Raw genomic sequence first — 67099 nt, forward strand, 5'->3', positions numbered from 1 at the left:
GAGTTGCCATTCCGGTCCCGTCCACCGCTGCCATATGCGTTGGCGGCACTCGCTGAAGTGCCGACTACACCGGCATTCCTCGTCTACGGGATTGGTGGCGACCCTAGTGACTACCGGTTCTTAATGGAGGCGCCTAAGGAGATCCCTCATGGATACGCGTGCATGTATGTGCCGGATTGTGGTGGCCGGGCACTCACAAACCAGGCCACAACATCGGGGACTCCGGCGAAGACGAGGAGGAACGTCGGCGACGAGCGGACGTGGCTAACTAAATACGCCACACCGACGAAACTCCCGAGCCCGGCTCCTGCGGATGGCTCGGAGCTGGAAAAGCAAACATGGCAGGCCAAGTACGCCACCCCGGCGAATCTTCGAGTGCAACTCCTACGGCCGGCCACGGCGGATCAGATCGGTACCATGCCGAGAGACCAGTTCGGCATGATGCCGAAAAGAAGAGCGATCGGCTATTCCAAGCCGTACCCCGACGATTACGAGATGATCCCGCTGCCACCTAAATATCGGCTCCCCGACTTCTCCAAATTCGGTGGATCGGATGGCTCCAGCTCCATCGAGCACGTCGGCCGATATTTGGCTCAACTAGGACCGGCTTCGGTGTCGGATCAGCTACGCGTGAGGCTCTTTTCACGGTCCCTCACGGGATCGGCTTTGGATGGTACACCTCTTTGCCGAGCAAACTCCATCCAGTCTTGGAAGCAATTGGAAGAACAGTTCCATATGCAATACCATTCAGAAGCTTCCGAGTCTGGCATTGCCGATCTAGCACAACTACGTCAGAAGCGCGGGGAAACGGTGACCGAATACATCCAGCGCTTCAGGAATCTTAGGAACCGATGTTATTCGGTTCGTATAACTGAAAAGGAAGCAGTCGAGTTGGCGTAGCGAGGCCTTGCAACACAGCTCAAGGACATGGCCTCCCAAGCGGATTATCCCTCGGCGGCGCACATGGTTCAGAAACTATCGGCATATGAACAGGCGCCACCCCGACCTGTACCAAGACAAGTTCAAGCGTGCGGTAGTTATGGTCGATACGAGAGGAAGATGAAGTGCCTGCGGGAGACCAAGAAATAGCGATGGGCTGAGTGGACTCGGGGAGGAACCCCGTGGCCTCGCAAATGGGTAAAGCCACCGGGGCCGCCCGGGGGATTTGATTTTGACGTGACCAAGACTGAACAAATCTTCGACCTCCTGCTCAAGGAGAAACGAGTTGACGGTTCTCGAAGGTCTCAAGTTCCCCACGGCGAAAGAGCTAAACGGAAAGCCGTACTTGCAAATTCCACAACTCGCTTTCCCATGCCACCAACGACTGCCGGGTGTGGCGTCGGCACATCCAAGCGGCGATAGAGAAGGGGCGGCTAATTTTCAACCGAGTACGCCATGAAGGTCGACACCCAACCCTTCCCCGCCGTTAACATGGTAGAAATTACCTACCCCGAAGGTTGCCAGCCGGGTCCCTCGTTCAGCATCAACATGGTGGGACCTGGAAACCACTCTGGCAAAGATGGAGATGAGGGCAGCTGCTCTCATAGCAAGGATACAGAGGAGGCCGCTCCACGCGATCGGCTCCGTCATGATGGCAAGCGCTATGTCACAGAGGGAGAGGTGAAGAATATAAGATATCAGCGACCCCTCTCTGATCACCTCCTCAACAAATATGTGAGTCAGTATGACCAACGCCGACGGTCCAATTACGATGATAGAGGAGATCGTCTGGCTAGAGAAGCCAGAAGATATCATCGGCAGGATCGCGATGAGGAGGAGCACGAGCGCCGTGCCACGGAAGCATCAAGGGAGCAAGATGACAACGCCAGACATTGGGACTGCCCCTTCTTCGATCACTGCTGGGATTCAGGAATGAGCCGATTGCCCACAATCGGCAATTGCCCAGAATGCAACAATAAAAAGAAGGAGGCAGCCAACGTGTCTGTGTTCGAGCGCCTAGGGCCTCTCCCGCCACAAAGCAAACGCGCTGAGTCACCTCGTTGGGCAGATCTTGAGGATTCAGAAGACGAGGGACAAGTGGAAGAAGACAGGTACCACCGGCCAAGGTGGTGCCCGACGGACTCAGCCGTTCCCAAAAGCGCAGGGTTCAGCGATTGCGCGGCCTGGAGGAAGCCGAAAGGTTGTACCTACATACGCTAAGGAAGGCACGGCCTGATCTGGCTGCAAAGGTTCAGCGAACCCTGGATGAAGAGGGTCGTCCACGGAAGATGGAGTGGCGCCCCAAACAGAGGAAAGCCGATGATGAGACATCGGCTGGCACAAACATGGTACTCGTCTTGCCGACGCGAGCTTAGCCCTCCACGACTCTACGGAGCACTCAAGGTGGACGACGAGCAAGCGCATCAAGTCAGAGGTCGGGTTGGTTTTATCCAGCCTAACCAAGTAGCAAGATCAAACCAATGAGCAAACCAGGAGAGGCTGATCCTTGTGATCGGCCCCAAAAAATTTATGAAGGGAACTTACAAAACCTTCAACGAGCAAGCAACGTGGAGGCCGATTCCAGCAATCGGCCAAAATTATCCTCACCCACCATTCTGCCTAGGTTCAACATGTTATCCAACAGAGCCGACACCATCAATTCTCTTGATAGAATCGGCTCGGGGGGGCACCCAGGTAGATAAAATACGAGGATATGCAACGGAAGCATCTCATCCTCTGGTGATGGATATTGGAATATGGGGGCCGATGCACAGGTCGGCCGTAAAAAAAAAAAAGGGGTGAAAATTCGAAATTTTTCGAGCACAGCCGATGCAGCAGGCATCGACTTAAGGATCTGAAAGCCGATGCGTGGCCATCGACTCAAGAGGAGTAACTGGTACGATCAGAGGGTCAATGGAGCACAAAAGGGAGATTTTTTATGAAGGAACTCCTCGCAGTTTGGAAGCTCAGATCCTCTCTTCAAGAACAATGTCAGGAGCAGCATGGGCGTGCGGATCAGGTCAAGGATGGGTTGCATTAGATTCACCAAAGGAAAGAAGCCGATCTAGCCGACAAGAACTAAAGAAGCTCGGGGGCAGCTCACCTTGAAGGCTTTCCGCTTAGAGAAGCCGATTTGTGTTCAAATCGGCTGGCGCTGCATAAGGAACTTCCCCACACACGATCAAGCCCAGGTCTATGCAGCTCATTTGTGTATCCTCGTCTCTGTTTTGCCTTGGCTGAGACTCGGGGGGCAACAGGCCTGGTAGGTGCTCTATTGAAGGACCGATGCGTTGTTATCGGCTCATTACACATTGGCAAAGGGGACGAATCGGCAAGGTCAGTAGGAGAGGTAAATCGGCTCAATCAGACTTAGAGGAAATCGGCAAAATCAAATTCGGGAACAGTTCTTCATTGATAGGCAAGATTTCTTACATAAAGAGCTAATTGCTCTCAAAAGGAAATACTAGGGGATACATTGCCCCATCTGCTACTACTGACCCTATGCTAGGGGTCCTATCTACGGGCCGTCACTGCCCTCGCCGTCATCCTCAGAGCTCTCATCGGCGCTGCTGCCGATGGGCTCCTCGTCGCTACTCCCGTAGCCCTCCACGGGGGCTTCGTCCCCGTCTTCGTCGTCGCTGCTGTCGTCGTCCCACCACATGCGAAGGCGTTTCGCTGGTGGGTAGCCCTCGAGGGAGTCGTCGTCGTCGTCCTCCTCCTCCTCCTCTTCTTCCTCCACCACCCCCTCGGAGGAGGTGAAGTCGTCCCAGGAGAAGCGATCGTCATCGCTCTCCTCCTCCGATTCCCCGTCGGCGAGGAAACGGAGGTCGCTCTCCCCGTCCGTCGAGGACTGGTCGTCCTCGGACCGGATGGAGAAGTCATGGTCCGACTCCTCCCCGGCCGCAATGGCGCGGCGGGTGTTGGCCGCATGGACCGCCGCCGGGTTGTGCTCCGGCGTCGGCTCGCGGGACATGGAGGACCGGCTGGAGGGGTCCGATAGGGCGAGAGGAGGAAGAAGACATGATGGTGCGAGGAGGACTTTTGGACCGCTAATGCGAGGATGCGGAGCGGAACTGTTCATAGCGGTTAAATAAAAGGGGATATGGTGAAAATTCAATGCCACGGCGAGTTTCCGAGGAAGTGGTGTTTGAAAGAAAGAGAAAAGACTGCCAAATCACGCGGAGAAGTGGAGAAGGCAAGTCATCATGGTGACGGATACTACGACGGTTCTGCCACGACATGACCCGACGGAAGCGTAATGATTTTGGAAATACCATTTCCAAAACCAGGGGGCATGTGTTATCACCGAGGATTTAACCGCGATCGGGGAGGTGGGCCGCGATCAAGATGGGCTTGGAAGATTACATATGGAAGATCTATGAAGCGGCCTTGCACGGAGAATTTGGGCTAGTTAGCCCGTGTATCTTAGTATAATAGATTGTGTATCGATTTAGAAGTTAGAGTTTATCTCGTGCACGGTTTAGTGCACGCCCACATTAGAAAGTCCCCTGGACTATAAATATGTACCTAGGGTTTATGGAATAAACAACAACTCACGTTCAACCCCAAAACAAACCAATCTCGGCGCATCGCCAACTCCTTCGTCTCGAGGGTTTCTATCGGGTAAGCGACATGCTCGCCTAGATCGCATCTTGCGATCTAGGCAGCACAAGCTCCACGTTGTTCATGTGTTGCTCGTCTCGAAGCGCTTTTGATGGCGAGCAACGTAGTTATCATTAGATGTGTTAGGGTTAGCATTGTTCTTCGTTTAAGCATGCTTACGTAGTGCAACCCTTGCATATCTAGCCGCCCTCACGCCTGTCTCAGGTGTGGGGGCGGCACCCCGCTTGATCATTATTTAGTAGATCTGATCCGTTACGATTGCTCCTTGTTCTACAAGGATTAGTTTAATATCTGCAATAGTTAGGCCTTACAAAGGGAGGGAGGATCCAGTGGCACGTAGGGTGGCGTTCGCAAGTCCTAAACGGGATGTTCCGAGGATCAACTTCATGTTGGTTTTTAGGCCTTGTTTAGGATCGGCTTACGAGTACCGTGCGTGGCCGCGAGGCCCAACCTGGAGTAGGATGATCCGATTATGCGGTGAAAACCCTAAATCGTCGTAGATCTCATTAGCTTCATCTTGATCAAGCAGGACCACCAAGTATTCGTGCACCCCGTACGAATCATGGGTGGATCGGCTCTTTGAGCCGATTCACGGGATAACCCGAGAGCCGATCGAGGCTCGTATTTAATGTTTACATGTATGCCCCGCGGGAAACTAAGCGAGGCATCCCCATCACCTTCCGACCAGGTATAGGTCAGGTGGCACGCCCTTGCACTTCGCATCGCCGCGTGTGACCAGAAGAGCATTGCGGGCCGTCGCTCGGAGGGGTCTCAGCCAGCCGCAGCTCTAGGCTCTTCCCGGCTCTACGGTGTTGACAAGGCCGCTGCCCGCCGGTGGGTTTTGGCAGTCAACAATATGTCCAAAACTGAAACTTCCACCATGATTCATGGCTTTAGTTAGCGGCCCAATGTTCTTCTCTAACAATATGCATGCTCCAACCATTAAGGTGGTAGATCTCTCTTACTTCAGACAAGACGGACATGCATAGCAACTCACATGATATTCAACAAAGAATAGTTGATGGCGTCCCCGAAGCATGGTTATCGCACAACAAGCAACTTAATAAGAGATAAAGTGCATCGAGTACATATTCAATACCACAATAGTTTTTAAGCTATTTGTCCCATGAGCTATATATTGCAAAGGTGAATGATGGAATTTTAAAGGTAGCACTCAAGCAATTTACTTTGGAATGGCTGGATAAATACCATGTAGTAGGAAGGTATGGTGGACACAAATGGCATAGTGGTTGGCTCAAAGATTTTGGATGCATGAGAAGTATTCCCTCTCGATACAAGGTTTAGGCTAGCAAGGTTATTTGAAACAAACACAAGGATGAACGGTGCAGCAAAACTCACATAAAAGACATATTGTAAACATTATAAGACTCTACACCGTCTTCCTTGTTGTTCAAAACTCAATACTAGATATTATCTAGACTCTAGAGAAACCAAATATGCAAACCAAATTAGCAAGCTCTAAGTGTTTCTTCATTAATGGGTGCAAAGTATATGATGCAAGAGCTTAAACATGAGCACAACAATTGCCAAGTATCAAATTATCCAAGACATTTTAGAGTTACTACATTTAGTATTTTCCAATTCCAACCATATAACAATTTAACGAAGAAGAAACTTCGCCATGAATACTATGAGTAGAGCCTAAGGACATACTTGTCCATATGCTACAGCGGAGCGTGTCTCTCTCCCACAAAGTGAATGCTAGGATCCATTTTATTCAAACAAAACAAAAACAAAAACAAACGAGACGCTCCAAGCAAAGTGCATAAGATGTGACGGAATAAAAATATAGTTTCAGGGGAGGAACCTCGATAATGTTGTCGATGAAGAAGGGGATGCCTTGGGCATCCCCAAGCTTAGACGCTTGAGTCTTCTTAGAATATGCAGGGGTGAACCACCGGGCATCCCCAAGCTTAGAGCTTTCACTCTCCTTGATCATATTGTATCATACTCCTCTCTTGATCCTTGAAAACTTCCTCCACACCAAACTCGAAACAACTCATTAGAGGGTTAGTGCACAATAAAAATTAACATGTTCAGATGTGACACCATCATTCTTAACACTTCTGGACATTGCATAAAGCTACTGGACATTAATGGATCAAAGAAATTCATCCATAATAGCAAAAGAGGCAATGCGAAATAAAAGGCAGAATCTGTCAAAACAGAACAGTCCGTAAAGATGGATTTTATTAGGGCACCAGACTTGCTCAAATGAAAATTCACAAATAGAATGAAAGTTGCGTACATATCTGAGGATCACTCACGTAAATTGTCATAATTTTCTGAGTTACCTACAGAGAATTAGACCCAGATTCGTGACAGCAAAGAAATCTGTTTCTGCGCAGTAATCCAAATCTAGTATTTACTTTACTATCAAAGACTTTACTTGGCACAACAAAACATAAAACTAAGATAAGGAGAGGTTGCTACAGTAGTAAACAACTTCCAAGACTCAAATATAAAACAAAAATACTGTAGTAAAAACATGGGTTGTCTCCCATAAGCGCTTTTCTTTAACGCCTTTCAGCTAGGCGCGTAAAGTGTATATCAAGTAACATCAAGAGACGAAGCATCAACATCATAATTTGTTCTAATAATAGAATCATAAGGTAACTTCATTCTCTTTCTAGGGAAGTGTTCCATACCTTTCTTGAGAGGAAATTGATATTTAATATTACTTTCCTTCATATCAATAGTAGCACCAACGGTTCAAGAAAAGGTCTTCCCAATATAATGGGGCAAGATGCATTGCATTCAATATCCAAGACAACAAAATCAACGGGGACAAGGTTATTGTTAACCATAATATGAACATTATCAACTCTCCCCAAAGGTTTCTTTTTAGCATTATCAGCGAGATTAACATCCAGATAACAATTTTTCAATGGTGGCAAGTCAAGCATATCATAGACTTTCTTAGGCATAACGTAAATACTTGCACCAAGATCACATAAAGCATTACAATCAAAATCTTTGACCCTCATTTTAATGATGGGCTCCCAACCATCCTCTAGCTTTCTAGGAATAGAAGTTTCAAGTTTTAGTTTCTCTTCTCTAGCTTTTATGAGAGCATTTGTGATATGTTTTGTGAAAGCCAAATTTATAGCACTAGCATTGGGACTCTTAGCAAGTTTTTGTAAGAACTTTATAACTTCAGAGATGTGGCAATCATCAAAATCTAAATCATTACAATTTAAAGCAATGGGATTATCATCCCCAAGGTTGGAAAAAATTTCAGCAGCTTTATCACGAGCAGCTTCAGCAGTTTTAGCAGCTTTCAGGTAATTTTGCGCGCTTTGCACTAGGAGTAGAAACATTTCCAACACCAATTATTTTACCATTGATGGTAGGAGGTGCAGCAACATGTGAATCATTAGCATTTCTAGTGGTGGTAATAGTCCAAACTTTAGCTACATTTTTCTCTTTAGCTAGTTTTTCATTTTCTTCTCTATCACACCTAGCACGCTAGCTCAGCCATTAATCTTATATTCTCATTAATTCTAACTTGGATGGCATTTGCTGTAGTAACAATTTTATTTTCAATATCCCTATTAGGCATAACTTTCGATTTCAAAAGATCAACATCGAGGCAAGACTATCAACTCTAGAAGCGAGAATATCAATTTTATTGAGCTTTTCCTCAACAGCATTTGTTAAAGGCAGCTTTGTGTACTAATAAATTCTTTAAGCATAGCTTCAAGTCCAGGGGGTGTATTCCTATTATTGTTGTAAGAATTCCCATAAGAATTAGCATAACCGTTACCATTATTATAAGGATATGGCCTATAGTTATTACTAAAATTGTTCCGATAAGCATTGTTGTTGAAATTACTATTTTTAATGAAGTTTACATCAACATGTTCTTCTTGGGCAACCAATGAAGCTAACGGAACATTATTAGGATCAACATTAGTCCAATCATTCACAAGCATAGACATAATAGCATCAATCTTATCATTCAAGGAAGAGGATTCTTCAACAGAATTTACCTTCTTACCTTGTGGAGCTCTTTCCGTGTGCCATTCAGAGTAATTAATCATCATATTATCAAGGAGCTTTGTTGCTTCACCAAGAGTGATGGACACAAAGGTACCTCCAGCAGCTGAATCCAATAAATTTCGCGAAGAAAAATTTAGTCCTGCATAGAAGGTTTGGATGATCATCCAAGTAGTCAGTCCATGGGTTGGGCAATTTTTAACCAAAGATTTCATTCTTTCCCAAGCTTGAGCAACATGTTCATTATCCAATTGTTTAAAATTCATTATGCTACTCCTCAAAGATATAATTTTAGCAGGGGATAATATCTACCAATAAAAGCATCCTTGCATTTAGTCCAGGAATCAATACTATTCTTAGGCAGAGATAGCAACCAATTTTTAGCTCTTCCTCTTAATGAGAAAGGAAACAATTTCAATTTAATAATATCACCATCTACATCTTTATACTTTTGCATTTCACATAGTTCAACAAAATTATTGAGATGGGCAGCAAGCATCATCGGAACTAACACTAGAAAATTGCTCTCGCATAACAAGATTCAAGAAAGCAGGTTTAATTTCAAAGAATTCTGCTGTAGTAGCAGGTGGAGCAATAGGTGTGCATAAGAAATCATTATTATTTGTGGTTGTGAAGTCACACAACTTAGTATTTTCAGGGGTGGCCATTTTAGCAGTAGTAAATAAAACGGACTAGATAAAGTAAATGAAAGTAACTAATTTTTTTGTGTTTTTGATATAGCAAACAAGATAGCAAATAAAGTAAAGCTAGCAACTAAATTTTTTGTGTTTTGATATAAGTGCAGCAAACAAAGTAGTAAATAAAATAAAGCAAGACAAAAACAAAGTAAAGAGATTGGGAAGTGGAGACTCCCCTTGCAGCGTGTCTTGATCTCCCCAGCAACGGCGCCAGAAAAAGAGTTGCTGGCGCAAAGTTGACGTGGGAGTTAGAGATCTCTTGTGGTGTAACTTTTCTTCAGTTCCCCGGCAACGGCGCCAGAAAAAGAGCTTGATGGCGTGTAACTCACACGTTCGTTGGGAACCCCAAGAGGAAGGTATGATGCGCACAGCAGCAAGTTTTCCCTCATAAAGAAACCAAGGTTTATCGAACCAGGAGGAGCCAAGAAGCACGTTGAAGGTTGATGGCGGCGGGATGTAGTGCGGTGCAACACCGGAGATTCCGGCGCCAACGTGGAACCTACACAACACAACCAAAGTACTTTGCCCCAACGAAACAAGTGAGGTTGTCAATCTCACCGGCTTGCTGTAACAAAGGATTAACCGTATTGTGTGGAAGATGATTGTTTGCAAGAAAACAAGTAAAGAACAAGTATTGCAAGCAGATTTGTATTTCAAGTATAAAAGAATGGACCGGGGTCCACAGCTTCACTAGAGGTGTCTCCCCCATAAGATAAAAGCATGTTGGGTGAACAAATTACAGTCGGGCAATTGACAAATAGAGAGGGCATAACAATGCACATACATGTCATGATAAGTACAAGTGAGATTTAATTGGGCATTACGACAAAGTACATAGACCGCCATCCAACTGCATCTATGCCTAAAAAGTCCACCTTCAGGTTATCATCCGAACCCCTTCCAGTATTAAGTTGCAAAGCAACAGACAATTGCATTAAGTATGGTGCGTAATGTAATCAACAACTACATCGCATCAATTTTTTATCCCTAGTGGAAACAACACAACACAACCTTAGAACTTTCTGTCACTGTCCCAGGTATCAATGAAGGCATGAACCCACTATCGAGCATAAATACTCCCTCTTGGAGTTAAGAGCAAAAACTTGGCCAGAGCCTCTACTAATAACGGAGAGCATGCAAGATCATAAACAACACATAGGTAATAACTTGATAATTAACATAACATGGTATTCTCTATCCATCGGATCCCGACAAACACAACATATAGTATTACGGATAGATGATCTTGATCATGTTAGGCAGCTCACAAGATCCAACAATGAAGCACAATGAGGAGAAGACAACCATCTAGCTACTGCTATGGACCCATAGTCCAGGGGTGAACTACTCACTCATCACTCCGGAGGCGACCATGGCGGTGAAGAGAATCCCCTCTCCGGCAGGGTGCCGGAGGAGATCTCCAGAATCCCCCGAGATGGGATTGGCGGCGGCGGCGTCTCTGGAAGGTTTTCCGTATCGTGGCTCTCGGTACTGGGGTTTTCGCGACGGAGGCTTTAAGTAGGCGGAAGGGCAACGTGGGGGCCACACGAGGGCCCCACACCACAGGCTGGCGCGGCCAGGGGCCAGGCCGCGCCGCCCTATGGTGTCGGTGCCTCGTGGCCCCACTTCGACTCCTCTTCGGTCTTCTGGAAGCTTCGTGGCAAAATAGGACCCTGGGCGTTGATTTCGTCCAATTCCGAGAATATTTCGTTACTAGGATTTCTGAAACCAAAAACAGCAGTAAAACAAGAATCGGCTCTTCGGCATCTTGTTAATAGGTTAGTTCCAGAAAATGCACGAATATGACATAAAGTGTGCATAAAACATGTAGATATCATCAATAATGTGGCATGGAACATAAGAAATTATCGATACGTCGGAGACGTATCATGCACATAGTTGAATCCTAGGTATATAGGTTTTGTGCTTGACAAATTAAACACTAGTTTTATTCCGCATTTGTTAAGCCATATTCATAAAAGTTTTAAACCGCCTATTCACCCCCTCTCTAGGCGGCATGTGTGTCCTTTCAAGGTCGTCGAACTCGACTTGGAGTAGGCCGCTGACGCCTGACGGCGTAGTCCTCCGCCGCGCGTACAGTAGGTCGTCGCCGGGCGAAATTAGATTCGTTTAGGAGCTGGTTGCCGACGACCACCTCAAATGTAGTCTATTTTGCGATCCAAACTATCGAAATATGCAAGTACTATTTTTGAATTTAAGTTTTAAACTTTTTTGCGAGGATCACTTTACCGGCAAAATTTGAATTCGAGTTTTTTGGGTTCCGAATACAGGTGTTGTTCTGCGCCACCTCTAAAACCGCTCGCATTTTGTTTTTCGGGAGACTGAACTAAGTTTTTTCAGTTCCGAAGAATAAGGATTCTGCTACAGATGCTCTTAGAGCATCTCCAGCCGCGTCCCCCAAACCGTCCCCCAAACCGCGCCGGATTGAGCGTTTGGGGGACGTGTTTTGTTCGTGCCGCCTTTGGGGGACGTCGCTCCCCAGCCGCATCCCCCAAACGCCGCCCCCAAACATTAAAAATACTTTTTTTAACACACAAGAGCCATTTATCAAATGTAGCATATGAATAAAAATGTTTGCGAGGATTGTTTTCAAATTAAATTACAACAAACAAGTAAACAAATATAATAAATATGGCTAGATGCTACATCAAGGTGCCACGGTATTTCCTTTGATCCTCCACAAATGCTCAACGAGATCAGCTTGAAGTTGATCATGAACATTGCTGTCACGGATCTCTGCGTGAATAGCGAGAAAATCAGCAAAATCTGCAGGCAACTCATGATCAACCTCCGCAAGAGGGCCTTGACACTCATAGGGACCAACATGTGACCTAGCATGATTCTTGCGGTCATCCTCGATGATCATGTTGTGCATGATCACACAAGCCTGCATCACCTCCCACATTTGGTCGTGAGACCAGCTTAGAGCAGGGTACCGGACAATGGCAAATTGTGCTTGAAGCACACCAAATGCCCGCTCGACATCCTTCCCCGCAAGCCTCCCGTCGTGTAGCAAAGTGGGAATTCTTCGGACTCTGATGGATTCGAGATTGTTTTGACAAAAGTGGCCCATTTTGGATATATACCATCGGCTAGATAATAGCCTTTGGTATATTGGTGGCCATTGATCTCATAGTTGCATGGTGGAGCATGCCCTTCCACTAGTCTGCTGAACACCGAAGACCGCTGCAACACGTTGATGTCATTGTGTGATCCCGCCATGCCAAAGAAATAATACCAAATCCACAGGTCATAATCTGCCACAGCTTCAAGCACCACACTGCAATATCCATGACTCCCTTTGTATATACCTTGCCAAGCAAACGGGAAGTTCTTCCATGCCCAGTGCATGCAATCGATGCTTCCAAGCATTCCAGGAAATCCTCTGGCAGCATTTTGTGCCATGATCCTTGCGCTCTCTTCCTCGCTTGGCCCTCTCAAGTAGTATTTGCCAAACTTTCCCACCACAGCTCGGCAAAACTTGTACATGCACTCAATGGCAGTAGACTCACTCATGCGAATGTAGTCGTCCTGTGTATCGGCAGGTGCTTCGTATGCAAGCATCCTCATGGCGGCGGTGCACTTTTGAATGGACGAGAACCCGAGAACGCCTACAACGTCGAGCTTGAGCTTGAAGTAGGGGTCGAACTCTCGAACGCCGTGGAGGATATTCATGAACAGCCCCTTGCTCATCCTGTACCGGCGCCGAAAATTGTTGGCATGTGTTGCGTCGTCGGCGAAGTAGTCGTTGTGCAGCATGGCATGCCCCTCCAGCCTCTGTCGGGGCTTCGACTTCCTTCTTCCCGGCCTTGATCCTCCGCGGCGCGGCCTCTTCCTCTTCTCCGCCTCAGCGTCAAGCATGTCCCGGAGGGACGCGATGATCAGCAAATGCTCCCGCAGGTCGTCGTCGAAGGCTTGCTCGTCCTCCAGCAACAGGGCAACCATCTCATCGTCGCTGTCCATGGCTAAAGCAAAATCAATGGTTAAAATTGCACCGAGGCAGACGACGCAACAAACAGCGGCCAATCGTGCCTACCTGGCAAGTCGTCGAGCACCTTCTGTGCGCGGAGGTGGAGCGGATTTGACGGCGCGTTCTGGGACGCGCTGGCGACGCAGCGGCCGCGGCACGACCGGCGGGAGCCCCAGCCGCGACAACGGTGCGGACTCTCAGCAGAGATCAGATGCCCAAACGACCGGGAAATCCAGCGGCGGCGGTGGGGTGGGAGGCGCGGGAAGGAAGGAGCGACGAGAAAAGAGGCGCGAACCAACGGTTTATGCAAATAGTCGCCGACATGTGGGAGCCCGCCTCGCTTTTCGTTGTGTCCAGCGTCCCCGGTGCGTCCCCTGTGGGACGGGGACGGGCTCGGGGCGCCGGATACCGTATCGGGGCGCGCCGGACAAAAATGGGCTTTGGGGGACGCGGCTGGAACGCATTTTCTGTCCGGCGCGCCCCAAATCCCTTTGGGGACGCTTTGGAGGACGACTGGAGATGCTCTTACACCCTCGGCCCCGACTTTGCCGATCCCTTGTGATACTTCATCCCTCTAGTTAAGTGTAGGTGAGTTTCTTCCTAGTATCAGAAATCTGCTCTAGCACACCGTTATTTTCTTCTATCCTTCGCTAAAAGTAAACACACGTATTCATGTCCTCTAGTGGACTTATTTGTCTTGTAACATTATTACGGCCTGCAAACTTTTAGACAGACTGGGCAAAACCATTGTTGACCACCTGTGCGGTGCCTCCATAATGAGATGGAAGATGGTTTGCATATTCTGTAACACAAGATAGCGCATAACATCAAATGCAAATTATGGCGAGCTAGACTCAAGATAACAGCACTTGCTCTATTTTTCATATGTAACCCTGCAATTGAAGTATGTCCATATGTCTTGTACCAATAAAAAAGTGGAGACATTTCAACATCTGTTTCCATGTAGTACCACCATGTATAAAAAGTGTAAAATCCATACTGATGGCTTCAGCAAGAACTCTGAATCCAAACATGGAGCAAGATACCAATTCGATCTGCCCTAATCCTTTCATGGACGATATATTGATCTCTCCTGTCATCTACATTCAAGGGTGTGAAAAAAAAGTGCTGTTTGGAACCAGGAACAATAATAACAGGTGATACAAAATTATACATGGAACTCAGTACAAACTAGGAACCGCTATGCACCATGGTGAATCAAAATGTGCCCAACTCCTGATGCCAGGGACTCTGACGGAGGTCGCTGTCTCGTCAATCAGTTTTCGCCGAGGGTGTACCTGATAAACCTCCTTACCTTGATGTTCTCTCCCAGGCCAGCAATCGTCTCCTTCACGAGATCCTTCACCGTCTTGCTGTCATCCTTGATGAAGGGCTGCTCCAGGAGGGCCATCACTCCGAGCCTCTTCGCTATCCGCCCTTCGACAATCTTCTCCCGGATGTTCACGGGTTTCGACTGCAGGTCCTCCCTCTGCATCTCGATCTCCTTCTCCTTGCTGACAATACTCTCTGGTATGTCCTCCACTGAGACATATTCGACCTGCGGGCATGCCACCACTTGCATCGCGAGGTCGTTCACCATCTCCTTGAACTTCTCATTGCGAGCCACGAAGTCAGTCTCAGAGTTTATCTCAATCATGCACCCTATGCGGTTGTCGTGGATGTACGAGCCAATCAGGCCTTCAGCGGTTAGGCGAGACGACTTCTTGTCTGCGGACGAGAGGCCCTTTTTCCTGAGGAACTCCTGGGCGCTCTGAAGGTCACCCCCAGTCTCGGCGAGCGCTTTCTTGCAGTCCATCATACCAGCCCCGGTTTCATCTCGGAGTTGCTTTACCAATGCAGCTGAAATTGCCACGGCTGGTTTCCTGGAAACATAGGTATGTCAAATATAGATTGAATGCTAACTTTAAGAGGGAAATGAACGATGCAGTTTAAAGTTAGAAATGCATAGGCAGTGAACACATTCTGAAGCGCATACTATGCGTACCCTGAGAAACTACCACATATAAGCAACATGAAAAAGAAAAATTACTTCTCTGCAGTTTCTGCCGATTCCTCAGGCTTGTCATCTCTCTGAGGAGCAGCTGGAGGTGGCTTCGCGGCTGTCTGGGCTGCAACTTCGGCAGCGAAATCCTGGCTCTTTTTCTCCAGCCCTTCGCCCAGGTTGTACCGAACAAACCTCCTGACCTTCATGTTCTCTCCAGTTGTAGCAATAGTTTGCTTCAACCACTCACCAACTGTGACCTTGTCACTCTTGATGAATGGTTGTTCAAGCAATGCAAATTCTCCAAGCCTCTTCTTTACTCGGCCCTCGACAATCTTAGAGCGGATCTGCTCAGGCTTTGACTGCAAATCCTCCCTCTGCATCTCCAACTCTGTTTCCTTCTTCACAACCTCCTCAGGGACGTCATCAATAGAAATGTACGTAACTTGAGGGCAAGCCGCGATTTGCATGGCAAGATCATCGAGCAGCTCCTTAAAGATGTCACCTCGCGATACAAAGTCAGTCTCACAGTTCAATTCAAGAAGGATACCGATTCTGCTGTCATGTATGTAAGAACCAATTCTTCCCTCCGCAGTGGCTCTTCCAGACCTCTTGTCAGCAGCCGCCAGCCCTTTCTTCCGGAGGAATTCTTGAGCTTTATCAATGTCCCCACTTGATTCAGCAAGAGCCTTTTTGCAGTCCATCATGCCTGCTCCAGTTGCATCACGCAGCTGCTTGACAAGAGCAGGAGAAATAGTAGCTGCACAGATGCAGAAAAGAACCATCAATATCTTTCTTCTGCTGCTCTAACAACAGTTCATCAATAAAGTACGATATGTAGTGAACTGTACTGTAGACAATGTGGGGAAATTATGAAAAAACATCGAAATTGTAAATGATGGACATGTTTATTAGAAGAATTGTTAACTTACACTGCATCCATAAAGCTTTAGGATCATGTTCTGTTGTCTCATTTTAGAACAAATTCTGATTGATATTTGGAAAAGATTTAGATCAGGCAGTCACATTCTAAATGCATTTACTAGGCAAAGTTACAAGTCAACAGAAAGTCTCTTGTGTCATCTTGAAATTACTAGACAAAAATACTTAAATGTCCATTGCCGTCGAACAAATTTGTAGGAAAATATGTAGTTGCCACTTCACACAACACGATAATCAGAACGAAACTATGCAAATGCAGAAGAGCAAGAAATCTCATTATGTGTCCAAAAACTGAAGACGAACCAAAATATCATGTTGAGGCTTATCCTTGATAGTCCAAAACTGTACAGTGGGAGACGAGGTGATATCTGGATTATACATGATCCTCTAGAGCCAAAAAAATGTCGACCAATTGAACCCTTTGAGCTAGCACGGACAAAACTTAAGCACATTGATTCTTGGGTCATTTAACAAAGTACGGAACAATACCACAAGAAAAACTGGAAAAGGAACTGGAAAAAAAAAGAGTTGCTTGAACAGTTTACATGCAATCTATCCTAAATACTCTTCCTAGTTAGGTAGAGTTGCTTGAAGAGCCTTTTGCAGACAGGATATGACTGATCAAATTACTACATGCCAGGGCCTTTGCAGATAAGATCTGGTCGACAAAATTACTGCTGACCTGTGGTTGTGCTTGCTTCTCCAGCTCCAGCAGCAGCAACCTCCGTGGTATTCTCACTCGAGGCTACTACTTCCTCAGTTTCAAGAGCAGCTTCTTTATCGACAGACTCGGTACTTGCAGTTGCAGGAACCTCTTCTACTGATGCTTGTGGCTCCTCAGCCACAGGAGTGATTTCCTCAATGGTGCCGGTCACAGCTTCGGCTGAAGAACTATTCTCCTCTTTGCTTTCAACTTCAGTAGCAGAAAGTGCAGGAGGCTCAACGACCTCATCAACTTTGCTATCAACCTCAGGAGTTGCAACTGAAGTCTCAGTCTCAACTTCTGCTTGTGCTTCTGGAGCTGTTATCTTTTCCCTCTGGTCCAAGAATGCAGAGATTTCCTTGCTCTTACGGAAAGCTAACTCAAACGCGTTAGTTCCTCTGGACCATCCCTGCTTCAGGTTTGTGTTTAGCGATGCCAACTCGTCTTCATCATTGTCTCCCCCCTTCATTGTTAAGTTGACCTGCCCTCGTGATACATTCAATACTTTCACATCTACCTCTTGACCAATTTCCAGCCCGGAATGCCCGATAAGGGTAAAAAGTGCGGCCGCTTCCTCTTCCCTTGGGAGGAATCCTTCATCTCCATCAGGCAGGGTCACGAATGACCCTGTTCTGTTTGTACTTTTGACAATGCCAGTCAGAGATTTTCCTCGTGCATACTTTTCCTCATCTATCTTCTTGTAATCCTTTGTTTGCCTTGGTGAGCTTCTGGGTGCAGCTGAACTTGGACTCCTCCCACCGCTTGCGGCATTAGGTGCCTCCTTGACATAATCTCCACCCGTCCGCATTGTCAAGGAGATACGTTTTGTTTGCTTGTTTGCTTCCACTAATCTCACGGACACCTCTTGCCCAACACTGAACAGGGTAGATATATCTTCGACAAAACCGTCACTTACTCGGGAGATATGGACAAGGCCTTCACTGAATGCCCCAATGTCAACAAAGACTCCGAATGGCTTGATAGACCTGACTTTCCCAGTAAAAGAAGCACCGGGAACTAGATCCTCGTCCTTCAGTGGCGGCATCTCGCTCTTGCGCGTGTTGCGTCCTATCTTGGGAGCGGAAGAAGCTGCTGGGCGCGCCTGCTCAGTAGTTTCAGCAGTGGCAGGTGCGGCCTCGGAGCTTTCACCGGAAGTTTCTCCAGATGGAGACGATGAGCCCTCCACCGCGACGTCAGTCTCGACAGCTGCTGCTGACAAGGTCCTCAGCCTGTTGGCACAGGACCAGCTTGTTTTGTACACGCTGATCAAGCGGAACGCTGTCTGCGGCTGCAGCAGCCCATGATGCGACGGCGATGTTAGTCTCGAGTACCTCTCCGAGCCACGGAACCTTCTGATCTGGATTTCTCGGCTGGGCCTGAAACTGCCTATGTGGAACAGGCTGACACTGCCCACAGAGCAATGAACCACTGGCGTCATATTGAATTTTGGGGAACTGTATCAGAATCTTGATTCCTTCAGAACCCTGCACGAGGGGGGGAAACTAATTCAGTACCAATGAATCTCATGAACAAGGAGTAATATTAATATGATAAAGATGCGGCGACACAGAACTAGAGTAATTGCTTCACCCCGAAAAACAGAGTAATAATTGCTAAACAAAACATCTGCGAGAACTACCAGCATACATAGGCAGTTTCAGGCCCAGCCAATTTTTGCGGAAACCAAAAATATTGCACTGGAGTTTGAACATGCATCCTGTCCAGCATTCCAGTGCCTACGTACACAATGAGTGGCCGAAACTGCGATTCTAAAACCCTACAAGTCATCGCTTCTCCAGGCACAGCAAGTTCAATCGTGCCGAAACGGACACGACCATCGACGGCGCCGCACCCCGCGCAGGCATACCGACAAACACGTTCCGCGCAAACGATGGCGAACAGAGATGCTGCGGAAGAGAGAGAATGAAGTAAAGGGACAGAGAAGGATATGAGATACATCGGCGACGGCTCGCTCAGCTTCCCCTCGCCCACGGCGCGAGCTGGCCGCATTAGTATCAGTGACGAGCTAGCCACGGAGCATACGAGTCCAGGCAGTAAACAGGCTTTGGCGAGACGGCTCGGAGGTTACCTCGTCGGGGGACGCCGGCGAGGTCCCGTGGTGAGGAGCGGAGGCGCGGGAGGCTGAGGAGGAGGAGCTGGGGATAGATATATAGCCTTATCTCGAAATGGAGAAAGAGCAGAGGCGCGCCTGATGATAGACTGACTACTAGTGGACGATGCCACGAGTATGGCTGGGTCGGGTCGGCACGGGAGAGGCAGTTTGTGTGTGCAGATGCCTGCCACCTTGTAATCTCATCTAAATAACAGAGGAATATTTATAGTACACTAATAGAAATGGTAGCAAAAGATAACCATAGTATATGTACTACATTCTTTTAATAAAACATAATATATTGATATCAAGATGATACCAAAAAAATATGTATATAAACCAAGAAAAACCCCCAAGACTGTAAAAAATTTCAACATCACTTTGTTCTTCGCCGTTATCCTCCCCCAATCCTTCTCCATAATTTGTTTGCCCTGGTGGGAGCTCGCATCCATGGACGGTTTACCTCGTGGAAGAGCTCGAATCCAATCCAAATCGAGATCAGCGATTTTGCGATTTTTTGTGTTGCATAAGTTTTTATCACACATGTTACGAACTTTTGTGTGTTTTGATGCAAACATGAGCGAGATGATGTGATGCCTCTTTTTTTGAGATAGATGACGTGATGCCTCTTTTTTTGAGATAGATGATGTGATGCCTCTTGGTGTCGGCTGCAGATGGTGTGTTCATATTGCAAGTGTTTTCTGTGTTAGTTGCAGGCTTTGGTTTCTATGTTGTCTGCCATAGACGAAACTGAATTACTTTTTCCGGAACCAAGGGAGTATAAAAGGATACGGTGTTTTGGCTCATAGGTCTAAATGCACCTATTAAGAAAAATACATTTTAAGCTTATTCTAAAATGTTAGTACAAAAAATGAAGAAAAAATCCAGATTTACATTTGAACATTCTATGTTCACTCACAAAAGTTTGTTGAAAAAACACATTTTGTGTGGCATACATAAAAAAGATAAAAACATGTCACGTAAAAAGCTATTTGGAATCACCGAAAATTATTTTTTTACACAGCCCATAAAAAATGTGATTTCTTTGCGAAACTTAGCGTGTGAACATAGAATGCCAAAATTTTTAGATTCACAGGGAGACATCTCCCCGGTTCCATTTCATATGATAAAATGAAACCACATTGTTCACCACACACCCACACCTCACTGCTAACAGCCAAACCAAAAACCAGGGCTAAAACCTACCGCCCAAACATCAGACAAAAGCATCGCAAAATAACCAATTTTAGGCTAAGTCCAACAACTAAACCCCTTCACAACACACTAGCACAGCAACAGCTAAGATGAAGATTCTAAAGCTATTACACACCACTTCAAGCTGAAGACCTTTTCACAGCACCACATACAATGCCAAAATGTACACCCATATTTTTTTTTTTAGAATTTTTAGACATTTTGGAATATACTTTTTACTTTTTAGACAATGGGTACATCTACACCCATGAGTCAAAGAGGATTTCCCAGTATAAACGTCTTATATTTAGTAACAGACTTATACTTGATTGCAATATAAGCCCAAATTAAGAAGAAAAAAAATTCCTATATGGACCTGATCCTAACTTCGTACAACGAATTTCCTAGTCTCCATGTATCAATTTCCACAAATCACAGTCTTTCTAACAATCTTCTATCAGCAGGACTTTACAATTATAACCAATTCCATCTCAAAATCACCTAAAATTCAGTCTAAATGGGTTCACAAAAGATCATTCCAGCAACTTGAAAAGACCTGCATTATTACAGGATTACCACGCAACCTACCAAACAGAAAAAACCACGCAGATTAATTTTAGCCTGATGGCTAAGAGCGGCATCTCCTAGATGTTTCATCCATGCGACTCAGGTTCCCAAGATCTATCGTTAGTAAAACAATCCAGCTCGAGCAAATAATGCTACTCCCTCCTATCCATAATAGTAAGTGTCAAGGTTTTAGTTCAAAGAAATAAAACCTCAACTTACTATGGACCGGAGGGAGTATAAACTTTGAAGGGACATTATGATAATTCAGGTCCTTAAATAGGTTGAAACAGTTAACTAAGTGCCGGAGCCCACTCGTGGCAACAGCATTCGAGAAAGGCCATGCTTCACGATCAGGTGATCACAAAGAGCATGGATGATTCCTTGTACAGGAGCCAATCTACTACTGCTCTTTAGATTTCTACAGCAGGGGCACCAAAGAAGTGACACCATTTCTAGTTTCCGTTCATGAATTCATTCATCGCTTGAACTTTCCTTCTTGGTAACTTCGTCCACCACGCTATCTTCAGGGGTCTCCTGCGACCATCAGGAATGGGAAAGGTCAAATGAAATATTGCAGAATTATATAGTAAGCATACACTGATATGCAGTATACCAGGGAAAATAAGACCATCAGAGCATGAAATTTTCATCATACAGTTACTTATCCACCTACTTGTTTTTCTGGTACTACTGCTAGCATACATACTCAATGATCTCACAAAAGAATTAGGTGTGGCTCCTCTGTTTCGCCACAGTTCACAACCGAAGCATAAATTGGAGTTACTTATCCATACTTATTCTACAGGCACTATTGTTAGCATGATCCAAAAGAACAACATATGTCATATCTGCATCTCATGAATTTAGTGGATGGGGTGTTATTAAGTGCTTCTCCAAGAAAAACGAGGTCTCTGTATACCCCTCTAAATAGGACAAGTGCAGAAGCAGAACAGATTTGATCGTTCAACAAAGTTGAGATCCTACACTTAAGTTGAGAAAAGAAACACAACCAAGTCACGAGCATATTTACATCTGTATTAAGATAGGATCATGCTACATTAGGAGAAGATGACATGCTAAAATTCAGAAATTTTGAATTTCAAAATTATCAAATTATTCAAGAATAAGAACATCGATTGAATTTTGGAATTACAAAAGAGATACAAATCAATCATTGCAATCTGCTCATACACTAGTGGTGTAATAAATAGATACTCACATTCTTTTCCTCTTCAACACCGCTGCTTTTGTCATGATTTTCTGGATTATCATCCAACTGAAGAAAAAGGGGAAAGGCACAGGTTAGGAAACATCGTCTGTAATTAAGTGCAATTAAAACCATTAATAGGACACGAGAATTTTGACTATCCTATGGCTGGGACTAGCTATATACCCATAAATTGTGAAGGTGATAACCATGATTAGAGCACAAGTATTGTACGGTTGCAACAAGTCATACATCCAAACATTATAACAAGCCATAATATACTTACTTTTAGGTTGCCCAAGTCAGTTAGTGCACCCTCGCTTATATTCTCGTCCTCACTTCCCTTTTTCCCATCATTTTCAGTAGCATCTTCAAGCTGAAAGAAGAATCAGATACAATTGATAAAAAAGTACAAAGCTATGATTTCCCATAAAAATTACACCATCATGAATATAGAAGGGTAATTACCCCCAAATTCTTCAAGCTAACAGTCACATCTTCCTGTTGTTTCTTAAGGGTGGTCCTCAGTTCTTGGAAATCCTAGAAATGGCAAAGGAGATAAACTGTTTGCAATAGGTACAAAATCAGATTCAAACTTTTACAGAATATTTGGACATGGCCTTACTGATTTTAGCTGATCTATTTCACTATTGAGTGCAGTTTTGATATCGGAGATTTCCTGCAGAACATATAGAATCATAATAAGCTGGTATACGAAAGCAAGGAGTGTCACCATAAAGTCATGCTGTTGGGAACACATATAGGGATTTTCTGAAAAAAGGAATTATCATCTTTCATAATCCCCTAGCATATTTTATTGTACTAACAGATATTTTTTCAATATTTTATTCAATAGTAGAAGAATCATCTAGAAAACACAAACATGACAACAAAGTAAGCTGCCTTCTGAAAATAAAGTGTCAACACAATAATCACAGGATACAACTCATATTTTCTTTATAACAATTCAATACATATAGGCTATAGCATCAAGTAACGTGCACAAAAACTCACAGTTTTGTATTTCTTGACTTGGGTGTCCAAATTGTTTCTCCAACTCTGCAAATCCTGAAAACAACAACAGGGTAATTATGAACAGTGCAGTTGCAGTCTTTAACAGTTACAAGTAAAACAATGAAACAGTGTGCAAAATGTTAACAGAAATGTAGTCACGCCATTATGCATTTGCAGGCTCTTTCATAAGTATAACAATATTCATATTATTTCAAGATATAGGTATTGCAAGTAAAAAAGACACAAAGATGTAAATTCTCTCTATTCATGATGAGCCCACCCTCATTGAGTATCATTCAAATGGGAAGATAAAACTTGTGCATACAAAATTACAAATAACACATATTATTACACTAACATGGAATGAACAGAGACTTCTAACGAACCTCAACATTCATGAAATAAATAATGAAGATGCTTGCATAAAAGAAGAACAAAGATAACCACTTTCACAATATTTCAGCATACCTCCTTTAGTCCTCGGAGTCTGCCCAAAAGCTCTGACTGTGATTCATTCAATTCCTGTTATTTAGAAGAAGCCGTTAATTCCTCCATTCTCTTAGAATACAAACATTACTTATAAAAAAAGATCAACACAAAATGAAAAAAATGAACAAAGAGTAAGGGCAGATATAAGTATAATCAGCAACCAAATCAGAAACAAGGGAGCCATGACATTTCACAGGTAAAACAACTTTGGTTGGTGAGGATTTTTTTACCAGACCAATATGTGATCATTATACAGTACATAGTTGATAAATTGATGCGTATGACATAGCAGGCCTATAACTGTACATCCAGAAATCTTAAAATCGGAAGGTGAAGGACTAATGGTTCAATTAAGCAATACAGCTCACAGAGAGAGGAAGGTTAACACCATTCACCAACCAGTAATTTAGTGAAGCCATGATCTTCTGATCCTGATCACTGAACTCTATTTTTTCTAAATCCTAGGAGCATAACCTGTAATTTTAGCGATGCAACCATACTTGAGTTTGTCCTGGTGACCATAGTTGTGGGTGTGCAGCAACGAGGACCATATGGAAGCCATTCTCAAAGTACTGGGCTTGGGGAAAGTTCAGGAAAATAGTACATAGGACTTGAAACTACGAACGGTATGTGGAGTGATGACTTCTCAAACATGACAGCAAGACACCAATACGTCAAGCATTTACATCAACCATACTTGCAAGTAAGGTACTCATCTACACTCATAGATGGAAAACCGAGCAGTAACACCTAATTATGACGCCTTCCAGTTGCATTTAGTGTTATTTTTATCCTCGTTTTCATGCTCGCAAATAAACTAAAAAGGGGTAGTACGTTTGGGAAATCTACAGATTATCCTAGCCACGAAAAAGATGCTAAAATAAGAAAACTTGGAAAATAAAACACTAGGGCCAATCAGGAGGGGATTCTCACCGAGATCTTCTCCCCCACCGGCACCAGCTCCTCGCTCCACTGCAAAACGAAACAAGGATCAGAAACCAGGCCGCGGCCACTGAGATCGGAGGAAGGGCTGACCGATGCTCACCGCCGGAGACGGGGAACTCTCGCCCGCCGGCGCCTCCACCAGCGGGGCAGCCGCAGGCGACGGGGATGCTTCGGAATCCGACATGGGGCGGGAGGGTGGCTAGGGTTAGGGTTTCGCCGGGCGGCACTAACGTTGCGCGTGAGAGAGAGCGAGAGATTTGAAACTGGAATCGAAATGGGGAAAGTGGTGAGGAGCGGAGGCGGTGGTGGGACCAAAGCCAAGATATAGCAACCGCTATGTGCCGTCCGGGCCGCGGTCCGCCCGTCCCTGCACAGCCCGTCGATTTCTGAATTGTGGGTAAAATAATATCAATTATACAATATAAATGTTAAAGTAGAGCATCACCGGGAATGATGTTTTTGGCACATAGAAGCACATGCTCCCTTTATTATTTTAAAATGCATCATAGAGACATTTTAAAATATCAGAAAATTGGAACCAAAAAATTCACATGTACATCCTCCACGTGTGCTACGCGCTCACAAAGTCGTTTAATGGAAAATTGACTTGCTGTGTGACGTGTATAAAAGTGACAAATTTAGGTGCTAAAAAGAAGACTTTAAAAAAATTAAATTTTATATTTTTATATAGACCACATAATTTATTGTTTTTTCGCGAAACTTGACGAACACACGTACATGTAGAATTTTTTGTCAAAAAATATCGACACTTCGAAATATGTTTTCCTGGTATAGGAAGCGTATGCACCCGGGAGCGTATACGAAGACATTCGGTCCGGTCCACTTGTTCAGTGGGTCGGCCCACTCATCCTATTGACCGGTCAAACGAAGACATTCGGCCCGGCCCACATGTTCAGTGGGTCGACCCATTTAAGTTTTGATCAGTCAAACTTAGAAATTAGGCCTGACCCACGTACCTAATTGACCAGCCCAGTTATATAGTTGACCGGTCAAACTAAGTCAGCTGGCCCGACCCGTAAACTAAATGGGTCAGCCTGCTTAAGGCGTGGCAGGTCTTGTGTGGATCTACCATCTACCACGGGGTTTCAGCCGATTAACGATGTTAACTGACAGTTAACGGCGTTTACCACGTGTCAGTTTGCATGACGTCAACAGTCAACGGCCTCATGAAAACACTTCGGCAACGGTCCGATTTTCCGTGGCTAAAGGGCGCCTAAACGCGACGCACCGAAAAATCTGTGGTAGGCCCTTACCTGACGCAGTATGCACCACAAAACCCATATCGTCGAGTTAGACCCATAGGCGACGAAAAAAGGCCTATATCTGACGAAAATTTAATGCTGTAGATGAGAACTTTTCTTGTAGTGGGTCTCATTTCATCGATAGGAGTCTAGCCAAAGGTTGAAGTGGCAACTTTCAGGCAGCTATTAGGAGGCAAACAAAAAAGTTAATATTCTTGATATGAAGTTTCAAGCTCAATTTCTTTCCTCTGATGAAAAAGGTAGGTTTGAGTTTATTCTTAGAGATCTAAATAGTTTTTGGATCCTAGAGGATATAAAATATGCCTAGAGGTTAATGGATAGGAACATAGTTGAGGGAGATATAAGCACTAAATACTTTCATGCAGTGGCTAATCAAAGGAGGAAAATACTCATCCATGTACTAGAGGGTCCTAATGGACCTATCACTGAGAATAAATATATGCTTAAAATTGCCACTGATTACTATAAATACCGATTCAAATTTGTGGGCTGGCATGGTATTGGACTTGAAGAAGAATAAAAAATCTCGAAGGAGGAACAAGATACTAGAAAACAAAATGATATGTTGGGGTGCTTTTAGTGAAGAAGAGATAAAAGAAGCAATGTTTGGTTCATATGATGATGGTGCACCTGGTTTGTCCTTCATGTTTTACTAAACTTTATGGGATATTGTGAAGCATGATCTGATATCAATGTTCAACGCCTAGTATAGAGATGAATTAGATTTTATATAGATTAATTTTTTATATGATTACACTAATTCATAAAGAGAACGAAGCTTGGAGTACGAGGAAATTTAGGCCTATTAGCTTACTGAGCTGATCTTTTAAGATTTTTTTTACTGAAGTGCTTACTAATAGATTGGCGAGGATTATTCATAGACTTATTTCCTGTCCCCAATCTCATTTCATCATAGGCAGATTTATTTTAGAAAGTGTTGTTATTGCTTATGAGATAATACATGAGGTGCACCGAAAGAAGGATCAAGGTTTGGTTATTAAAACTGACTTTAAGAAAGCTTATGACAAAGTTAACTTAGAATTCTTATATGAGGTGATAGAACTTAGAGGTTTCAATCACGTGTTTATTCATTTAATTGAAATAATCACCCAATGGGATTCTATTCAGGTGTGGACCTTGGGCCGAAATCCTGGGGGGTGGGGGCGAAATGGGTTGAGGGAGCTAAATATGAGCTTCGGGCTGATTTTAAGTTGACAAATGGGCCAAATATCTGTAGATAGTAGGCATATTTTTCATGGGCTGGCAGGAGGGGGGACAGCCCATTTCGCCCCAGTAAGGTCCGCCTGTGATTCTATTGGTGTTAAGGTAAATGATATAGAAGGAAACTTCTTATTCGCTAGAAAAGGCTGAGGTAGGGGACCCCATTGTGCCTCTACTGTTTAATTGGTGTGGTTGATTTCTTCTCTAAGATGTTAGTTAAAGGAACCAACAGGGGGATTAATTATAGGGCCTGTCCCCTAAATTTAATCCTTGAGGTGTTGGTAGTCTCCAATATGTTGATGACACCTTGTCATTTTTAGAAAATTACTCTAGGGTTGCTATCATACTTACCTGTTTTGAATAATTATCTGTATGAGAATTAACTTTCATAAAAGTGAGCTACTTCCTATCAACATGGAAATGGATGAAGTGCAACCTTTTCTAGATATCTTTCAATGTGTGGTGGGGGCTTTCAAATTTAAATAATTGGGGATTCCCTTATATTTTGATAGATTAAAAAGATGGGACTTTCAACCTCTTACATAAAGTATTATGAGTATGATTACTGGATGGATGGGAAAACTTTTATCCTCTGCAGCAAAGAAAATTTTGATCCAAGCCTGTTTTTCTAGCATTCGAATATACCTTTTATCGTTCTTGAAATTCCCAAAATGGGTATAGAATTTGTTAGATACCCAATTATCCAATTTTATGTGAATGATGAAGAGGGTAATCAAAAAATACATTTAGCTAACTGGCCCCCATATGCATGAAAAAGGAATATGGAGGTTTAAGTATCCCAAAATTGCAAGAATTGAACATCTGTATCATAGGATCTTCGACTAAAAGGTACATTCAGAGTGAGGAATCACTTTGGAAAAGAGTAATTGATTCCAAATATAATACTAGCAAACCCAACATACTTTCTTATCATGATATCCAACCTTGTACTTTCTGGAAGGGGGTGATGTGGACACCAAAAGAAGTAAAAATAGGTTATGAATGACATATTGGCAATTGTAGATGTGTGAAATTTTGGCAAGACATATGGTTTGGGAATTCTCCCGTGTGAAAGAGCATTTCATGATCTTTAGGGTTTTGTGTGTTTGTTAACAACACCGGTGACAATCTAACTGTGTGCTAAGTGAGTAACTGATATAGAAAAGATATCATCTGATAAATCTCGACCCACTCAAAAAGGAAGAAAAGAGAGAAGCTGAAGATTTCCTTGGTCGGCACTGCCGGTGGTGTTGGGCCGGCACTGTCGGTGGATGCACCCCGGCACTGCCGGTGGATGCACCCCGGCACTGCCGGCGGTTCAACCCCGGTGACATAGGCATCCACAATGGGCCTGCCAAAGATAGTACCCGTGGTTTTACTGAAGGCCCATGACCCAAAGATTATGAAGCTCCGAATCCCAGTTAGGAGAGTTTGGAAAGATAGAATTGTATTAGGAATATTGACTTGTAACTATTACGGGACGGACTCAGATTGTCTCCCGAACTCTTCTAACTTGTGTATCACGAAACCCTCGGCTCCGCCTCCTATATAAGGGGGAGTCGAGGGACGAAGAGAGGATCGATTTCATTGTCAATACAACCCTAATTTTTCAATAGTCGAACACTTTTTCGGCTGAAACCTTCGAGATCTACTTGCCCTCTACTTCCGACTAAACTCTAGTCTACAATCTGTAGGCATTGATAAGTTAATCCCTTATCAATTGGCGCCGTCTGTGGGAATTAGAGGCGACAAGGAGCTGATCTCGATGGCACGTTCAAGATCATCGACTTCTTCGGTAGCAAGCAACGTGATGGATAGAGGTAAACGGATCGAAATTGATCTAGTTGATTTTGTTCCTCACCCGCCCTCCCGTTTGGATGCATATGCGTATCTGGAGGAGCCTATGGAGATGATGTTCGGAAGGTTCCACTTCCGCGTCGAGAAAGAAGGATTGTATCGTCTCGAGGTTCCGACTTCGTCGGGATTGTCGGCGGTCGATTCCGATTTTTTGGACTCGACGTCATCGATTGAGACAGGCGATGAGGAGATTTCACCGCCACGCTTCATCAACACTGTGGCAAGCGAAAAGCTCGCCGAGATCTTCGGCGACATGTCCTTCGAGTCGTATGCGGACTCTGATATAAGCAGCGACTCGGACGGCATCGACAGCTTAAACTTCATCGACAGATCCATCATTGTTGGAGAGGTCTTCACCAATCTATATGACGGTGTCACAAATCCCGCCAAAGATCAAAGTTCAAAATACCATCAAATCTATGCAATCGGAGATACAAGCCGACCACAAGAGGAGACATCAGAGAACCTCGATAACGCGGAAAATCCGTACGTTGATCCCGCAGATCTTACGCGAGGTTTGGGAACCAAGTATGTCAGACCTGGAACACGAGAGATGGTGCAATTCCCGCAGGCAGTGTGGGATAGAGTTGCAAGAGCTATTGATGGCACAGAGCCAATGACAGTAACTGCGACAGGTGAAGAGTTACAAGCATATCAATATAGACTCGCCCGTGCCAGACGGGAGCTCGAAAAACAGAAAATTGAGTTGGATAGGAGGCAAGCCACGGCTTCTGCGTCAAGCAGGCGAAGGGCGGAGTTGAGCCGACAATCAGGTACTTCGGGAGACAGTCATAGAGCAGCCCGAAATAGGGCAAGATCTCGGTTGCAAAACGTACCTGAGACTGAAAGGGAAACCTTTAGTTCAAAACCTCGACATGTCCTTTATGTCGATTGACACGAGAGGAAATATTATTCCCAAAACACAAGAAGCGAGATACATGGCGACACAAGCTTACATCTTGGCATCCAGGCCACCTCCTGGAGACCCAAGAGAAGTGCTGTATAACATGGCCATGGCAGGAGTTGGAGTCATGGGAACAGCGTTCTCAAGTACGCCTCCTGAAGGATCTGCGGGACAAAATAGTCCACGACCTACTGCCGCGGTGCAAGATCCCGCGAGAACGAGTGGGGCAAGAGACACGGTGACTCAAGCGAGGGTGGACAGAGCGCGACAGGACAGAAGGGAACGTCGGCACTCACCAGAGGTTGATGAAGAGGATTTGTGCGGACTCCCGTGCTTTATGAGACGAGTCCGCAAAACTCGAGTTCCGTCTGGGTTTAAGCTACCCGATAATTACAAGAAATTCGATGGCTTGCAAGATCCTGAAGACTGGTTGGTTGACTATCTCGAGACGGTAAAGTTGATAGGAGGAACCAGAGCAACAACCATGCAGAGCATTCAAGTACACTTGAGTGGAGCCGCACGATCGTGGATAAAGAAGCTGCCTCCTGGATCTATCGACAGCTGGGAAAGCTTCGAGGATATATTCGTGAAGAATTTCCGATCCACGTGCAAGAAACCTGCATCATTGGAGCAGTTGAGGGCCCGTAGACAGAAACACGACGAATCAATGAGGACGTATATCCAGAGGTGGAACATCATCAAAAACTCGGCGGAGAATATATCTGACGAGAGAGCAATAGATGCATTTGTTGCTGGTATTCGAAGGAGGGACTTTATCGAGGATTTGGGAAGAACCAACCCAAAAACAATATCAGCACTCATGGAGATAGCGAATCGGTGGGCAGATGGAGAAGATGATGTTCACAACAAGCAAAACAGGTCACCTGAGGAGGATCGAAGTCGAAACTTTCAAAATAGGCGACGATTTCTGATGGCGTGTAAGCACACGTCCGTTGGGAACCCCAAGAGGAAGGTGTGATGCGTACAGCAGCAAGTTTTCCCTCAGTAAGAAACCAAGGTTATCGAACCAGTAGGAGTCAAGGAAGCACGTGAAGGTTGTTGGTGGCGGAGTGTAGTGCGGCGCAACACCAGGGATTCCGGCGCCAACGTGGAACCCGCACAACACAATTAAAGTACTTTGCCCCAACGTAACGGTGAGGTTGTCAATCTCACCGGCTTGCTCGTAAACAAAGGATTAGATGTATAGTGTGGAAGATGATGTTTGTTTGCAAAGAACAAGTAAAGAACAATTACGTAGATTGTATTTCAGATGTAAAGAATTGGACCGGGGTCCACAGTTCACTAGTGGTGTCTCTCCCATAAGATAAACAGATGTTGGGTGAACAAATTACAGTTGGGCAATTGACAAATAAAGAAGGCATAACAATGCACATACATATATCATGATGAGTGATGTCTACGGGAGCTTCTATTCTTGTAGACAGTGTTGGGCCTCCAAGAGCAGAGGTTTGTAGAACAGCAGCAAGTTTCCCTTAAGTGGATCACCCAAGGTTTATCGATCTCAGGGAGGAAGAGGTCAAAGATATCCCTCTCAAGCAACCCCTGCAACCACAAAGCAAGAAGTCTCTTGTGTCCCCAACACACCTAATACACTTGTCGGATGTAAAGGTGCACTAGTTCGGCGAAGAGATAGTGAGATGCAAGTAATATGGATGAGTATGAGTGGTAATAGCAATCTGAATAAAATATGGCAGCGAGTAAACATGCAACAAAACAAGTAAACAAACGGAGATTCGATGCTTGGAAGCAAGGCCCAGGGATCCTGCTTTCACTAGTGGACACTCTCAACAATGATCACATAATAGGACTACTCTACACTCTTTTGTTGGATGATGAACACCGCTAACTGTGTAGGATTACACGAACCCTCAATGTCGGAGTTAACAAGCTCCACAATATTCAATGTTCATATTTAAATAACCTTAGAGTGTAAGATAGATCAACACAATTACACCAAGAACTAACATAGCATGCACACTGTCACCATCACACTAAGTAGGAGGAATAGATCACATCAATACCATCATAGCAATAGTTAACTTCATAATCTACAAGAGATCATAATGATAGCCTACGCCAAGTACTAACACGGATGCACACACTGTCACCATTACACCGTGCAGGAGGAATAAAACTACTTTAATAACATCACTAGAGTAGCACATAGAATAGTAGTGATACAAAATTCATATGAATCTCAATCATGTAAAGCAGCTCATGAGATTATTGTATTGAGGTACATGGGAGAGAGATGAACCACATAGCTACAGCGGAGCCCTCAGCCTCGGGGTGGATTACTCCCTCCTCATCATGGAGGCAGCGATGGCGGTGAAGACGGCGGTGGAGATGGCTCCGGGGCAATTCCCCGTCCCGGCAGGTGCCGAACGAGACTTCTGTCCCCCGAATTGGAGTTTCGCGATGTGGCGGCGCCCCTGGAGTCTTTCTGGAGTTTCGTCAAGAGGTACTGCGTTTTTAGGTCGAAAGGGGTTTTATAGGCGAAGAGGCGGCGCAGGAGGGCTGACAGGGTGGCCTCACCCTAGGCCGGCGCGGCCAGGGTCTGGCCCGCGCGGCCCTATGGTGTGGGGCCCCCTGGCTCTCCTCCGACTCTCCTTCGGTGTTCTGGAGCCTTCCGGGAAAAATAGGAGGTTTGGCGTTGATTTCGTCCAATTCCGAGAATATTGCCGGAACAGCCTTTCTGGAACCAAAAACAGCAGAAAACAACAACTGGCCTTTCGGCATCTCGTCAATAGGTTAGTTCCGGAAAACGCATAACAATGACATAAAGTGTGAACAAAACATGTCGGTATTGTCATAAAACAAGCATGGAACATCGAAATTATAGATACGTTGGAGACGTATCAGCATCCCCAAGCTTAGTTCCTACTCGTCCTCGAGTAGGTAAACGATAAAAGATAATTTCTGAGGTGACATGCTACCAACATAATCTTAATCATACTATTGTAAAGCATATGAGATGAATGCAGCGATTCGAAACAATGTAAATGCAATGAGTAAACAATTGAATCATATAGCAAAGACTTTTCATGAATAGTACTTTCAAGACAAGCATCAATAAGTCTTGCATAAGAGTTACTCATAAAGCAATAAATTCTTAGTAAAGGTATTGAAGCAACACAATGGAAGATTAAGTTTCAGCGGTTGCTTTCAACTTGTAACATGTATATCTCATGGATAGTTGTCAATGCAAAGCAATATAACAAATGCAATATGCAAATATGTAGGAATCAATGCACAGTTCACACAAGTGTTTGCTTCTTGAGATGGAGAGAAATAGGTGAACTGACTCAACAATAAAAGTAAAAGAAAGGTCCTTCAAAGAGGAAAGCATCGATTGCTATATTTGTGCTAGAGCTTCTATTTTGAAAACATAAAGAGAGCATAAAAATAAAGTTTTGAGAGGTGTATGTTGTTGTCAACGAATGGTAGCGGGTACTCTAACCCCCTTGCCAGTGCGGACCTTCAAAGAGCGGCTCCCATGAAGGACGTTATCTCTACCAAGCAAGGTAGATCATCCCTCTTCTCTTTTGTTTACACATGTACTTTAGTTTTATTTATGGATGACACTCCTCCCAACCTTTTGCTTACACAAGCCATGGCTAACCGAATCCTCGGGTGCCTTCCAACATTCACATACCATGAAGGAGTGTCTATTTGCAAAATTAAGTTGCTTACTGATGAATCAGAGCAAAACATGTGAAGAGAATTATTAATGAAGGTTGATTAATTGGGGGCTGGGAACCCCGCGCCAGCTCTTTTTGCAAAATTATTGGATAAGCGGATGAAGCCACTAGTCCATTGGTGAAAGTTGCCCAACAAGATTGAAAGATAAACACCACATACTTCCTCATGAGCTATAAAACATTGACACAAATCAGAGGTGATAAATTTTGAATTGTTTAAAGGTAGCACTCAAGCAATTTACTTTGGAATGGCATGAAATACCATGTAGTAGGTAGGTATGGTGGACACAAATGGCATAGTGTTGTTTGGCTCAAGGATTTGGATGCATGAGAAGTATTCCCTCTCGATACAAGGTTTTAGGCTAGCAAGGTTGTTTGAAGCAAACACAAGCACGAACTAGTACATCAAAACTTACATAAAAGACATATTACAAGCATTATAGGACTATACATCGTCTTCCTTGTTGTTCAAACACCTCACTAGAAAATATCTAGACTCTAGAGAAACCACTCATGCAAACCAAATTTTAACAAGCTCTATGTATTTCTTCACTAATAGGTGCAAAGTATATGATGCAAGAGCTTAAACAAGAGCACAAGCAATTGCCAAGTATCAAGTTATTCAAGACATCATACCAATTACTACATGTAGCATTTTCCGTTTCCAACCATATAACAATTAACGAAGCAGCTTCAACCTTCGCCATGAACATTAAAAGCTAAGAACACATGTGTTCATACGAACCAGCGGAGCGTGTCTCTCTCCCATACAAGCATTTATTCAAACAAAAACAAAAACAAACAGACGCTCCAAGTAAAGTACATATGATGTGACCGAATAAAAATATAGTTTCAAGAGAAGAAACCTGATAAGTTGTCGATGAAGAAGGGGATGCATTGGGCATCCCCAAGCTTAGACGCTTGAGTCTTCTTGAAATATGCAGGGGTGAACCACCGGGGCATCCCCAAGCTTAGACCCTTCACTCTTCTTGATCATAGTATATCATCCTCCTCTCTTGACCCTTGAAAACTTCCTCCACACCAAACTCGAAACAACTCATTAGAGGGTTAGTGCCCAATAAAAATTAACATGTTCAGAGGTGACACAATCATTTTTAACACTTCTGGACATTGCATAAAGCTACCTGGACATTAATGGAACAAAGAAATTCATCCACCATAGCAAAAGAGGCAATGCGAAATAAAAGGCAGAATCTGTCAAAACAGAACAGTCCGTAAAGATGGATTTTATCGAGGCACCAGACTTGCTCAAATGAAAATGTTCAAATTGAATGAAAGTTGCGTACATATCTGAGGATCACTCACGTAAATTGACATAATTTTCTGAGTTACCTACAGAGAATTTTGCCCAGATTCGTGACAGCAAAGAAATCTGTTTCGTGCAAGTAATCCAAATCTAGTATCAACCTTGCTATCAACGACTTTACTTGGCACAACAAAACACAAAACTAAGATAAGGAGAGGTTGCTACAGTAGTAACAACTTCCAAGACACAAATATAAAACAAAGTACTGTAGCAAAATAACACATGGGTTATCTCCCAAGAAGTTCTTTCTTTATAGCCATTAAGATGGGCTCAAGTAGCTTTAATGTTGCACTCGCAGGAAATAGTATTTGGAGCAAAAAGAGAGCATCAAGAAGCAAATCCAAAACACATTTAAGTCTAACATGCTTCCTATGAAGAGGAGTCTTGTACACAAATGAATTCATGAAGAACAAAGTGACAAGCATAAGAGGATAAAACACGAGTAACTTCAAGATTCTTAACATAAAGAGGGGAAACTTAATATTATTAAGGTGCATATAACCATATTTCCCTCTCTCATAATAACTTTCAGTAGCATCATTGATGAAATCCACAATATACCCATCACTTAAAACATTCTTATCATGGTTCATATGCATAGAAGTATCATTAATTTTGGCATAAGAAGAGTTATTCTCACTAATAATAATTGGAGCAAGATTATTATCAAGAATTTGAACATGGTAAACAAGTTGCATATTAAAAGAATTTTTTTTGGTAATCCAGTCATGACTATGACAAGTTTCATAAGGATAGTTATAACCTATATCGTAGCATTCTTTATAATAATCATCAAAGGTCGGAGGCACAGTGTCATCATAAGAAATAGAATAGTTATCTTTCACAGTCGGTTTATCTGTGTCCACACCATCATTGTTATTAGAAGGAGATGTATCAAGAACATAATGACCAGTAGCTAAAGGATTTTCAAACACCTCTTCCCCAAGCTTAGAGCTTTCTATATCATTATGGGAGGAAGCATGGATAGCACCGACACTATGGCAATTATTATCATCATCATTTTCTGAATTAGTTTCCCGGAGATTTGCAATATCAAAAGTAGTGTGCTCATTCAAATCATGATTGCTAATGTATGTAAAGGGCATAGGAAGATTATCGTATTCAGATTCATTATCACAATAATCATTAGGAGCAACATACTTACTTGTTACCTAGCGTTATCTCATTCACGTGGGGATACGCCGTTACCTCTTTCTTTTTATTCTCCTTCTTCTTCTTCTTCGTTCCCTTTTTCTTCTTCTTCTTCTCTTCCTTCTCCTCGTTCCCTTTTTTAGGAGGAAGAGGCTTGAAGGGTGGCTTGTTCGCATAACCTGATTTACTTTCGTAAACAATAGAAGAAACTTGGCAGGATCCCTCCTTTTCATTAATTAGTTGAAAACACACAATGGTCCTATCATATTTTGGCAAGGTGTCATCTTCTAAAATATTTTGTATGTAAGTATTTGTATGGCTATTATCAATGCAATAAGAAAAACACCCATGCAGGACATCATCAATATCAAGATCACTCATATGTAACAAAGAGATTTTTCTCGACAGCTCTTCACACCCCAAAAATAAAGTAAGTTCATCATGCTGATTAGGAGTAATTTCATCATCACAATACAAATTTGTAGCACTCATTGGGTTAAAATTATCATTGGAGGAGCATTGAAAATTAAAATGACCCACTTCATGGCAAACTTCACAAATAAAAGGATAGAGGGCACAAACTTTTTTACCAAGATCATCTAAAGCCCTAAACCACTTTCTAGTTTTTTCATTAGCATGATGGATACAATATTCATCTTTGATTTGATTAATTCCACAAGGTCTATGTATTCCACAAAAATTAACATGCTTATAAGAAATAGCATTCTTAGGAGTTTGAGCATGCTTATTGCAATAATTAACAACAATTTCATTCTTCATGCAAGCCTCTTTAAAAGGTTCATGATACTTATCAAAATTATTTTTAGGCAATTCAAAATGAGAAGCAAAGGCTTTATAAAGATTTGCAGCAACTTGAGAGTCAAGACCATAAGTAGCACTCATATTTCGAAATTTATCGGTATCCACAAAAGCTTCAATGCATTCATAATCATAATTTATACCTGACTCTTTACCTTTGTCGTTCTCCCATCCTTCAGCCGTTCTCCTCAATCCGATCAAGAAGATCCCACCTAGCTTCAACCTCCTTGCTTGTGAAAGATCCCTCCGAACGTGCATCCAGATAGTCCTTGTGTTGTCCTGAAAGCCTCGCATAAAAATTGTTAACAATAACATTACGTGGGAGCTCATGAATGGGACATTTGAGCATTAGTGACTTCAATCTCCCCCACGCTTGAGAAATACTCTCTCCATCACGAGGATAAAAGTTATAAATATAATTCCTATCAATATGCACTTCATGAGGATGATAAAATTTAGAATAAAAGAGAGGTACAATTTCCTCCCAACCAAGAGAATGACTATTCTTCAACAATTTATACCAATGCGCCGCTTTACCGTGACAACGAAAAAGAGAATAGCTTCTTCCTCACTTCATCCATAGAGATACCCGCACACTTGAATAACCCGCATAATTCATGTAAAAACAAGAATGATCTCCGGGATGGACAGTTCCATCCCCTTCATAGCGGTTATCAATAACACGTTCAATAATTTTCATGGGTATCTTGAAAGCAGTACTTGCAGTAGGTGGATTTAAAATATCACAAGCATAATTAGAGTTATCGCATATGGGAGATAAAGCATTATCATAACAAATTTTCTCCCCTAAGGATGGGAAGCTAAAAAGATCACAGAAACTAGCTTCCCCAAGCTTAGACTTATCCATAGCATTAGCAGTGATTGCGTTCATACTAATAACATTGCTACTAGCATGCAATTGAGGCTCCATAGATTCTTTAATTTTCGCATCACACAATTCATGTCTTAACTTAGGAAATAAAATAAAAAGCTCATAGTTGTATTCCATTATGCCTTACTAGTGTAAACAAGAAACAAAAAGATGCAATTGCAGGATCTAAAGGAAATAGCTTCGAGTACTTACAACGGCGAAAATAGCTTAGTAGCCGAGATCCGGAGTGTGAGTACCTTTTACCTTTCCTCCCCGGCAACGGCGTCAGAAAATAGCTTGATGTCTACGGGAGCTTCTATTCTTGTAGACAGTGTTGGGCCTCCAAGAGCAGAGGTTTGTAGAACATAAGAAAGTTTCCCTTAAGTGGATCACCCAAGGTTTATCGATCTCAGGGAGGAAGAGGTCAAAGATATCCCTCTCAAGCAACCCTGCAACCACAAAGCAAGAAGTCTCTTGTGTCCCCAACACACCTAATACACTTGTCGATGTAAAGGTGCACTAGTTCGGCGAAGAGATAGTGAGATGCAAGTAATATGGATGAGTATGAGTGGTAATAGCAATCTGAATAAAATATGGCAGCGAGTAAACATGCAACAAAACAAGAAACAAACGGAGATTCGATGCTTGGAAGCAAGGCCCAGGATCCTGCTTTCACTAGTGGACACTCTCAACAATGATCACATAATAGGACTACTCTACACTCTTTTGTTGGATGATGAACACCGCTAATCGTGTAGGATTACACGAACCCTCAATGTCGGAGTTAACAAGCTCCACAATATTCAATGTTCATATTTAAATAACCTTAGAGTGTAAGATAGATCAACACAATTACACCAAGAACTAACATAGCATGCACACTCGTCACCATCACACTATGTAGGAGGAATAGATCACATCAATACCATCATAGCAATAGTTAACTTCATAATCTACAAGAGATCATAATGATAGCCTACGCCAAGTACTAACACGGATGCACACACTCGTCACCATTACACCGTGCAGGAGGAATAAAACTACTTTAATAACATCACTAGAGTAGCACATAGAATAGTAGTGATACAAAACTCATATGAATCTCAATCATGTAAAGCAGCTCATGAGATTATTGTATTGAGGTACATGGGAGAGAGATGAACCACATAGCTACAGGCGGAGCCCTCAGCCTCGGGGTGGATTACTCCCTCCTCATCATGGAGGCAGCGATGGCGGTGAAGACGGCGGTGGAGATGGCTCCGGGGCAATTCCCCGTCCCGCAGGTGCCGGAACGGAGACTTCGTCCCCGAATTGGAGTTTCGCGATGTGGCGGCGCCCCGGAGTCTTTTTGGAGTTTCGTCAAGAGGTACCGCGTTTTTAGGTCGAAAGGGGTTTTATAGGCGAAGAGGCGGCGCAGGAGGGCTGACAGGGTGGCCTCACCCTAGGCCGGCGCGGCCAGGGTCTGGCCCGCGCGGCCCTATGGTGTGGGCCCCCGGCTCTCCTCCGACTCTCCTTCGGTGTTCTGAGCCTTCCGGGAAAAATAGGAGGTTTGGCGTTGATTTCGTCCAATTCCGAGAATATTGCCCGAACAGCCTTTCCGGAACCAAAAACAGCAGTAAAACAACAACCGGCCTTTCGGCATCTCGTCAATAGGTTAGTTCCGGAAAACGCATAATAATGACATAAAGTGTGAACAAAACATGTCGGTATTGTCATAAAACAAGCATGGAACATCAGAAATTATAGATACGTTGGAGACGTATCAATGAGTACTATGAGATTTAATCAGGGCATTACGACAAAGTACATAGACCGCTATCCAGCATGCATCTATGCCTAAAAAGTCCACCTTCAGGTTATCATCCGAACCCCTTCCAGTATTAAGTTGCAAACTACAGACAATTGCATTAAGTATGGTGCGTAATGTAATCAACACAAATATCCTTAGACAAAGCATCGATGTTTTATCCCTAGTGGCAACAAGACATCCACAACCTTAGAACTTTCCGTCACCGTCCCGCATTTAATGGAGGCATGAACCCACTATCGAGCATAAATACTCCCTCTTGGAGTCACAAGTATCAACTTGGCCAGAGCCTCTACTAGCAACGGAGAGCATGCAAGAACATAAACAACATATATGATAGATTGATAATCAACTTGACATAGTAATCAATATTCATCGGATCCCAACAAACACAACATGTAGGATCCCAACAAACACAACATGTAGGATTACAAGATCTAACATGATAACACAATGAGGAGAAGACAACCATCTAGCTACTGCTATGGACCCATAGTCCAGGGGTGGACTACTCACACATCGATCCGAAGGCGATCATGGCGATGAAGAGACCTCCGGGAGATGATTCCCCTCTCCGGCAGGGTGCCGGAGGCGATCTCCTGAATCCCCCGAGATGGGATTGGCGGCGGCGGCGTCTCTGGAAGGTTTTCCGTATCGTGGCTCCCTAGTGTGGCGGCGCCCCGTGGCCCCACTTCGTATCTCCTCCGGTCTTCTGGAAGCTTCGTGAAAAAATAGGCCCCTGGGCGTTGATTTCGTCCAATTCCGAGAATATTTCCTTACTAGGATTTCTGAAACCAAAAACAGCAGAAAATAACAACTGGCTCTTCGGCATCTCGTCAATAGGTTAGTGCCGGAAAATGCATAATAATGACATATAATGTGTATAAAACATGTGAGTATCATCATAAAAGTAGCATGGAACATAAGAAATTATAGATACGTTTGGGACGCATCAAGCATCCCCAAGCTTAGTTCCTACTCGCCCTCGAGTAGGTAAACGTTAACAAAGATAATTTCTGAAGTGACATGCTATCATAATCTTGATCAATACTATTGTAAAGCATATGCGATGAATGCAGCGATTCGAAGCAATGGTGAAGATAATGAGTAAACAAATGAATCATATAGCAAAGACTTTTCATGAATAATACTTTCAAGACAATGACTTGCATAAGAGTTACTCATAAAGCAATAAATTCTTAGTAAAGGCATTGAAGCAACACAAAGGAAGATATAAGTTTCAGCGGTTGCTTTCAACTTCAACATATTTATCTCATTGATAATTGTCAACACAAAGTAATATAACAAGTGCAATAGGTAAACATGTAAGAATCAATGCACACAGTTGATACAAGTGTTTGCTTCTGAGATAGAAAGAAGTAGGTAAACTGACTCAACAATAAAGTAGAAGATAGGCCCTTCGCAGAGGGGAAGCATGGATTACTATTTTTGTGCTAGAGCTTTTCATTTTGAAAACAAGAAACAATTTTGTCAACGGTAGTAATGAAGCATATGTGTTATGTATAAGACATCTTATAAAGCCTCATGCATAGTATACCAATAGTGCTCACACCTTGTCCTAATTAGCTTGGATTAACATGGATTATCATAGCATAGCATATGTTTCAACCAAGTGTCACAAAGGGGTACCTCTATGCCGCCTGTACAAAGGTCTAAGGAGAAAGCTCGCATTGGATTTCTCGCTTTTGGTTATTCTCAACTTAGACATCCATACCGGGACAACATAGACAACAGATAGTGGACTCCTCTTTAATGCATAAGCATTCAACACCAGTTAAAATTCTCATAAGAGATTGAGGATTGATTGTCCACACTGAAACTTCCACCATGTATCATGGCTTTAGTTAGCGGCCCAATGTTCTTCTCTAACAATATGCATACTCAAACCATTTTATCATGAAAATCGCCCTTACTTCAGACAAGACGAACATGCATAGCAACTCACATGATATTCAACAAAGGTAAAAGTTGATGGCGTCCCCAGAAACATGGTTACCGCTCAACAAGCAACTTATTAAGAAATAAGACACATAAGTACATATTCTTCACCACAATAGTTTTTAAGGCTAATTTTCCCATGAGCTATATATTGCAAAGACAAAGGAATAGAATTTTAAAGGTAGCACTCAAGTAATTTACTTTGGAATGGTGGAGAAATACCATGTAGTAGGTAGGTATGGTGGACACAAATGGCATGGTTGTTGGCTCAAGGATTTGGATGCACGAGAAGAATTCCTCTCAATACAAGGCTAGGCTAGCAAGGTTGTTTGAAGCAAACTCAAGTATAAAAGGTGCAGCAAAGCTTACATATGAACATATTGTAAGTATTATAAGACTTTACATTGTCTCCTTGTTGTTCAAACACCTTAACCAGAAAATATCTAGACTCTAGAGATCAATCATGCAAACCAAATTTTAACAAGCTCTATGTAGTTATTCATTAATGGGTACAAAGTACATGATGCAAGAGCTTAAACATGATCTATATGAGCATAAAAATTGCCAAGTATCTCATTATTCAAGACATTATACAATTTACCACATGCAGCATTTTCCGTTTCCAACCATATAACAATGAATGAAGTAGTTCAACCTTCGCAATGAACATTAAGAATAAAGCTAAGAACATATGTGTTCATACGAAACAGCGGAGCGTGTTTCTCTCCCAAACAAAGAATGCTAGGATCCGATTTTATTCAAACAAAAACAAAAATAAAAACTAACAGACGCTCCAAGTAAAGCACATAAGATGTGACGGAATAAAAATATAGTTTCACTAGAGGTGACCTGATAAGTTGTCGATGAAGAAGGGATGCCTTGGGCATCCCCAAACTTAGATGCTTGAGTATTCTTAAAATATGCAGGGATGAACCACGGGGGCATCCCCAAGCTTAGACTTTTCACTCTTCTTGATCATATTGTATCATCCTCCTCTCTTGACCCTTGAAAACTTCCTCCACACCAAACTCAAAACAATCTCATTAGAGGGTTAGTGCATAATTGAAAATTCATATATTCAGAGGAGACGTAATCATTCTTAACACTTCTGGACATTGCACAAAGCTACTGAAAGTTAATGGAACAAAGAAATCCATCAAACATAGCAAAACAGGCAATGCGAAATAAAAGGCAGAATCTGTCAAAACAGAACAGTTCGTAAAGACGAATTTTTTAGAGGCACCAGACTTGCTCAGATGAAAATGCCCGAATTGAATGAAAGTTGCGTACATATCTGAGGATTACGCACGTAAATTGGAAGATTTTTATAAATTTTCTACAGCAGGGGCGACTCAATTTCGTGACAGCAAGAAATCTGTTCCTGCGCAGTAATCCAAATCCAGTATTGACTTTACTATCAAAGACTTTACTTGGCACAACAATGCAATAAAATAAAGATAAGAAGATGTTGCTACAGTAGTAACAACTTCCAAGACTCAAATATAAAATAAAGTGCGAAGTAAAATAATGGGTTGTCTCCCATAAGCGCTTTCTTTAACGCCTTTCAGCCTAGGCGCGTAAAGTGTGTATCAAGTATTATCAAGAGATGAAGCATTGGCATTCTTACCAGAGGCTCTGCGCCTACCCTTCTTACTCTTATTCTTACTCTTTGGTTTGGGGAATATATGATTGCATCCAGGTATGGAGGAATTTAGAGTGCCTTTTTCCACATCTATGGTTACTCCGAAGAGCTTCAGCAGGGATCTTCCAAGTGTGATTTTTCCTGTACCTACACATTCAATAACGAGATAATCGGTGGATACTGTTTTTCCAAGAAGGGTTGTGAATACTCCTTCAGCTATTCCCTTAGGAATTATATCAGAGTTATCAGTGAGAGTTATTCCTTCTCCACCTTCAGTAAGTCCCCAGAGTGTCAAAGATTTATAAATACTTTGAGGCATAAGGCAAAATTCAGTCATAATATCACAACGGACATTAAAATTTTTACCATCAATAGTAACTTTAATAGTAGGGTCCCACATTGAAGGTTCAGAGTTTATTGGAACATAATCAAAATGCTCACGAATCCGACCATACCCTTCTTTTAAGCAAGATACACTTGTCTCAAGGGTGTTCAATCTATTATAAATACTAACAAGAGATGGATCAAAATTATTAGCGGAGCTAGATGATGTAACCAATTTTTTATGGCATTAAAAGCTTGATCCCCATCACAATAAAGGAAATCTCCTCCCACTACAGCATCTAAGGCATATCTATAGCGAAGAATAAGCCCAAAGTAAAAGTTACTAAGAAGCAAACTTAGAGTCATTTTAGGTTCAGTTTTACTATAAGAATCAAAAATTCTAGACCAAGCTTCCTTAAAACTCTCTTCACCACCTTGTTTAAAAGTGAAGATCGATTCCTCAGGTGATAGAGTAACAACTACAGGACTAGTCATGATAACAAAATAAAGTAAATGCAAGTAACTAATTTTTTTTGTGTTTTCAATATAGAGAACAAGACAGTAAATAAAGTAAATCTAGCAACTAATTTTTTTGTGTTTTTGATATAAGAAGCAAACAAAGCAGTAAATAAAATAAAGTAAAGCAAGACAAAAACAAAGTAAAGAGATTGGATGTGGAAGACTCCCCTTGCAGCGTGTCTTGATCTCCCCGGCAACGGCGCCAGAAAAAATGCTTGATGGCGTGTAAGCACACGTCCGCTGGGAACCCCAAGAGGAAGGTGTGATGCGTACAGCAGCAAGTTTTCCCTCAGTAAGAAACCAAGGTTATCGAACCAGTAGGAGTCGAGGAAGCACGTGAAGGTTGTTGGTGGCGGAGTGTAGTGCGGCGCAACACCAGGATTCCGGCGCCAACGTGGAACCTGCACAACACAATCAAAGTAGTTTGCCCCAACGTAACAGTGAGGTTGTCAATCTCACCGGCTTGCTGTAAACAAAGGATTAGATGTATAGTGTGGAAGATGATGTTTGTTTGCGAAGAACAGTAAAGAACAATTGCGATAGATTGTATTTCGGATGTAAAGAATTGGACCGGGGTCCACAGTTCACTAGTGGTGTCTCTCCCATAAGATAAACGAGATGTTGGGTGAACAAATTACAATTGGGCAATTGACAAATAAAGAAGGCATAACAATGCACATACATATATCATGATGAGTACTATGAGATTTAATCAGGGCATTACGACAAAGTACATAGACCGCTATCCGAGCATGCATCTATGCCTAAAAGGTCCACCTTCAGAGTTATCATCCGAACCCCTTCCAGTATTAAGTTGCAAACAATGGACAATTGCATTAAGTATGGTGCGTAATGTAATCAACACAAATATCCTTAGACAAAGCATTGATGTTTTATCCCTAGTGGCAACAAGACATCCACAACCTTAGAACTTTACGTCACTCGTCCCGATTCAATGGAGGCATGAATCCACTATCGAGCATAAATACTCCCTCTTGGAGTCACAAGTATCAACTTAGCCAGAGCCTTTACTAGCAACGGAGAGCATGCAAGAACATAAACAACATATATGATAGATTGATAATCAACTTGACATAGTATTCAATATTCATCGGATCCCAACAAACACAACATGTAGGATTACAAATAGATGATCTTGATCATGATAGGCAGCTCACAAGATCTAACATGATAGCACAATGAGGAGAAGACAACCATCTAGCTACTGCTATGGACCCATAGTCCAGGGGTGCACTACTCACACATCGATCCGAAGGCGATCATGGCGATGAAGAGACCTCCGGGAGATGATTCCCTTCTCCGGCAGGGTGCCGGAGGCGATCTCCTGAATCCCCCAAGATGGGATTGGCAGCGACGGCGTCTCTGGAAGGTTTTCCGTATCGTGGCTCTCGGTACTGGGGGTTTCGCGACGAAGGCTTTAAGTAGGCGGAAGGGCAGGTCAGGAGGCGTCACGGGGGCCCCACACGCTAGGGCCGCGCGGGCCCCTCTAGGCCGCGCCGCCCTAGTGTGGCGGCGCCCGTGGCCCCACTTCGTATCTCCTCCGGTCTTCGGAAGCTTCGTGGAAAAATAGGCCCCTAGGCGTTGATTTCGTCCAATTCCGAGAATATTTCCTTACTAGGATTTCTGAAACCAAAAACGAGCAGAAAACAACAATCGGCTCTTCGGCATCTCGTCAATAGGTTAGTGCCGGAAAATGCATAATAATGACATATAATGTGTATAAAACATGTGAGTATCATCATAAAAGTAGCATGGAACATAAGAAATTATAGATACGTTTGGAACGTATCAATTTCCTCGACAGTTTTCAAATTATGATGCTCCTGGCCAAATATCGGCTGGATTTCGAGAAAAAAATGGAGGAAACAATCGAGATGATTATCAAAGGAGTGGCGAGCAACGCAGCGATTACAAGGACGACTCCCGTCCCAGTCAACAAAATAATGGACCAAGGTTTCAGAGGCCGTATGTCTCACCCGAGGACCTCTTAAACGGACCATGTCAAATGCACTTCTACCTCGACAACAATGGAAAGAGGCAGTCAGGGCATCTGCAGAAGGATTGTCGTACTTTTCTAGAATTGCATAGATTTGCGGGGCATACCAACACACAGGCAATAAATAGAAACCCTCAGGGGCCGAGAAGTGAGATCCACCTTCCACCTCCACCCGCAATTACGGATGCAAATCGACATCAGTTACAAATAGCGGCGGCTCCAAACCCACCTCCTTATATCGACACCAATGGCGCGGTCTCGATGATTCAGAAAGCCAGGCCATCCAACAGAGCTCAGAAAGTAATTTCGCGACAAGTGTTCATGGCAGAAAAGATGCCTCCACCAACAATTGAGTACCAGAATTGGTCGGGGCAAGACATTGGCTTCACCATAGCATACCACCCGCAGCAAGTCCCTCGACCAGGGCAATCAGCGTTGATTTACCGGCTGTGATCGCAGGATTCGACGTTTCACGAGTATTCATAGATGGAGGCAGCATTTTAAACCTTATGTACGCGGATACATTGAGGAAAATGAATATATCCCTGGAGAACCTAAAACCAACCGACACACGTTTCCATGGGATCACACCATACAAGCCGAGTTATCCGTTGGGGAAGATCAATCTCGATGTTCAGTTTGGGACCCGAGAGAATTACAGGATAGAAAGGCTGGAGTTTGAGGTTGTGGATTTCCCGTCGCAGTATCACGCTTTGTTGGGACGACCAGTCTATGCCAGGTTTATGGCAGTACCACACTACACATACTTATTGTGGAGGCTCCCTGGACCTAAGGGACCAATTACAGTAAAAAAAAGTTTCGCGTTAGCTGATAAGTGCGACAAGGATTTTCATCGACTGTCAGAGACTTTCGGGATGCAAGCAGAGTATATGGCGTCAAGATTAACAACTGACTACGATGTACTGCCAGATGTGGGGAGGCCACTCAAACAACCAACCTTTGACACTACCAAAAATTCTAAGGAGGTACAGATTCACACGACAAATCCGAAGAAAACAACGTCCATTGCAGCAAACATGGACCTCGCATAGGAAAGCGCACTCGTCGAGTTCCTCCGTGAGCGCTGGGAAATCTTCGCATGGTGTCCAGCTGACATGCCAGGAGTACCCAGGGAACTTGCCGAGCACCACCTTAACTTAGATCCAATGGCGAGACCAATTAAACAACCTTTGCGGCATTTTTCGGAACCAAACCGCAAAGCTATGCTGTCAGAAATCGATCGACTCAGAGAAGCCGGCTTTATCAAAGAGTTACATACAGATGCCACGTGGGTAGCCAACCCAGTACTGGTCCCGAAGAAAAACACAAAGGTCCTTCGCATGTGCGTCGACTTCACGTGTCTCAATAAACATTGTCCAAAGGATCACTTCCCCTCCCAAGGATCGATCAAATTATCGACTCCACGGTAGGCTGTGAACGTCTTTCCTTCCTGGACGCATATTCCGGTTATAACCAGATCAGATTAAAAGAAGACGACAAGGTCAAAACAGCTTTTATAACACCTTATGGCGTGTTCTGCTATAGAACAATGCCCTTTGGATTGAAAAACGCGGGAGCAACATACCAGAGGATGATGCAGAAGTGTCTCGCCACACAGATTGGCAAGAACGTACAAGTGTACATCGACGATGTCGTCATAACAACAAAAAAGGGGTTAACGTTGATCGAGGATCTGAAGGACACATTCGACAACCTTGACAAAGTGCTCTTTTGGCGTTCCTGCAGGAGAACTTCTCGGGTTCATGGTTTCAGAAAGAGGAATCAAGGCCAATCCAGAGAAAATCCAAGCCATCGTGACGATGCGGAAGCCAACAAAGTTGAAGGAAATACAACAGCTGACTGGGCGAGTTGCAGCTCTAAGCAGATTCGTCGCCAGGCTAGGAGAAAAGGCGTTGCCGTTATACGCTTTGATCAAACAAGGCGAGAAGTTCCAGTGGAACGAAGAAGCAGACAGAGCTTTTGAGGACCTTAAGCGCACAATCTCGACACCACCAATCCTGGTGGCGCCTAAGGAGAAGGAGCCTCTCCTGTTATACATCGCAACCACGCCTCAGGTTGTCAGCACTGTCCTTGTGGTCGAAAGAGAAGAAGAAGGAAAACTCCACAGAGTGCAGCGATCGGTATACTTCGTCAGCGAAGTTTTATCGCCATCAAAACAGTGGTACCCGCAGTACCAGAAGCTAGCATATGGAGTGTTTACAACCGCAAGAAAACTGCGACATTATTTTTCGGCGCATCCGATAATAGTGGTCAATGAGGCGCCTTTATCCAACATATTAAACAATCCAGAAGCTACGGGTCGTGTCTCCCTTTGGGGAATAGAACTTTCCCCTCGGGACATCACATACGAAAAAAGAAATGCAATAAAGTCACAGATCTTACCAGACTTCATCGCAGAGTGGATGGAGCTACAAAACACGGGACCTCCAGATTTGTCGAGAACTTGGACTATGAACTTTGACGGGTCCAAGAGATTAGAAGGAGCTGGAGCAGGCGTGATACTAGTATCACCTCAAGGCGACAAGCTGAAATACGTGCTACGGATGACGTTTCCAAATGCATCTAATAATGAAGCAGAGTATGAAGCACTTATACACGGGATGAAGATGGCGAAAGCGTGCGGTGCAACTCGATTAAAAATCTTTGGTGATTCTCAGCTAGTGGCTCAACAGGTGATGAATCAATGAGACGCAGTCAATGATAGTATGGTAGCCTACAAGGAAGTATATAATGAGCTTGAGAGGCTGTTCAACGGATGCGAAGTAAATCATATCAGCAGAGTCAGCAACGATGAAGCCGATGTTCTTGCAAACATCGGGTCGCAATGTCTCGCAATACCACCTGGCGTGTTTCGGGATGAAATAGCTGAAAGATCAACCAAGGCGAAGAAACAGCAGAAGAAGGAGAAGGATGAGAAATCCTTCTGCGCAATGGATTCGAGGAGCATCCCGAAATTTGTCCATCAGAGCAGGAAGAGTTTCCGGCGGAGGATTGCGGGGAAACATGGTATTATAAACCAGGGCTAATGTCCTTGTGCAGAAATCAAGAAAATCGCGGACTTGACTTGCGCGGTCCTGAAATCTGACGATTTGTCGGGTACGTTCAAGCGTAGCCCAAAAGTTAGAACCATGTTCCAGTGCAAGTTTGAGAAGCACATTGGATCTAGCTTCAACACGTTGATCTTCGGCAGCAGTATCCAAAAAAGAACCTACCCAGCGGAAAGCATCAGCTAGATGTGGAAAAACAAGTAAGATAAAGATGGCAAAAGTCAAATTCAGAAAGTATACATGCCATATCCAAGCTAGAGTCATTCATCAGTTGAAGCATATAATCTTCCCGCGAAGTAGCTTTTGCAGCTTCAATAACCGCGGCTTCCTTTAACACTAGGGCTTCTTGAGCCTGTTGAAGAGCAAGTTTTTCCTTCTCGGAAGATCTTCGAGATTGCTCCATTATCACGAGAGCCTGTTTTTTCATCGACTGCAGTTGCTGTCGAAGTTCGTTCAAATCTTCCATCTGATCAGCGCCCGAGGAACCTTCAATAAAATCGTCAACATAAGTTTTTCTCGAGTAAGACGTGGCTGGTAACACATCCGAAGAACGAGGCACCACGGTATAGTTGTCAAAAACCAACTGGAGAAGAAAATTTCGACATCAATAACTTGGCAAAATAGCTTTCCATTGATTCATTTGGATATTTACATGAGATTACAAAAGAGGGTTCCTAGTGAACCAATGATAAGCTGTCGCAAAAGCTACTACGGCGATAGTAACAAAAGAGGATGAACAAAGCAAAAAGCAAGGACAAGACGGTCTACTTGACCTCCGGCTTTGTAGAACTAGGGGAAGGAGTTGGTTTGCATCCGAGGAAGGAGAGGTTTTCTTCGAGTTCGGCTTGGCAGCCTTAATCAAGGATTGCCACCTCTTCGTCTCCATCTTCTTCACATCACCAACCTTCGCCCAGTCGATGCTTTGCTGGCTTTCGGCAACCAGGGCGATGGTGCCTTCAAGGCCAATCTTCAAGCCCTCTTGCCGGAGGCCCAACCCAAGATCTTCTTCGGGAATGAATTGCTTGGCCAGGGCAGCAAAGGTGTCAGGCTGCTCTTTCTTCGTGAGGAAGTAGGGAAAAAGCCGAGTAAACGCCGACTTCGCATCGCTGATGCTTTGGCGCACTTCATCTCCATGAATCTCAAGAAGAGAAAGAGCGTCAAGAAGGCGATCATCTTTGGGCTTTTCGAGTTCAAAATCCTGATGCATCTTCCCAGCTGAAACAAATTCCGGGTTGTCAACAAGTGCACGGAAAAGCAAAGGTTCGCGAGAAGTCAAAGTGGTTGGAGCACTTACTAACGAAGCGCCGATTTTACGACTCCAGGCGGGCGATGATGTCTTCCTCGCGAGCAGATTGTCGAGTTGTGTTCTCGCTCAAGGCATTTTCCGCGTCATGGAGCCTTTTTCGAAGACCCTCGACAGCGGCAGCGTCTAACTCAGCCTTTTCGCGAGCTTTTTCGCTTTCCTACAGCTTGAGGGCAAGATCATCAACGCGCTTATTATCCTCAGAAAATGCCTCTAGCAAAATAAAGGATGACAATGTTATGACAAAATAGAAGGGGAAAATCTACTCGATGAAAAGAAGCAAGAGAGGAATACCTTTCAACTTATTAGCATCGTCACGGTACCCGATAAATTGGGTACCAAGACGAATAAATTCTTTCATCAAAAGGCTGAAAAGTAACACGCATGAGAAAATCAACTTGGGGAAAAAGTTCGACAACAAAAAAAGAATGAGAAAAGCACTTACATCGTCCATAGGAGGAGTCGCCGAGCTATCGGTCAAGAGACTCAACTCTTTTCCCAGATCAGTCCTCGCTCTTTTCGGCAACGGGGAAGGGGGCTCACGACAGGAGTTGGATGTCCTATGTCCTGTTGAGGAGGCGAGGTTTCGTCCGTGTCAGGGCGAGTCTCGGAGATTACTAAAGTACGAGACGTGCTTGTTAGAGCAGTCGCGTTAACAGGAGGATCCTCTTCTTCGTCGCCCCTGGGCATCAAGAAAGAGTATAAGAAACGCTTAACATGCAAATATATCGGGTACAAGAAAAAGTGTAAGAAACTTACAAGCTGACGAGGGCATCATCGTAAGGGTTGAAGGCTTTTCCCTCCTCTTCGGGTGAAGCCTCCTCGAGAGGGGATTTACCCGCTTTGGAGGTGCCGGAGTCTGCGACCTGATGTCTACGTTCCCCCTCCTTTCCTGTAGACAGTGTTGGGCCTCCAAGAGCAGAGGTTTGTAGAACAGCAGCAAGTTTCCCTTAAGTGGATACCCAAGGTTTATCGAACTCAGGGAGGAAGAGGTCAAAGATATCCCTCTCATGCAACCCTGCAACCACAAAGCAAGAAGTCTCTTGTGTCCCCAACACACCAAATAGGTGCACTAGTTCGGCGAAGAGATAGTGAAATACAGGTGGTATAAATAAGTATGAGCAGTAGCAACGGTGCCAGAAAAGTGCTTGGCGTGTAGTTGATGGTGTTGGTATTGCGGCGAGTAATGCTGATGAAACGAGTAAACAAGCGGTAGTAACTCAGCAAGTAGTAACGCAACGAGTAGTAAACAAGCAGTAGTAACTCAGCGGTATTTAGGAACAAGGCCTAGGGATTACACTTTCACTAGTGGACACTCTCAACATTGATCACATAACAGAACGGATAAATGCATACTCTACACTTTTGTTGGATGATGAACACATTGCGTAGGATTACACGAACCCTCAATGCCGGAGTTAACAAGCTCCACAATAATGCTCATGTTTAAGTAACCTTTAGTGTAAGATAGATCAACGCTACTAAACCAAGTACTAGCATAGCATGCACACTTTCACCTTCATGCATATGTAGGAGGAATAGATCACATCAATATTATCATAGCAATAGTTAACTCCATAATCTACAAGAGATCATGATCATAGCATAAACCAAGTACTAACACGGTGCACGCACTGTCACCTTTGCACACATGCGGGAGGAATAAACTACTTTAATAACAAATCACTAGAGTAGCACATGGATAAATTGTGATACAACATGCTGCAATCATAAAGAGATATAAATAAGCACCTCACTATGCCATTCAACGAGTGAATAAGTATTCCGTGAAATCTAGCCTAAGAGACCCACACGGTGCACACACTTGTCACCTTTACACACGTGGGACGAGGAGTCTCCGGAGATCACATAAGTAAAACTCACTTGACTAGCATAATGACATCTAGATTACAAGCATCATCATATGAATCTCAATCATGTAAGGCAGCTCATGAGATTATTGTATTGAACTACATAGGAGAGAGATGAACCACATAGCTACCGGTACAGCCCCGAGCCTCGATGGAGAACTACTCCCTCCTCATGGGAGCAGCGAGCGGTGATGAAGATGGCGGTGGAGATGGCAGCGGTGTCGATGGAGAAGCCTTCGGGGGCACTTCCCCGCTCCGGCGGGTGCGGAGCAGAGATCCTGTCCCCCGGATCTTGGCTTCGCGATGGCGGCGGCTACGGCGAGGTTTCTGTGGGTTTCGTCAATTGGTATCGGGTTTTCTGATCCAGGGGCTTTATATAGGCGAAGAGGCGGCGCAGGAAGGTCAAAGGGGCGACGACACCATAGGGCGGCGCGGCCAGGGCCTGGGCCGCGCCGGCCTAGGGTCTGGGGGCCCGGTGCCCCCCTCCGGTCCTTCCCGGGTGTTCGGATGCTTCCGGTGAAAATAGGAACTTTGGCGTTGATTTCGTCCGATTCCGAGAATATTTCGTTACTAGGATTTCGAAACCAAAAACAGCGAAAACGAGAGCGGCACTTCGGCATCTTGTTAATAGGTTAGTTCCGAGAAAATGCACGAATATGACATAAAGTGTGCATATAACATGTAGATAACATCAATAATGTGGCATGGAACACAAGAAATTATCGATACGTTGGAGACGTATCGGCATCCCTAAGCTTAGTTCACGCTCGTCCCGAGCAGGTAAAACGATAACAAAGATAATTTACGGAGTGACATGCCATCATAAATTTGATCATACTATTTGTACAAGCATATGTAGTGAATGCAGCGATCAAAACAATGGATATGACATGGGTAAACAAGCTGAATCATATAGCAAAGACTTTTCATGAATAGCACTTCAAGACAAGCATCAATAAGTCTTGCATAAGAGTTAACTCATAAAGCAATAATTCAAAGTAAAGGTATTGAAGCAACACAAAAGAAGATTAAGTTTCAGCGGTTGCTTTCAACTTGTAACATGTATATCTCATGGATATTGTCAACATAGAGTAATATAATAAGTGCAATAAGCAAGTATGTAGGAATCAATGCACAGTTCACACAAGTGTTTGCTTCTTGAGGTGGATAGAAATAGGTGAACTGACTCAACATTGAAAGTAAAAGAATGGTCCTCATAGAGGAAAAGCATCGATTGCTATATTTGTGCTAGAGCTTTGATTTTGAAAACATAAAGAGAGCATAAAAGTAAAGTTTTGAGAGGTGTTTGTTGTTGTCAACGAATGGTAGCAGGTACTCTAACCCCCTTGCCAGACAAACCTTCAAAGAGCGGCTCCCATTTTATTTTATTTTTGGATGGCACTCCTTCCAACCTTTCTTTCACAAACCATGGCTAACCGAACCTCGGGTGCCGCCAACAATCTCATACCATGAAGGAGTGCCTTTTTATTTTAGTTTTATTATGATGACACTCCTCCCAACCTTTGCTTACACAAGCCATGGCTAACCGAATCCTTCGGGTGCTAGTCCAACAATCACATACCATGGAGGAGTGTCTATTTTTGTTAATTAATTTGGGACTGGGAATCCCATTGCCAGCTCTTTTTGCAAAATTATTGGATAAGCGGATGAAGCCACTAGTCCATTGGTGAAAGTTGCCCAACAAGATTGAAAGATAAACACCACATACTTCCTCATGAGCTATAAAACATTGACACAAATAAGAGGTAATAAATTTTGAATTGTTTAAAGGTAGCACTCAAGCAATTTACTTTGGAATGGCGGAGAAATACCATGTAGTAGGTAGGTATGGTGGACACGAATGGCATAGTGTTGGCTCAAGTATTTGGATGCATAAGAAGTATTCCCTCTCGATACAAGGTTTAGGCTAGCAAGGTTATTTGAAACAAACACAAGTATGAACTAGTACAGCAAAACTTACATAAAAGACATACTACAAGCATTATAAGACTATTCATCGTCTTCCTTGTCGTTCAAAACTCAATACTAGAAATTATCTAGACTTTAGAGAGACCAATTATGCAAACCAAATTTTAGCATGCTCTATGTATTCTTCACTAATAGGTGCAAAGTATATGATGCAAGAGCTTAAACATGAGCACAACAATTGCCAAGTATCACATTACCCAAGACATTTATAGCAATTACTACATGTATCATTTTCCAATTCCAACCATATAACAATTTAACGAAGAGGAAACTTCGCCATGAATATTAAAAGCTAAGAACACATGTGTTCATATGAACCAGCGGAGCGTGTCTCTCTCCCACACAAGCATGATGTAATCCAATTTATTCAAACAAAAACAAAAGCAAACAAACAGACGCTCCAAGAAAAAGCACATAAGATGTGATGGAATAAAAATATAGTTTCGGGGGAGGAACCCGATAATGTTGTCGATGAAGAAGGGGATGCCTTGGGCATCCCCAAGCTTAGACGCTTGAGTCTTCTTGATATATGCAGGGGTGAACCACCGGGGCATCCCCAAGCTTAGAGCTTTCACTCTCCTTGATCATAGTATATCATCCTCCTCTCTTGACCTTTGAAAACTTCCTCCACACCAAACTCGAAACAACTCATTAGAGGGTTAGTGGACAATAAAAATTAACATGTTCAGAGGTGACACAATCATTCTTAACACTTCTGGACATTGCATAAAGCTACTGGACATCAATGGATCAAAGAAATTCATCCAACATAGCAAAAGAGGCAATGCGAAATAAAAGGCAGAATCTGTCAAAACAGAACAGTCCGTAAAGATGGATTTTATTAGGCCACCAGACTTGCTCAAATGAAAATGCTCAAATTGAATGAAAGTTGCGTACATATCTGAGGATCATGAACGTAAATTGGCATAATTTTCTGAGCTTCCTGCAGGGCAGTGGGCTCAGATTCGTGACAGCAAAGAAATCTGGAACTGCGCAGTAATCCAAATCTAGTACTTACTTTTCTATCAAAGACTTTACTTGGCACAACAAAACACAAAACTAAGATAAGGAGAGGTTGCTACAGTAGTAAACAACTTCCAAGACACAAATATAAAACAAAGTACTGTAGCAAAATAACACATGGGTTATCTCCCAAGAAGTTCTTTCTTTTTAGCCATTAAGATGGGCTCAGCAGTTTTAATGATGCACTCGCAAGAAATGCATCAAGAGGCAAATTCAAAACAAATTTAAGTCTAACATGCTTCCTATGCATAGGAATCTTGTAAATAAACAAGTTCATGAAGAGCAAAGTAACAAGCATAGGAAGATAAAACAAGTGTAGGTTCAAAAATTTCAGCACATAGAGAGGCATTTTAGTAACATGAAAATTTCTACAACCATATTTTCCTCTCTCATAATAACTTTCAGTAGCATCATGAGCAAACTCAACAATATAACTATCACATAAAGCATTCTTATCATGAGTCTCATGCACAAAATTATTACTCTCCACATAAGCATAATCAATTTTATTAGTTGTAGTGGAAGCAAATTCAACAAAGTAGCTATCATTATTATTCTCATCAAGTGTAGGAGGCATAGTATAATTACAACAAAATTTACTCTCAGCAGTAAGTGGCACCAAAAGACCATTATCATTATCATCATCAGAAATAGGAGGCAAAGTATCATCAAAGAAAATTTTCTCCTCAATGCTTGGGGGACTAAAAATATCATGCAAACCAGCTTCCCCAAGCTTAGAACTTTCTATATCATTATCAACAATGGTGTTCGAAACGTTCATACTAATATTACTACCAAGCATGCAAAGAAGATTTCATAGGTTTTTTAATTTTCGCATCAAACAATCCATGTTTTAATTCAGGAAATAGAATAAGAAGCTCATTGTTGTCCATTATGCCAAACTAGTGTAAACAAGAAACAAAAAGATGCAATTGCAGGATCTAAAGGAAATAGCTTCGAGCACACACACAACGGCGCCGGAAAAATACTTTACCCGAGACCGTAGTATGAGAGCCTTTTTACCTTTCCTCCCCGGCAACGGCGCCGAAAAAGTGCTAGTTGCCGGGGTTGCCGTGTGTGTGTGCCGTTTACCTTTCCTCCCGGCAACGGCGCCGAGAAAAGTGCTTGATGTCTACGTTCCCCTCCTTTCCTGTAGACAGTGTTGGGCCTCCAAGAGCAGAGGTTTGTAGAACAGCAGCAAGTTTCTCTTAAGTGGATACCCAAGGTTTATCGAACTCAGGGAGGAAGAGGTCAAAGATATCCCTCTCATGCAACCCTGCAACCACAAAGCAAGAAGTCTCTTGTGTCCCCAACACACCAAATAGGTGCACTAGTTCGGCGAAGAGATAGTGAAATACGGGTGGTATAAATAAGTATGAGCAAGTAGCAACGGTGCCAGTAAAAGTGCTTGGCGTGTAGTTGATGGTGGTGGTATTGCGGCAGTAGTAACGCTAAGAAACAAGAAACAAGCAAGTAGTAACTCAGCGAGTAGTAACGCAGCGAGTAGTAAACAAGCAAGTAGTAACTCAGCAGTATTTAGGAACAAGGCCTAGGGATTACACTTTCACTAGTGGACACTCTCAACATTGATCACATAACAGAACGGATAAATGCATACTCTACACTTTTGTTGGATGATGAACACATTGCGTAGGATTACACGAACCCTCAATGCCGGAGTTAACAAGCTCCACAATAATGCTCATGTTTAAGTAACCTTTAGTGTAAGATAGATCAACGCTACTAAACCAAGTACTAGCATAGCATGCACACTCGTCACCTTCATGCATATGTAGGAGGAATAGATCACATCAATATTATCATAGCAATAGTTAACTCCATAATCTACAAGAGATCATGATCATAGCATAAACCAAGTACTAACACGGTGCACGCACTCGTCACCTTTGCACACATGCGAGGAGGAATAAACTACTTTAATAACAAATCACTAGAGTAGCACATGGATAAATTGTGATACAACATGCTGCAATCATAAAGAGATATAAATAAGCACCTCACTATGCCATTCAACAGTGAATAAGTATTCCGTGAAATCTAGCCTAAGAGACCCACACGGTGCACACACTCGTCACCTTTACACACGTGGGACGAGGAGTCTCCGGAGATCACATAAGTAAAACTCACTTGACTAGCATAATGACATCTAGATTACAAGCATCATCATATGAATCTCAATCATGTAAGGCAGCTCATGAGATTATTGTATTGAACTACATAGGAGAGAGATGAACCACATAGCTACCGGTACAGCCCCGAGCCTCGATGGAGAACTACTCCCTCCTCATGGGAGCAGCAGCGGTGATGAAGATGGCGGTGGAGATGGCAGCGGTGTCGATGGAGAAGCCTTCCGGGGCACTTCCCCGCTCCGGCGGGTGCCGGAACGGAGATCCTGTCCCCGGATCTTGGCTTCGCGATGGCGGCGGCTCTGGCAGGTTTCTGTGGGTTTCGTCAATTGGTATCGGGTTTTCTGATCCAGGGGCTTTATATAGGCGAAGAGGCGGCGCAGGAAGGTCAAAGGGGCGACGACACCATAGGGCGGCGCGGCCAGGGCCTGGGCCGCGCCGGCCTAGGGTCTGGGGGCCCAGTGCCCCCCCTCTGGTCCTTCCCGGGTGTTCTGGATGCTTCCGGTGAAAATAGGAACTTTGGCGTTGATTTCGTCCGATTCCGAGAATATTTCGTTACTAGGATTTCGAAACCAAAAACAGCAGAAAACGGGAACCGGCACTTCGGCATCTTGTTAATAGGTTAGTTCCAGAAAATGCACGAATATGACATAAAGTGTGCATATAACATGTAGATAACATCAATAATGTGGCATGGAACACAAGAAATTATCGATACGTTGGAGACGTATCACGACCTCATCCCTTTTCCGCTTGTTCGTCGGAGAAACAGCAGAGGGGAGAGAATGCGTAGACTCGGATGCCTCAGATTCAACTTCTCTTTCAGAGGAAGCCGCGGATTTGTGAGAACCCGCAACTTCACTCTCAGGGCGAGAAGTGCCCTGGTTCTCGTCGATGACGACGGTTCATTCTGCGACTTCCCCGCCTTCAGGAAGGGGAGGTAGAGAAGATAAGACTTGATGTTTCTACAAGGTAAAAAAAAAATATACGTCGACAATAAGTTATATCAGGGAAGTCAGCAAAATAGTAGTCGACAAATGTTAAAAATTCGGGAGGACAAAAAAGTTTACCTTGGGAAGGGTGTTGGTGCTGCTTTACGGCTCCACGCGACAGGAGGATGGAATGGCATCTTTCTTGCTCAGCGACGACATCCTCCGAACCAGCTTCTCTAGGTCTTTAACTGGAAGATCCTTGGAGAAGCGGTCCACATCTTTGTCGCTAGCATACATCCAAAGAGGGTTCTTGCGAGCCTGTAAAGGCTGCACCCTAATCCTAAGAAAGTACGCAGTAATCTGAATACCCGACAGCTCTTTGCCACGGGTATTCTGGAGCTCGTGGATGCGCTTCATCAGCGCCTCTGTCGCCGTTTTCTCTTCATCAGTAGCTTCGGCATCCCACGACTGACGATGAAAGATTTGCTCGCCACCATCAAAAGGAGCGACATTGTACTCTTGCGAGTCATTGTGCTCTTCATGGATATAAAGCCATCCTTTGCGCCACCCTTGAACAGAGTCAGGGAATTTGACATCGAAATATTCAACATCTGGGCGGACGCAGATAACTACACCACCTACATTATAGGCGGTGATGTGGGAGCTGTTGCGGCGGACAAGGAATATGCGTTTCCACGGGCCCCAATTGGGAGGGGTCCCGAGAAAGCATTCGCAGAGGGTGATGAAGATAGATATGTGAAGGATGGAATTGGGGGTAAGATGATGAAGTTGCAAGCCGTAAACAAAGAGTAATCCACGAAGAAATTCGTGGATCGGAGTAGCTAAGCCGTGGATGAGATGGTCGACAAAAGTTACCCGGTATCCAATGCGTGGCGTGGGGTAGCTCTCCTCGCCGGGGAAGATCAGCGTCTTCTCCTGCTTCATGAACCCGAGCTTCTTGAGCAGGTTCATGTCCTGGTTGGAGATCCTGGATCTCTCCCACTCTAAAAACTGCAGATCTTCCGTCTCCATGGAGGAGGTGTGCTTGGTGAGCTTCGACCACGGCGACATTTAGTGGGATTGGATGTAGTAAGGAAGCGAGCACAGGCGCATGAGCGTTTTTGGCAATGGGGATTTTGGAAGGAGATAGAGCAGAGGTGCGGTGCAGCGAAGGGGAGAACGGAGGAAGAAGATCCTTTATAGGAAGCTTGCGAATCGATGCACCGTTGGATGCAGCAGTAATTGGCTTGGTGCTTTACACGTGGTTCACGGGGTAGAAACGTATTTTCATTGTGAAGGAACTGAACAGGCGCTACAGTGCGCGCGCCAGAAAAAGCGGAGGACGTGTGTCCCCCACTTGCGTAACGTGTCAAACTGCAGCAGATTTTGGGTCCACAAGTCAGTGACAAGACAAAACTCGCATTTTCCCGATACAGTAGTCGTTGCTATCGTCAGCACTGATGTCATTTTAACAAAGGAAATATCTCGACGATGGTGTTATGCAGATTGGTGACAAACAAGAAGTGATGATAATTTTGATAGCCTTTGATCAAATACAAGTTTTTGAACAAATGCTCGGGGGCTACTTTAGAAAGAAGAAAACCTCGAGTATGGCAAGAAAGAAAAGGCGAGAGCCTATGATCAAATGCAAGCATTCGTCCATAGCCTCGGGGGCTACTCCCATCGGGAGCGCTGGTCGCGCACCCGAGAAAGATAGAAGAACTCGAAGAAAATGACAATATAGCGACAAAAGGTGTTAAATGGTGGGCGTACAACCAAGTACAAGCACTTGGCTGTAGCCTCGGGGGCTACTCCCATCGGGAACGCAGTTCGCGTGCCCGAAGAAACTATAAAAAGTATGATGAGCATATTTCGAGTTATACGAGTAACTCTCCATATACTCCCATCGGGAAGACAAGATAAAAAATACAAGTCATCCGATGACTCGAATAAATGTACTATTCCAGCAGCCGAAAAAGTACTCGACAATATATTCTCAGAGTGCCTCAGTCGCAAATTAATTTCTGAATGCCGCAATACTTTGCGAAGGTAAGTCCTCGGGATCCGTCCTGTGCGGCGTGGCACCGCCTCTGACGGCGCATTGCTACTTTTTTCCGTGTCAGCAGATACGAAGAAAAATTCTAACGGACGCGTTAGGTACCCGATAAAACATAACTGGAATTCGACATTTGGTAAGACCTTAAGCGGCGCATGTCGAATTACACCAGTATCCTGAGATCATGTCCAGGGACGTGATCTTGAAGTAGGTTTTGGTGGATTGCCACAAGAGCAGTTAACTAGTACCTGATCAGTCAGATGAACTAGCCCCAATTACCGTTATCCCTGCACAATATATGGTTGATTTATTAAAAATATATCTTAACCCGAAGAAGTTGTATTGTAATTATAAAGTTGGAGATTTTCCCTGATTCTTCGATTCAAGAAAAATCTCGGGGGCTACTGACATAGGCATCCCCAATGGGCCTGCCGAAGATGGTACCCGTGGTTTTACTGAAGGCCCACGACCCGAAGATTATGAAGCTCGGAAGCCCAGTTAGGAGAGTTTGGAAAGATAGAATTGTATTAGGAATATTGACTTGTAACTATTACGGGACGGACTCAGATTGTCTCCCGAACTCTGTAACTTGTGTATCACGAAACCCTCGGCTCCGCCTCCTATATAAGGGGGAGTCGAGGGACGAAGAGAGGATCCATTTCATTGTCAACACAACCCTAATTTTTCAATAGTCGAACACTTTTCCGGCTGAAACCTTCGAGATCTACTTGCCCTCTACTTTTGACTAAACCCTAGTCTACAATCTGTAGGCATTGATAAGTTAATCCCTTGTCACCCGGCATTGCCGGCCTGCTCTGTCGACTAGCTGGACCAAGTCTTGGTCGGCACTGCCGCCGTCTCAGGGCCGACACTGCCGGCGATACCACTCCAACGGGCAGAAAAGCTGGTGGGGTATAAAAAGGACCCTTCCCCTACCTTGGAAGGGTGCTCAAACCCTAAAGTCTTCCTCCACCATTGCTGAGCCACCAAGAACACCAAAATCGTCAGATCTCCTCCCTCAACCACCCAAATCCCTTGTGCTTTGGAGAATCGAAGGAGAAGACCCCGATCTACATCTTCACCAAAGCGATTTGCATTTCCCCCTCATTTTGTTGAGGGCCCCCTTGCTAGTGTTCCTCTTTGGATCCCTAGTTGTTTGTTGTTGATGTGTTATTGTTGATTGTTGTGTTGTTACAGATTTGGGAGCCTCCAATTTGGTTGTGGATGTGTGCCCCAAAAACCTTGTAAAATCCCGGTTTCCGCCTCGAGGAAATCCCTTAGTGGAAGTTGGCTAGGCCTTCGTGGCGGTGCTCACGGGAGATCTGAGTGAAGCCTTCGTGGCGTTGGTTTGGCTTTCGTAGCAACCACACTCCTCCAAACGTAGACGTACCTTCTTGCAAAGGAAGGTAACTACGTGAATCAACTCTGTGTCTCCGCGTGCTCCACTCTTGGTTACCTCTATCCTATTATCTCTCCTATATATTGCGTAACTATATCTTGCTTTGTCGTTGACCTTGTCATATAGGTAAATTCACATAGTTGCATATCTAGAGAATTTACTTTTGTGTCAAGCCTAAATTAAAAAAGAACTAAAATTTGGTTAGCACCTATTCACCCCCTCCCTCTAGGTGCGGCATACGATCCTTTCACCGTGGGTACACAATTCTAGGACATTTATTTTGTGTCCAATCAGCAAACCCAATTCTCCGGGTAGCCGAGGCCGGCGATGGTGCATATGATGGATCACACTCGTGGGGCAAGGTGGCTCTAGGGGTTGGGCAGGGTGCGCAGAGGCGGCGTTGTGACAGCGGCTGGCGCTGGCGGCGCTGTGGCCGTGGTAGGAGAGGATCGGGGACCGACAGTTGTTTGAGCGAGGCCGTGGGGAAGAGGAAGGGGGCCTTTCTTGTTTTTTCTGCGTGATTTGATTGCGAGTAGCGGGACATGCGATAGACAATGTTTTACCTACAAATTCAAAAGTGACGTGCATCATTGGATATTACCTAGACGGTCAATATCTGTAGGATCTGCCCCCTCCTGGTCTTTTTTTATTGGTATAGATGGAAGTGTTTGATTCCTATGTTCAGCCTTGGCTTTATTTTCGTACAGAATGTGGATGAATTTTCTTATAAATCAAATTTCCTATCTAATAAAATAATTTTGATGCTTCAAGTTAGAAACTTCAGTTGAGTTTTTCATTGCAATGTAATGCAGGAGAAACTTCTAGTAGATCTGAGAGCTCTCCTCTGATGATTGGTGTTCTGCAAACTGGGGCATTTAAATCATGATGCTCTAGACAATGCTCAAGTTGATTCATCTGGTTTCTCTTCTCTTAATGGAGCAGCGCATCCTGCGTCCCTGCCATGAATCTTTCAATGGTGCCTCTCATTCCACTTCCCCGTCCGTTTCTTCAACTTTCTAAGTGCACATCCATCCCGTTTGTTGCTTCTTTTTTTGTAGATCGAGCGCTGGGAGTAGTATCAAGTCTAAATATGTGGGAAAGAGTAGCATTTAAAACCACATCAACTAACTAAACAAACATGCTAAAGTACCACCGGTTCAAGTAATGCAAGATCTTCAATTGGGAGCTTCGATTAAAAAGAAAATGTTTCCCGCGACCAACAGTTCGGTAATGCTCATACTAAGTCCACACTGCATCATGACATCATGATTCGAACGGGTCTCCTGTAGTCGATGATGCAAGGTAGACAAAAAAAACTCGCCCGTCAGAGAATACAGTGGATTGCCATGTGTTAGGTCGTTAGGATGATCTCCACGTGGTCGAACCCAGCGAATCTAGCACGAGCCCTTGACCTCGTCGGCGCCCTGATCAGGGGCACCCAACCGTTCACTGGTTGGTGGACCCCTGTCGCCTGCGCTATATAAAGTGGTGGGGGCATGTGGCACTGGTTACGAGGTTGCCCCGAGCTGCCACTCGCCCCACCGAAACACCCACCGATTAGGGTTAGCACAATACCGACCGGAAGCTCCGCCGCCGCCACCACTCCCTCACCCATCCGCCGCTGTCACCATGTTAACGTCGACGGGTACGTCCTCCTCGAGGGAGAAGGTAAATCTCACAACACCCACACATGATTTGTTTACAAATATGGTTCCTACCGATTAAGATCTAGCCTAGATGATCCTAGCAATCTATCACCATGTTCTCAGAGCTGTAATGCCGAGACTTGTGCTTGATCATGTGGAGCCCACCTTTGGCACACACCACCTCCACGCCCGTCAACACAGTAAGCTAGGTCAAAAGGATAGAGACGGTGATGGGAGCTCTTGGGATCCTCGAGCGCGAACAAGAGGCGAAACTTGTGGACATACTCCGCCGCACCGTGCAAGGGCAGCGTCCGTTTGACACCACCGCAAATGTTGATTTTGCAGAGCAGGTGCGCGTAGCGCACGGGTATCTGAACCGTGCAACCATTGCGTGGGTTCCTGAGGATACGTGCTGCTCTTGGCGTGTCTCAGCAGGATTGCACTTCAATAAACCACAGCGGCAGAGATTAGTGTTTGGGCTGCGTGCAAAGTACTTTAAAAAAAATTACAATAGCTGCATGCAACCTCTTGGAACTCTCAACTTTGGAGGATATCCGAAGGAAAGAAACAAGACACGGATTTCCTGTGCCCAAGTTTCACACCATGGACGGCCACTACTGTCATATTTTTTCTTTTTTGAAAATATTGTAAATTACCACTGAATTTATTTTCACATCAAGAATTACCACCGAAATTCAACCATTGATTTTCTTGTGGGCCACTTTGAGAGACGTGCAGGTGGTCAGCAGTGGACGCGCATGTGCCCGGTAAGAGACAGACAAAGAGATAAGTCAACCCTATGCTGCAAAGTCTGCTCACGCTGCTAATTGCCTGCGCACAACAGGTTAAAATCTCGAATCTCTAGAAAAATCCAACGGTAAGGATATGCGTGCGTTCCGAGCACGTGCTCCACAACACTTTTTCCCGTGAAGAAGAAGAGCGGGCTGCGAACGTAGGTCGGTCAAGTTTAAGAACGTCAACGGCCCCCCGCCATTCTTATTCTCGGCCTTTGTAACTTATCTGGCAGTTGCACTTCCGGTTGCTTCGTAGAAAAGGTTCTGCGAGAGCTCGATCCGTTGGAGGTCATAGAGTCTAGGGTGGCGAACCAGAATGTTGAGAAACTGCCGTCGCATCGAGACTCTACTCTAAGCTAAAAGAAAAAAAAACAGAATATCCGTTATCGAGGCTGTAATACCCGTGAGTTGGAAAGAGAACAGCATCAGTTTGTTTTACTGGAGAGAAAGAGAATCGATCGAGAAGGTCATACCTGCAAAGGCTGCAACAGCACCTCGATCGAGCTAATTTAGTTCCTCAACCAGAACCTGCAGTGCTGGGTGCCGTCGTCAAAGATTTGAATTACGGGTGCACACCTTAAACCGAATAGTTGCTCGATCATCTACTAGAGGCGTAGCAGAAGGGGATCGATCGATCTAGACTGCTGACCTTTGGGAGGAAACGGCGACGGTTGTGTCGGAGAAAGGCGGAGGCGTCGGAACCCACGCACGCGTCCCCGCGCAGCGGTGGCGCCACACCGCCCGGGGATCCCGACGCCTGCCGCTCCAGCTCCTCCCCTACCCTCCTCCCCTCTCTCCGCCGCCGCGGTGGGCGTCGCCCGGCCTAAGGCCGCACGGCGTGGCGGCGGCGGGCGCCCCGCTCGGAGCGGCCAGGGGTGCAAGGCGGCACCCTAACCACTCCCGCAACCGCTATGGTGCGCGGTGCAGCAGCCGGAGGTAACGAAGGACGCAGCGCTCGCATCATCTAGGCGTTGGGGCGGCGCCGAGGACATGGCTGCGGCAACTTCTTCAGCTGGAGGTGGTCGGCGAAGTTGGAATCTGGTATGGGGGATCTTGGGAACCCATAGCTATCTCCGGCAATGTCGACCTGTTCGCTGTTGAGTTTGGCGTGACGTGGCAGCCGATGAAAACTGCTTCTCGGCCTCGGTCGTGGCGGGCGATGGCGGTGTCATTTGATGTCGTAACCATGTTGAAGGCATCATCTTTGCTTGTCTCGTTATTACACTCGGGAGCGGCGGATCTTGCAGGTTTCCGGTAGGTGGCGTGGGGGCTGCTACCTCGGCTTCAATAAAGGTGGAGGTCCTAGGGTTCCTCCCAATCCAAGACGAAGAGCTGGTTGATGCCTTTCTTCATTGATTTGGCGAAGTTTCGTGTTCCGGAAGGCTCCGCCGGCGAACTTCACTGGGCGACTCATGCCTGGAGATTGCCAGATCGGATGGGATTCGGTCGCGTGTATCCATGTTTTTTCTGACCGTTTGAGTTCAGATGGAACGATGTGAAGCTCTGCTGTTTGTTGCCATCGTAAGACATGTCTTTAGTGTCATGATGAAGTCAGTGGAAGAGAATGGCATTGAAAATGAAATCTAAGGACTACTAATGGGGGTTCGAGTCTTGGTGGCGATGAGGGATTGACTTTGTGAATCTTGACTTGGAGCAACGACATTGGCAAGTGGGGGCGACAACACAAGAGAAATTCGGAGTCTAAACTTAAGGGTGAAACCCCAATGTCTAGCTTTAACTGGTTGTGTCTGGCAACGATCTTGTTGAAGGTATTGGTTTTGAGAGTGCAGACTTTCTCCAGGTGAAAACCTATGATCTATGATCAGGGCGACGCCAGCGCTTGTGCACTGTTTCCTTCTTGGAGGCATCGCTTTTAGAGAAATGGATTTTTGGTGATGTCTTGGTGGCGTTTGACCTGCTACTACAAGGAATAGATAACTCTAATGGAACTTTTCATTTTGTAATTCTTCTTTGTTTTTTTGGCTGTGTGCATCCTTATTGGCATTAGGTCACTACGTTGTTGCAGAGGTTGGGAGTAATTGATATCAGAGTGGGCGGTGGCTCCATTTGGGCCGGGGGCAGCAACGCCGTCTAGGCGGAGTGCACGCCACGGCGTGGGACTCGATGGGGCTGCGACGGCGGCAAACCTCGACTTCGCAGGTATAAATAAAATTTCAAAGTCTTTTTTAACTTTCCCAACACCGCTAATTACTGCAAATCTTAGCAATGTGAGTGTTTCGTTGGGCAAGTCTGTTAATGCTATTTCTGTTTCGGCGAATGCTCTTAGACGTATGGAGTTTGATAGAATCAAATTGACTCCTACGACTTTGAGCAAACCTGGTACCTTGGTTCGGACGAGGATGATGAGGAAGTGTATTCTGTCTCGAACAGACAACTTCTCACACATCTAGTTGGCGAGGTATCAAAGGTTGGTCTGGATGACATGGCGCTGGGTTCATGCATTGAACTTCAAGCAACGGAACGTAAATCCGAACATCCTCTATTAAGGGAAATGCTTGGCCTAATAAAAAGGCTAAGGCGAATAAATGTCCTATTGTTTCCAAATGAATGGTATCTTTAAGAATAGACCTAGGTCTAAAAGACTTGGCTAAACACTTACACATCGCCGATAGCATTAGGGAGCATGCTTTTGTTTCCATTTCTGAGACAAGCAAGCGGAATTACTCAACAAGTTTTCTAAATCACCTTTTAGGCGGGGAAGACTTTGCTTGGGTATCCTGCCCACCTCGAGGGCGTTCGGGGGGCCTATTAGTCGGGGTCCGAACTTCTACTATGGAAATTTTGGATAATTCTGCAGGTGACTTTCATATAAAGCTTCACATCTAGACTAAATCTGATAATTTTATATGGAGCTTGGTTTCCGTCTATGGGGCTGCTCAGGATGCGGCAAAACCTGCTTTTCTCCGCGAATTGGTTAATCTAGCAAAGGACAATCCACACCCGTTCATTATTGGGGGGATTTCAATTTGCTACTTGGC

The 67099-nt window shown here is 44.2% G+C and overlaps 2 protein-coding genes across 2 annotated transcripts; both read right to left on the bottom strand.

Annotated features, from left to right (window-relative positions):
• Positions 1-14328: 14328 nt before the first annotated feature.
• Positions 14329-19138, bottom strand: LOC124651671 (polyprotein of EF-Ts, chloroplastic-like). Its single transcript, XM_047190719.1, has 4 exons — positions 19009-19138; positions 16899-18403; positions 15323-16034; positions 14329-15155 (listed from the first exon to the last, which is right to left on the bottom strand). Exons 2-4 carry the CDS (start codon positions 18355-18357, stop codon positions 14549-14551), a joined length of 2778 nt encoding a protein of 925 aa, XP_047046675.1. The 5' UTR covers positions 18358-18403; positions 19009-19138; the 3' UTR covers positions 14329-14548.
• Positions 19139-21047: 1909 nt separating this feature from the next.
• On the bottom strand, positions 21048-24732 carry LOC124654406. Its single transcript, XM_047193413.1, has 9 exons — positions 24549-24732; positions 24437-24475; positions 23483-23536; positions 23015-23068; positions 22626-22679; positions 22469-22540; positions 22287-22376; positions 22013-22069; positions 21048-21327 (listed from the first exon to the last, which is right to left on the bottom strand). The coding sequence occupies exons 1-9, from the start codon at positions 24630-24632 to the stop codon at positions 21265-21267; spliced, it is 567 nt and encodes a 188-aa protein (XP_047049369.1). The 5' UTR covers positions 24633-24732; the 3' UTR covers positions 21048-21264.
• Positions 24733-67099: the final 42367 nt, after the last annotated feature.

This window comes from Lolium rigidum, chromosome 5, assembly GCF_022539505.1.
Source record: "Lolium rigidum isolate FL_2022 chromosome 5, APGP_CSIRO_Lrig_0.1, whole genome shotgun sequence".
NCBI lineage: Eukaryota > Viridiplantae > Streptophyta > Magnoliopsida > Poales > Poaceae > Lolium > Lolium rigidum.

Coding starts and splice junctions, on each gene's coding strand:
- LOC124654406 (XM_047193413.1), bottom strand. CDS start 24,632: ATGTCGGATTCCGAAGCATCCCCGTCGCCTGCGGCTGCCCCGCTGGTG. Junction 24,476..24,548: donor AGAGTTCCCCGTCTCCGGCG/GTGAGCATCGGT, acceptor TTCGTTTTGCAG/TGGAGCGAGGAGCTGGTGCC. Junction 22,070..22,286: donor CTGACTTGGGCAACCTAAAA/GTAAGTATATTA, acceptor CTTTTTCTTCAG/TTGGATGATAATCCAGAAAA.
- LOC124651671 (XM_047190719.1), bottom strand. CDS start 18,357: ATGACGCCAGTGGTTCATTGCTCTGTGGGCAGTGTCAGCCTGTTCCAC. Junction 16,035..16,898: donor AGAAGCAAGCACAACCACAG/GTCAGCAGTAAT, acceptor GCATCTGTGCAG/CTACTATTTCTCCTGCTCTT. Junction 15,156..15,322: donor TCGGCAGAAACTGCAGAGAA/GTAATTTTTCTT, acceptor CTATGTTTCCAG/GAAACCAGCCGTGGCAATTT.